This window comes from Ananas comosus, linkage group 16 (genome assembly GCF_001540865.1).
Source record: "Ananas comosus cultivar F153 linkage group 16, ASM154086v1, whole genome shotgun sequence".
Lineage (NCBI taxonomy): Eukaryota > Viridiplantae > Streptophyta > Magnoliopsida > Poales > Bromeliaceae > Ananas > Ananas comosus.
This window is the reverse complement of record NC_033636.1, coordinates 1,800,170-1,868,537: the sequence shown is the minus strand read 5'-3', so window position 1 is coordinate 1,868,537 and position 68,368 is coordinate 1,800,170. Positions and strand designations below refer to the sequence as shown.

The 68,368-nt window shown below is 35.1% G+C and overlaps 4 protein-coding genes across 8 annotated transcripts; all 4 read right to left on the bottom strand.

Annotated features, from left to right (window-relative positions):
* Positions 9,215 to 10,908, bottom strand: LOC109722429 (threonine synthase 1, chloroplastic-like). The gene is given in 2 exon segments (XM_020250493.1): positions 9,215 to 9,774; positions 9,777 to 10,908. Coding segments are annotated over 2 exon segments (1,443 nt in total). The 5' UTR covers positions 10,807 to 10,908; the 3' UTR covers positions 9,215 to 9,361.
* Positions 21,574 to 28,941, bottom strand: LOC109722615 (peptidyl-tRNA hydrolase, mitochondrial-like). Its single transcript, XM_020250709.1, has 8 exons — positions 28,570 to 28,941; positions 26,460 to 26,544; positions 25,129 to 25,196; positions 24,971 to 25,021; positions 24,807 to 24,880; positions 23,004 to 23,062; positions 22,845 to 22,921; positions 21,574 to 21,972 (listed from the first exon to the last, which is right to left on the bottom strand). The coding sequence occupies exons 1-8, from the start codon at positions 28,813 to 28,815 to the stop codon at positions 21,856 to 21,858; spliced, it is 777 nt and encodes a 258-aa protein (XP_020106298.1). The 5' UTR covers positions 28,816 to 28,941; the 3' UTR covers positions 21,574 to 21,855.
* Positions 39,686 to 49,110, bottom strand: LOC109721916 (probable NAD(P)H dehydrogenase subunit CRR3, chloroplastic). The gene is made up of 2 exons (XM_020249737.1): positions 48,698 to 49,110; positions 39,686 to 40,016 (listed from the first exon to the last, which is right to left on the bottom strand). The coding sequence occupies exons 1-2, from the start codon at positions 49,077 to 49,079 to the stop codon at positions 39,892 to 39,894; spliced, it is 507 nt and encodes a 168-aa protein (XP_020105326.1). The 5' UTR covers positions 49,080 to 49,110; the 3' UTR covers positions 39,686 to 39,891.
* LOC109721907 (lipid phosphate phosphatase 2-like) lies at positions 51,590 to 56,365 on the bottom strand. 5 transcript variants are annotated; one of them, XM_020249721.1, is made up of 9 exons: positions 55,953 to 56,365; positions 55,806 to 55,863; positions 54,400 to 54,624; positions 54,201 to 54,288; positions 53,992 to 54,101; positions 53,805 to 53,898; positions 52,997 to 53,185; positions 52,823 to 52,882; positions 51,590 to 52,086 (listed from the first exon to the last, which is right to left on the bottom strand). In XM_020249721.1, the coding sequence occupies exons 3-9, from the start codon at positions 54,613 to 54,615 to the stop codon at positions 51,890 to 51,892; spliced, it is 954 nt and encodes a 317-aa protein (XP_020105310.1). In that variant the 5' UTR covers positions 54,616 to 54,624; positions 55,806 to 55,863; positions 55,953 to 56,365; the 3' UTR covers positions 51,590 to 51,889. The 5 variants fall into 5 exon arrangements, with proteins under 5 accessions (XP_020105310.1, XP_020105312.1, XP_020105311.1 ...); XM_020249723.1 differs by having other exon boundaries at positions 54,400 to 54,621; XM_020249722.1 differs by having other exon boundaries at positions 56,069 to 56,365.

Genomic DNA, 68,368 nt, shown 5'->3' with positions numbered 1-68,368 from the left:
AAAAATGAACGGTCATAAATGAATAACCTTCTTAAAATAGAGGTTAGACTTTCTCAAATCATGATCAAAGTTATCAAATATTATCTAAATAGTATAAAGAATTTTCTATCAAAAATTCAAGCAATTTGGATTACTCTACACCGTTAAACAAGCAAACGGCTCATATAGGCCGTCAAAAATTGTCGATTTTACGACACTTTGATCACCATGTAAATAATTTTTAAAATTTATGAAATTTAGTTTTTAGATATTTTAAATACTCTAGATCAACTTCAACGGCTCCGATCATCGATTCGGAATCTCTATCATCAAGAACAATTTGATAGGACAAGTGCTACTAGGAATAATAGGATTTAATAGGATAGTAGCCCTAGCCTATATATATATACTTATAAATTGTCTTACATATTATTGTGGGTCTTTTTTTAGTCATATACTCGTATTAACTGCCATATGATATTTTTTTTTGATTATTGTGTTATAAAAATAATTTTAATCATCCATTTGCATGATATGCGACATCTTTGAATAAAATAGAATAATTTTGTTGAAACGATTGATTCTTTTTCATTATAGTTTTTTGTTTAAAAAAAAGTGTTTGTCAATAATATAGGCTATATTTACTATTTTTTTTACTAAAATAATATTTTATTCTTTACAAAATTTTATTTTAACAGTATCTACCCGCCATAACACGCGGGTCACTACACTAGTAATACAATAAATTCAATCACGCATAATGAAGCCTCATTCTCCCAAACACAACATGAACAAGTAATCCAACCATGTAAGAAGAATAAACATAATAGGGAGTCCGCCGTTTTTGACGACATGGAACCCACCATGAAAACACTATCCCTAGTAGGAAGATAGAAAGACGATGAGTTGCGTTGCTACCTCCTCAATAGTATAGCACCCGACTCCAACAGAAAATCCAACGGAAATAGTCCCAAAAATATATGCTTCCAAAATCTTCAACTAATCACTACTAAATCCAAACTGACAGAAAATTTCAGCAAAACCTCAATCAACCAAAAATTAATCCATCACCTACTTTAAGGGCATGTTTGGTTCACCTATTTTAGATTATAAAATCGGAATGGAATTCATTGATTCCGATAGTTGTCGTTTGTTTTATAGTAATCGGATTCCGATTCCCATTCCACTCCGGAATGGGAATGGCCAAATCCATTTATGATTCAATCCGGCTTTGGATCCCGGATTGACTCATTCCAAAATAAACTATTCAAAATTCTTTTTCATCAACACCTATCTGCTCTTCCTTCATCACTTTCCTCTCTCTCAACGAAAACTCTCTTTCAAAAATTTTAAATTTTCATTCTGATTTCCATTCCAATAATGAACCAAATATTTTTGGATGATTCGTCATTCCATTTTCCATTCCAAAGCAATCCAATTCCATTTCTCATTCCTATTCCAATTATGAACCAAACATGCCCTAAGCTCCAACTATGGAAAAGATTAGCTATATATAGTCTCCTTCTCACACTCAGTCAGACCTCTCCTCAACTATGAGTGTCTCCAAGGTTCGAGAGCAAACCATCAACCAAGAACTGATAGGGCTCCAACAATGGCAAGGAGAAGAGGAGGGAGAAGAAGATTCAGTCTGATCTGGATGTGAAAAAGGAATAAGCTAAATACCCCCCTTCTATTTATAGAATGAAAACCAAATTACAGAAAGGTCCTCATAACTCACAAACTCACCTACTATAATTTGGTATTTCTGACTAATCAAATTGCTCCTTTGGGATTCACCAATTCTATCATAATTTTTAAGAAAATATTTTTGTTGTACTTTTATTTTAAAAGAAAAGATGTGATTCGTTGGACATAAATAATGTTGGCTTAAATAGGCCAGCATCCTGCCTTGTGGCGAGAGGCTATGTTGGGCCGAGTCATGTTCGAAATGGCGTGAGGCTTGATGGGCCGAGTCATATTCGAAGTGGCATGAGGCTGGGTGGGCCGATTCACAATTGAGACCCGTGGGCGCTATATCTGTACACTTTAAGTGAATTGGTTTCGTATTTCTCATAGCTCGAGCTTTTGTGATTAATGGTTAGCGCCAACGATTCGACAGATCATATAGTGTAGCTACTACACTGTAGACTTCCACCTCTGTCAGATGCACCTCTAATCTCAATTAAATGTCACTTAGTCCAAATTTCAAAGAATTCTTTCAAAGAATTCTTGTGACATCCAGCAGGACACCTATTAAACTCTATGCTAAAGAAGAAACCAAATGCGTTCCTTTGTTCAGCTACATGGCCTTATTTTTAGTATGGAGTTTTAGTTTTTATGGGTATATATATATTTTTTTTTCTCATTCTCTTTTTTTTTTTTTTTAATATGAGCTCTTTTTTTTTTTCACATGAGATATATGTACTTTCCATCTCTCTCTCATAAGTTGAAGTGTACTTAGCTCCTTTACATCTCTCTTTCTTTATTGAAACTTTCACATCTCCCTTTCTCTTCCTTCTCTCTCTACAATATTTTCTCAACTCATCTCTGGAGATTGGTGGTAATTGTTGGGAATCCGGTACTCGCCCCGGTACCGGATCTCGTGAATCCGCAACCCGCTTCGATACCGACTGCTGTGGATCCGGTATCGATTGTTGGGATTACGCAACGAAAACGTCAAATCGGGTTTTTACCATAAACCCGTCTCCTCAGCAAAAGCTGATACAATCATAAAAGAGAGAAATACCAAAATAGAAAATATGCGGGTAAAATAAGATTCATTAAATAAGAGAAGATTACACCTGACTCCTCTTCTGCACAGAGTAGCTACAATCCGAGCTCTCTTTCTGAATCTCTCCTACCCTTCTCTCGTCTTCCATAATCCCATAAAGAAGACAATCATCCGCGCGCACTCATGCACTAGGTGCACTAAATAACTCTCTCTCTCTCTTTTTCTCTCTCTGGTACGGCACCCAAGAGGTCTTTTCTCTCTCTCCCATACTCTACCACAAAAGCAAACCCACAAAGAGCTATTTATAAGGCTCCACCAAAACGTACCCCAATCCTAATATATTTAGGATTTCTACTCCAATTAATATCTAAATCTATCTTAATCAATCTCTAATAGATTTAAATATTAATCCTAATCTAGTTAGGTTTATCCTCTAATTAATATTTAAATCTTAATTTATCTCAAACAGATTTAAATATTAATTCTTATCCAAATAGGATTTAACTACAAATCTAACAAATCCTAACAGTAATGGTTGAGACCCAACAGACAAACACAAAGAAGTTCCCAAAAAAAAAAAAAGAAAAAAAAAAAGAGAGAGAAATAGTAAAAGATTGGTAAAAGGAGAGAGATAGAGGGAATTGGTTTGCTCTCTATCTTTTCTTTTTTAATTATTTTAAGTTGTTTTAGCATTTAGGGTGTGCTTAAATTTTATTTTTTTTGGATAAAATTGTTCTCTAAATTTGTTTTAATTTGGTGAAAAAAAAGAGTCTGTCCAAATCTTGAGCAACAATAAACCCATTGTTGGTGGCGACAGCAGAGGGTACGGAGGAAATAATTTGGTGGTGGCGCACGACGGATAGTTTTTTTTCTTTTCTTTTCTTCAGGATTATAATGCTATCTTTGAAAACTAATAGATTAAAAGAAAGTGATAACTTGCACCATGTTCTTTTCAATTCAAACTATTAATTTGTAAAAAATATTAAGAAGCAAAAACTATAGAACATAAGTGGTCTAGGCTTTATAAGCCCTTAATTTTTTATTCGTGAGATGGAAAAACAGCCATTTCTTTATTTCGTTTTGTCATATTTTTATTTTTTAAAATGTTTTATTATTTGGGTTTTGAAAATTTTCTGAGTAACTTTTTACCCAAATTTATTTTTAATTACGTGGAAAAAGAGTATATTCAAATCTTTCTCTTCTATTTTTTGATCTCTTTTCTTTTTAATTTGAGCATCTGAATGTGTAACTTTATTTATTTTTAATAAAAATTTGTAGTTAATTTTAAAGCTTGAATCCACCTTTTTTTTTTTTTTTCCTATTTTCTGTTTTCTCTCCTCCCCACTTCTTAGAGTGAAAATGCGTAGAGATCCCTCAACTATAGGTTATTTCAAAATAAACCCTTTGTATTTTGTTTTATCATCAAGAATATTTAAATCATCAACTGCTATTGTTTATTTTGTTTTCTCTTCTTTCATCAACAGTTTACCGCAATGCACAGTAATATTTATTTGTCATACCTATCTTTATAGAATTCTAACATGTAACTTTTTTCTGAAAAATAAAAAAGGTTGTTGCGTTCTGAATGCTCAAAAGTAACTTCTGGCGGCAACGGCAGAAATAATATGTTGATATTGTGAACAAAAATTTCATTTAATTCTTTTATTCTGATTTTTTTCTTCTTCCTTTTTAATTACAATATTTTAAAAGTTCCATATTTATTTTGTTCTTCAGTCTCTTCGCTTTACTTTTTCTAATCTTTTTTTTATCTCCTTATCTCTTTACTTTTTCTAATTTTTTTTTTCTCCTTATCTCTCTATATTTTTTTCGGATAAAATATGTTGATAAGTCATGCTATCAATGGGCATTAAGAAAAATATCAAAAACTGTTTTATCATATATATTTGAATTATAAATGACACTATATCATATTAGATAACCTATATTATGTATTTAAATTTGAATGTAATATATATCTCTGTTGAGCCAATTAGGCACGGACAGGTGGTACGCCGATATTCAATTTAAAGATAGCAATCTTGTTATACACCGGGAGCATCGGAAGGATTTCAAAGCAAGAACTGCCATGCGAATTAAGGGGAGTTAAAGCAACCGCTAGCAGTTGCAGGCGGTTCCGATCGGCTGAAAGTGGTTCCAAAAAATTAGGAAGTAGTGGCTGATCGTGTAAAGGCAATAACTAATCAAGGGGCGATTTATAAATAGGTCAATAACGTCCTAAAAAGAGGTTTTTTTCCTGTGAACAAAAGACCGCCCTTATTTCCTCGTATTTTCTCGCATTTTCTAGTAATAGTCAACCTGTAACTTTTACTTTCCAGCATTTACTGTTCTTTCTAGGAGTAGATCATTAAGTAGATCAAACGAGTCTGCATGCCATCCGGCACACTCAAACCCTGTACTCTTTACCAGTTAATATAAAGACATTCGGCTCTTCAAGCCGACCAATTCCTGTGTTTTTTGGTCATTCGGCACTTCGGCCGACCTTAGTGCTTGTTTAGTCCGTACATTCGGCTCATCCAGCCGAACCGAATTTACTGTAGAGGTCTCGAACCCGGCTAATCTGATCCCTCATCAGCCGAATCGCTCAATCAATCGAAGGGCGCAAACTTCGAGGGTCAATATCCGTAGCCGTTTCGCATCCCGACACGCTCCTCCTTGACCGGGTCAAAGAGAAGGGAAATCGGCTGGTAACAATCTTTCTTCCCCAAGGAATTGTCATCCAGTATTCTCGTTAGCATTGTTACTAGGGCTAGGGCAATGAAGACGGTTTACTGCTCATTACCAAAATCAAACCAGCAATCCAATATAGTTGGTATCTTCAGATAGAAAAAAAAAAGAAAAAAAAGAAAAAAAAGAAAAAAAAAAGTCAAGTATTTCTAGCGTACTTGGCAAAGGAGAACATTTCAATACGAAAATTCTCCTTTCCTCTGATCTAAATCTTTGAACTGCTAGGAAGATGTAATATTCGTCCAAAGTATGAATCCTATAAAATTAACTTATTAAACTAACTTTATATACGCCAACAGGGTGTTCAAGAAGAACTTTGTGCACAATGGCACCTAACCCCTTCTACCTCATTCCTAATTAAATGTGTAGGCACCTGAGCACTCATTTCCCACATGTGAGAAACCAAACCTTATTAAGACAAAAGATATATCATGATATACACTGCTCGTTTCAACCACAGAGTACCATACCAATGACTCCTAGATAGTTATATACACTGACAGAGTATTCATTCCTAATAAATTGGTACCTAATAAAGCACTTGCTTCCTGTATGAATAGAAACCAAACCCCTACTCTTTAAGATACAAAGATATATATATAATGATATTTAATGCTCATTTCAACCAGAGTACCACACCCGGGGGGGGGCAACTAGATAGTTATTTACTAAGAGGGTGTTCAAGAAGGACTAATGCATAATGGCACCTAAACCCCTTCTTCCTCATTCCTAAATGTATTGGCACCTAAGCACTTGCTTCCTGTATGTATAGACACCCAATCCTTACTTCTTAAGATACAAAGATATGGACAGGATTTTGTTACATAGATACATAAATATGCATGTGTGGACACACAGAAACACTAAATTGTCTAGTGTAGTCCCTTATATGTTGCAAATAAGAAAAGATGAAATGCCGGCAAGATTGATGCAATTTTGAAGCTTCTTAGTTAGGTTTTTTCTCATGCCATTGAGATGAATGCACCTAACATCAAGCATTGTTTATAATTTATTAAAAGAAAAAAAAAAAAATAGAGGCTGATTTAGATTATATAGGCTACAGATATAAGGTAAAGATTCAAGCCACCAACTGAACTTATAAAATTCATGGCAAGTTCCCCTCTTCACTTTCATCTGTTAGTAGTTCAAACAAGATCTAGATGATTGATCCAATCACTATGAACCACCATGAACAAACACTGTTCCTAATTGGTCTTACTTAAAAAGAAATTTATCAAATGTTAACAATACTCGACATGAAAATAATAGTTGCTGCATAAAGTGCAAATGTAGGCTAGCCAGCCATCAGAACATAAATATCTTGATGTGTACTGCTCATTTCGGCCTACACTGCTCTGTGCCCAAGAATCCTGGAAACTATAATACCACTAATACAGCATCCTATAAGCACTTGTTTCACGAGGTGGTTTGACACTCTGCAGTGCATATTACAATAAAAACTTTTGCTTTCTATTCTTATCGACACCTAACCTTCCCCCATAAAGTGGAGAGATAAGAGTGAATTTTTGTTCTCCATGAACAAAAACAAGGACATGCTTGTATAGTTTATTCCATACTTTGGAAAAGAAGAAACTTCTCGACAACGAATGTAGACAAGATACATATGATTTCCAATCTTTGTTCCAACATCTTATTTATGCCATCAAGCTGAATACATCTCAACATCAAGCATAATTTCTTCTTCATCTTAAAACAACTTTTCAGAGAATCGATCTTGTTTTGCATAAAGCTTTAACAGCAAATGAGGACGTGAAAAATTTGTCCACAAGCAAGCTAATAAAACTCATGACAAATCCTCCCTTTTACTTTCTTTATTTAGGAGTTCAAATCAATAATAACTACATGATTAATCTGAAATAGGTAGCAAGTTGAAAAAGTTTATTTGTTCTTCAATGGAGTCTTCTCCAGTCTCAACTGTCTTTGGTGCTGATACCTTTAGGAAACACTTGGATAATGACAAATAAATAATAATATTTTAGATGTGGCCACAAACTGCTCTTTTCTTGTTTTCTGAGGCACGACACTTGACACTACTCCTTCATGGGTTTCATCAAGTTTTATCGTTCTCTAAAACGTTGTTTTAAAGCCTTTAAAAAGTTGTTTCCAAACAAAGATATTTACAATTATAGTACGCAACCATGTCACATATAAATTGTGGAGAAAGCCATAAGAAAAATTTGGATACAAACATATTAGGTTTAGACAGGACCAGGACAGATCTAAATAAACTCAAATAAGATATTCAAATCTTTGTCGAATCAGATCAAATAAAGCTATAAACATATTTGGTCGGATTTGCTTCCTTTTATTGACTATTTAAAAATGACATAAAATACAATGAAATAATACAAAAGTTCCCAAAAAATAGAGAAGTATAGATCCAACCAAAATTAGACCAAATAATATTCAAATCAACTAAACTCAAATTAAATCTCTTACTCAAAGTTAAGTGGTATTACAGGTTACATGAAAGGTCAAAACTGGCACTCTAGGTTTGATCATTTAAAGTTTTTGTCGAGCAACAATGCAAGCATAATGCTTGTGAGGTAACGAACATCCATATCTTCATGCATGATCATCTAATTGATCCACATTCTCTAATACTTTGTTTGACGGAGAGAAAAAGGAGGAAAAAAAAAAAAAAGAGAAATGAGAAGGAGATAAAAGAAAAGAAAGAAAGAAAAAAAAAGTGACCGTTATGGAAGGCCATTTTCTCTCCGTTTCTCTCCATTTCTCTTCTTTTCTCTCCTCTAATTTCGATCGAAACGAGAGAAAATTGTTTCTCTTTTAACATTCTGTTCGTTTCTCCCCTTTTTTCTCCATCCAGACGGAGCCGCAAGAAACGAATAGCGAAAAATATAAAATACTCAGAGAGAGCATCATTCAAACAGCCTAGCGATCGCAACGAGCTCTAACGATCACCATCAATAACGAAGACATAGCAATGCATATCGCCAAAGTCGCGATTAAACAACATTTGTCGCCGAATCATACTAATAAGATCACAACTTAAAATTTGTTGCAAGAAGCAAAGAAGAAATAGAACAATAACCAGTCAGACAATAAGCACAAGAAACAGCTCTGCGTCGCTAAAACCTACAAGCAATCATCCGAAATAACAAAACCACAAAAATGATGTTCACTTGCTTCAATCTCTCCCACAAAGTAAAGTTAGTGATGAATAAGGAGACTGATTGATTGATTGATTGATTGATTGATACCCAGTGCTAATGCTAATAATGCGGATGCGTAATCGGAGGAAGGAGGAGGACTCTTTTCGAAAATAACCTTGTAAAATTTCGTATTTGCCAAAATAACTCCGTGAAATTTTTATTTGTGAAACTAACCCTCCTCTCGCTACGTGGGCGCCACGTCAGGGATTCCTCAAAAAGACGGTGAATTATTCACCGTCTTTGATATTTGTTGTGAAGGCGGTGAATGATTCACCGTCGTCTTCATAAGACGGTGAACCATTCACCGTCTTTACTACAAATTCTTACTCTGCGCAAATCTTTCCAAATCCATAATATGGTGTCCTTGATAAGACGGTGAATCGTTCCCCGTCTTCTCGAGGGCACAGAAACGGCGAATTTGAGAGGGCGAAAAGGGGAAAGGGCGGAAAGAAAAATTTTGCACTAAAGGCGGTGAATGGTTCACCATCTTCTAAAGGCGGTGAACCATTCACCGCTTTTACAACAAAAATTACAAAGACGGTGAACGATTCACCGTCTTTTTGAGAAATCCCTGACGTGGTGCCCATGTGACGAAAGGAGGATTAGTTTTACAAATAAAAATTTCACAGGGTTAGTTTGGCAAATACGAAATTTCACAGGGTTATTTTCGAAAAAAGTCCGAGGAGGAGGAGGAGGATGAAGCTTAACATACTTAGAGCTTGCCGTGGAGCTTTGTGCGGAGGACGTCCATGACGGCGCCGAAGGAGGCCTTGACGCTGACGGGGGGGTTGGCGAAGCGGCAGGCCATGTCGGGGATGGAGGAGGCGTGGTAGTCGATCTTGGACTGGGTGAACTTGAGGCCGTGGGCGGTGCTGACGACGACGGTGCGGTCGTTGACGCCAATGACGCGGCGGTCGCGGAGCTTGAAGAGGGCGGCGAGGGCGACGCCGGTGTGGGGGCAGGCGAACATGCCGGTGCGGTCGGCGAGGGACATGGCGTCCATGAGCTCCTCCTCGGTGGCCTCCTCGACGATGCCGTCGGTGGCGCGCAGGGCGAAGACGGCGCGGTCGACGGAGACGGGGTCGCCGATCTGGATGGCGGACGCGAAGGTGGGGGCGGCGGTGAGAGGCCGAGCGCGCGGCACATCTCGAAGCCCTTGTAGAAGGCGTAGATGTTGCCGAGGTTGCCGCCGGGGACGACCACCCAGTCGGGCACCTCCCAGTCGAACTGCTGCAGGATCTCCACGGCCGCCGTCTTCTGCCCCTCGAGCCGCAGCGAGTTGAGCGAGTTCGCCAGGTAGATGGGCAGCTCGGCGGTGACCTCGCGGATGAGGCGCATGCAGCCGTCGAAGTCGGTGTCGAGCGAGAGCACGGTGGCGCCGTTCGAGATGGGCTGCACGAGCTGCGCGAGCGAGATGCGGTCGGCGGGGAGGAAGACGATGGCGGGGATGCCGGCGGCCGCGCAGTAGGCGGAGAGGGCGGCGGAGGTGTCGCCGGTGGAGGCGCAGCCGACGCCGGCGATGGGGCGGGAGAGCGGGGCGCGGCGGAGGCGGTTGACCTGGCTGACGAGCACCGTCATGCCGAGGTCCTTGAAGGAGCCGGTGTGCGAGATGCCGCAGTGCTTCACCCAGAGGTCGGGCATCCCGCCCAGGTGGTCGCGCCCGAGCCGCTCCGCCCAGAAGAGGTTGGAGTTGCCCTCGAACAGCGACACGATGTGCTCGTCGTCGATCCCGGGGAGCACCCACTCCTTCTTCGACCACACGCCCGACCCGTACGGCCACGTCGTGCGCCCCACGCGCGAGTCGAACAGCTCCCGCCAGTACGACCCCGGGAACCGCGCCAGCGCGCACATGTCGTGCCGCACGTCCAGCAGCCCGCCCGACCGGCTGCGGTACACGATCTCGTCCAGCGAGTACCGCTCCCCCCCCGCATCCCCATCGCCGTCTGCCGCTCCGGAGGAGGAGGAGGAGGAGGAGGAGGAGGAGGAAGCGGCGACGATGGAGATGGGTCGGCGCGTTGTTTTCGATCCTACGCTTATTGTTATCGGGCGTGGTGTAGGAGCATAACAATAATGATAAGAGGAGGAGGAGGATGAGGAGGGGGGGTTGCGGCGATGGGAGATGAGGGAGGAGAGAGAGCGGGTGGCGGCGGAGGCCATGGCGGCGGCGGAGGAGGGGGTGTGGTACGGAAGAGTGCTTTTGGGGTTGCAGCGGTTCGGTCGAATAAGATTCAAGGGTTTATTTTTCAAAATGACCCTGTAAAAATCTCAAATCTTCTCAATCATCCTCCTAAAAGAGAATACCTTCTAAAATATGGCTTTCTTGCATTTGGCCCCCTCAATTTTTTTTTTTTAACAAATGCCCATCAAATTTATAATTGCAAATTTGACCATTTTCCCGTCATGCAGGCGCCACATCAGCGCCACGCAAGTTGAAGGGGTGTTAAGTTGAACACGGTGAATGGTTCACCGTGTTCCGTACTTATATTTTCATTATATTTTTTCGCAACTGAAAAATATAACGGAAGCCGATCGTCGATTCAGAAGTCGCACCACTGAAAACAACTTTATAACACGGAGGCCTTCGTGTTATCGATAATATAGTAGTCGGACTCAAAAAAAAAAAAATATTGTATTCTAATTTTTATTAAAAACGATAAACGAATAGTAGGGCAGGCAAATGAGCGAGCCGACTCGTGTTCAACTCGCGTTCAGCTCGATATTCGACTCTCTCGAGCTGGGCTTGAATTAATTTCGAGCCAAGCTTGAGCCTAAATTTAGGCTCAAAATTAATTTCATGCCGAGCTTGGGTATTACTGGACTCGCTCGAATTAGGCTCGAAAAGCTCGAAATACATATATATATATAGAATTAGTCTACTATACTATTAATAGTATCAACCACTTGCTATTAGGTTTTCGGCTCTTGGATGAAGGGCTGTGCAGTTAGGATGATGGTGATTCCCTAAGGTTGAGTGGATGGTTAGTTGAATAGTGTGATCTAACGGTGGAAATGGTCAAAGGAGTAGATCTAACGGCACAGAATTCAATAGCATCAAGCTTTTGGTACTATCAATAATATAGTACTCGGACTCTCTATCTCTCTCTATATATATATAGTTCGGCTAATATACTATTTATACTATAGATAGTACGAAGCACTTTGTGCTATCGAGTTTTCTACTATTAGATCTACCTATATATATAGAGTCCGGCTATTATACTATCAATAGTACCAAGCATTTGGTGCTATCGAGTTTTCTGCCATTAGATCTACCCCTTTGGCCATTTTCATCCGTTAAATCATACTATTCAACTAGCCACCCACTCAACCTTAGAGGGCTACTATCATCCTGATCGCACATCCTTTCATCCAAGGGTCGAAAATCTAACAGTAAGCGGTTGGTACTATTAATAGTATAGTAGCCTAATTATGAATTGATCTAGAATACTTTTAGAAGCACCAATCCCTTAGTGCTTCTAAGTTTCTACCCCTTGGATCTACTCCTTAATTACTAATACCCTTTGGATCAAACACTATTTCACCTACCACCACCTACCATCAACATCTAAACCCTACATCTCTCCATCCAATGGTTAAAAACTCAAAAGCACCATCCCCTTGATGCTTTTGAGAGTATTCTAGCTCAACTCCCTAATTATATATATATATATATATATATATATATATATATATATATATATATATATATTATATGATAATATATATATATATATATATATAGAGTTGAGCTGGAATACTATCGGTAGCAAACGGGCTCTGTTGCTATCAATTTGTTTTCGATGATGGAGCCTCCAAATCGACGATCAGCACCGTTGAACATAATCTATATTACTTAAAGTATCTATAAATCAAATTTCATGTTTTTTTGATATTGTTCTCTTGCCCATCAAGTGGGCGTAAAAATGAATGGCTGAAAATGAATATCCTCTAAAAAGTGATGATAGAAATTTTATAATCATGATCGTGAGTATAGATCTTGTTCTAAATAGTTTAACGAATTTTTTAACCAAAATTCAATTGATTTTGATAGCTTTACACCATTAAACGTAAAAACATCTCATATTTACCACTAAAATTATAAATTTTGAAATCTTTTGATCATTAGATCAATGATATCGAAAAGATTTGAAATTTGGTTTCTAAATACTTTAAGTGGTATAGATCATATTCAACGGTATCGATCGTCGATTCGAAGGCTCCATCATCGAGAACAAATGGGTGGTAACGGAGCCCGTTTACTACCGATAGCATTCCAGCTCAACTCTCTATATATATATAAGATAGGACTACTATACTGTCATGAGTATAGACCTTTTTATATTTATAAATTTCGGTCGTTGGATATACAATTAGAATGATAATGGTCTCCTAGGATTGAGTGGGTGGTTGGTTGAATAGTATGATTTAACAGATGGAAATGATCAAAAGAATATATATCTAACGGTTGAAAATTTATGAGTATAAAAGGGTCTATACTCATAGAGTATAGTAGTTGAACTATTATATATAATTAAATATAATATATATTTTAATTATATAAAATAATATATATTATGTATTTTAATTATATCTATGTTGAATTTAGATTATTGGGCTTACAAAACCAACTAGTAAAATCCTACTCTAATTGCTCTCTTTCTCTCTTTTTCACTCATTTACAAAGTCGTTTTTTCTAATTTTTTTAATTCTGTAATATCGTATTTTATACATTCATTTTGTATGTTGAACTATTAGATATTTTTTGTATCAAATTTTAAATAATGTTTTATAAAAATTAAACTATAGATTACACGATATTATGAATTTCAAGCGGCTCGTTTAGAGATCGAGCTCATTCGACCCGAAGTTACGCTCGCTCGAGCTCGGCTCGAATTAATTTCAAGTAGAGCTTGAGCATAAATTTAGACTCGAAATTAATTTCAAGCCAAACTTGAGCTGAGGTAAGCTCACTCGAACTCGGCTCGTTTCCACCCCTGATGATTAGGCGTATTCTAATTACATTTTAGCCCTTCTATTAAATTATCAGATAAAATAAAATTATTCGGTCAAATAAAATTTTTGTAGAGTTATTTAAAAAGTTATAAATTTTTGAAGAAATTGATGAACCTCGTAGCCCATATGTGGGGCCCAAATGTGAGATTTAGCAGCAACGAGCAAACTGCTCCATGGTCCCTGAAGTTTTCCCTAATTCTCATCTTGATCCTTGAAACGTCAATTAAGAGTTTTATTTTTGTTCTTGTATATATTAATAATTGAAAAATAAATTATCAGACAATTTTTTAGTTTTATTATCTATTGAATTATAAATTTTTTGTATAAAAATAAGATGATAAATATAAAAGTACCTGGTGGATGAGTTTATGATATGTATGAATGAATAGATAAATCAAGTGCAAACAATAATTTTTATTCGTAAATTTGTGTACTATTGCTAATTTAGAAAATTTTAAATTTGTTAATATTACCACCTAAGATTTGAAAATAAAAATATCAATATTAAAAATTACTACTGAATAATAAATTTATTGAATCTAGTCATTATTAGCTTGAATTTATACGAATAAATATTTGTTCTTATCAATTCCCAAAAATTAGCTATGGGAATGAGATTCATCGAATGTAGCCTGATTCAACCTGAAATAGTAATTAAATTGAATAAATTTATCTGTTAATAGTGATATACTTAAATTGTTATTAGGGATGTCAATAGATATGGATATCCGAAATTTTATTCGAACTCGAACCCGAACCCGAATGAAATGGATATATCCGATGGATATGGATATGGATTCGGATATGGATATCAAAAATAAAAATTAACCTGACGGATATGGATTCGGATATGCATTTTGACTGTACCCGAACCCGAATTTATTATATATATATATATATATATATATATATATATATATATATATATATATTAGAGGTAGGGCTAGAATACTTGTAAAAGTATCAATGGGGGTGATACTTGTGTGTTTTTAGCCCTTGGATGGAGAGATGTGAGGTTGAGATGATGGTGGTAGGTGGTGGTAGGTGGAATAGATTATTAATCCAAGGGCTATTAATAATCAAAAAGTAGATCCCAATGGCTTAAAACCTAATAGCACCATGATGGTGATACTTGTAAAAGTATCATAGTTCAACTCTCTCTCTTCTCTCTCTCTCTCTATATATATTATATAGAGTGCGTTTGGGGTGCTTTCGGAAGCACGGAGCGCTCCGTGCTTCCACTTTGTTTTCGATGTTGACTTTCAATCGACGATCGGCTCGCGTTAACTTGATCTAGAGTATTTGAAGTATCTAGAAAATAAATTTTGCGATTTTTCGATATCATTTGCCTAGTGATCGAAGGTGCTCAAAAATCAACGGCTGAAAATAAAAAATCTACAAAATATGATGAATATGACATTAAAATTTTAGATCAAAGTTATTGATCTTGTTTAATGGAATAAAGAATTTTCTGTCAAAATTTAAGTGATTGATATTTCTACAACCGTTAAACTTGCAACCGGCTCACCACGGCCGTTAAAATTATTGATTTTGAGCCCCTTCGATCACTAGGCAAATGATATCGAAAAATCGCAAAATTTAATTTCTTGGTACTTTAAATACTCTAGATCAACTCTAACGGAGCCGATCGTCGATTCGAAAGTCCGAACATCGAAAACAAAGTGGAACACGGAGGCCTCCGTGCTTACGAAAGCATACCGCCCACTATATATATATATCTATATATATACTATATATATATATATATAATTTATATATACAAATTTGATGTTATATTTGAATCTGTATTTTAAAAATTTAGATTTAATATAATATATTTTGAAATATTGAAAAAAAAATAATTGTTTCGGGTTCAAATTTTCGATTTCGGGTTTGGGTTCGGGTTCGGGTTTTGGATTTTTTGTCAGGTTCGGGTTTGATATGGATTTTTAAAATCCGTCGGGTTCGGGTTCGGGTTCGGGTTCGGGTCTCGGGTCTCGGGTTTGGAGTCGGGTTCGGGTTCGGATTTTTAAAAATCCGCCCCGAATCTGACCCGTTGACATCTCTAATTGTTACAAAAATATCAAATTATAATTTATTCTTTCTGAAGTCTAGAATCTTGCATAACATATTTCTCTCAACAGCATAAATGGCTTAAATCTAGTCATACCAAAATAGATCATAATTTAGAAAAATTCTATACATTTCTACTTACATGTTTTTGGTTCCTAGAAAAAGCACAAAAAAAAAAATTTGAAAAAAAGTTTTTTTTTATGGAAAACTCTATTTTCAGTTTTCCATCAATTTGGTTCCAAAGAAAACTAATTTTTTAAATTTTTTTCTCATATTTTATAGAGAATCAATCTTTTCATTTTTTTCAAAAAAAAATTTGTAAAACGAAAATAATGATTTTTCATAAAATCTAGACAAAAGTTTTCAAAAACACTAATTGTTCTTGAAGCAAGGAGAGACAAACAGTAGAAATTGGCAAATGGCGATGAGAACACTATTTCCATGGTTTTCATTTTCCAAATAAAATTATTTAAAAACAAAAAGAAGGCTTTTTGATAAAATTAAAAAAAACTATTTTTACTTAGAATTAAACAGATGAAAATATTTTTCTAGCCATGAAACACTATTTTTGACCCCTTTTTTTTTTCTGAGAAACAAACACTCTCTTGCCTTCCTAAGTCATTGTGTATTACACATTCAAATCTTATTTATTGATGTGTCATGTATTGAAAATGTACATAACATATATGAACTATGGTCATTTTAATCAGATACGCAATCTTTTAAAATTTTAATTTTTTTACTACCTAATTTTTTAATTTGTTTAATTTGAGCCGATCGACGATACCTTGACTTTAAATTTTAAGTCTATTATATTACTGACCGTCCCTAGTGCAAGTGATAAAGAATTTGGTGGTCCCAAGTTCGAATCCTACTTAATTCACATTTCCAGCCAAGTTCTTTTCTAAAAAAATAAATGAAGCAGATAACATGTTACCTTTCTCTCAAAGAAAAAAATTTAAGTCTATTACTTACTATAGTAAATTTATAATTACAAGAATTACATAAAGTATATTAACTAGATTCATAAGAATACACAATACATTCAATTTTTGAAGTTAAAAGTACCATTGATCGACTCAAATCAAATAAATTAAAAAGGCTATATTACAAAAAAAAAAATATTAAAATACCCACTCTTTCACTTTTCCTTCCTAACTTTCAAAACCTAAAATTTACCCCTCAACATTTCAAGTTGTTGCATTTAAGCCCCCTCAGTCATAATTCTATCACTACTCCATCTATTTCTTATAATTTATACTAAAATTGACCTTCAAAATGACATAAATATATTAAAAAAATTATTTTTTTAATAAAAAAGTAAAGGATAATTTGGTTATTTTGCCCTCTACATTAATATCGTACCTCCTAAAAAAATATTTCTGAAAGTTTAAAGGAAGAAAATATAGGTTTTTGAAAATTAGGGAAGAAAAGTGAAAAATGGATATTTACAAAAGAGTTTTCTGTATTTTAACCGATTAAAAAATTGAGTACTAACATCAAACTTTTAAAATGGTCCATAACTCAGATAAGTTTTGTATATTATTTTTACCATTCAGAAAATCATGATTTTACTTGGAAATCAAGTGAAAGGTGTAACATTGGCTTTACTTTCAACTATCAATCGATATATTAAGACTTGAGTTCTCAGAGGGGTTACGTGTTGCGTACTCCATTTCTCTCGATCCGTTCGCCCGCGATCCGTTCTCCCCTCTCTATCGCTCAGCGGGCTTATATGTCGCCCGCCTCGCCACCTTCCCCCTCTAGATTGCCTTAGATCTGCCAAGTGTTGTGGCATATACCCTGTCGCACACCTAGCTCCTGCAGATTCCGTGGGATGCGGAGGGTTGTCGCACTTTACCATGGTGTTCTTCCCCCTCCGTACATACATTACGATAGTGTGTCAGTGGGCCTCGAGGTATGGTGGCGGTCACTGTACCCCTTCCCTCTATTTGTACTAATGATGAGAAAACCTAACTGGGGAACCATATTTTGAAACTGCTCACCAAAAATGATTTCAGACTTTTGGAGCAAAAGATGATCTTTTCAAAGAAAAACCCAAACTTGTTATGAGCCAAACTTCTTAAATTTGGAATTTAGTCTTTTAAATTTGTGCAAGTGCTCAGCAATCCTTGTTTCTTCTTACATTTGATATTACAAGTCTGTTGTTTTTTTTCATTCATTCATCTCGTACTATCAATTCAATATTTTACTTTTAAGCACAAAAAAAAAAAAAGAATGATCAATACACTACTATTAATCCCCGTGGGATTCAAGCTCTCACCGCATTTTACGGAAAAAATGGGTCTCACCTCTTCTCTTAATCTACGTAATAATAATTTTTAATAGTGTCCCTTTTTAATTAGAGTTTAATTAGGGTCGGCTCTGTTTTTTTAAGAGACTTCTCAAATCCTCCCTTCTGTCCGTCGTCTCATCCGCCCTCCGTCTCCTCTCTCCTCGGGATCAACTTCTTCAACACCTTCTTGTCCGTATTCCTAACTATAGCCCTAGATTTCCTCCTTTGTACGAGCTTCGAGGTCTGATCTTGATGCATGGCAGGAACTATGGGGAGGTGGGGGGAGGGGGGGGAGGTGTTGGAGGCGGTGCTCGGCGAGTGCCTCAGGGGATCGGGGCGCCGCGGGAGGAGATCGTCGTCTCCACCAAGTGTGGGCACTACGCCGACAGGTTCGACTTTAGCGCCAAGCGCGTGTCGCATGGCGTCGACGAGAGTCTCACCCGCCTCAAGCACTACAACAAAATTAGGTTATAGGGGCACATGTTTGGGACACTTTTGATTAAGTGTCCCATTTATGCTAAAACTTAAAAAAACATCTACTTATGCCTAAATATAAAGCCCAATCCAACTAAAAATAAAAGATTACTCTACTCAACCAACCACACCTAGTCCATTTGACCCGATTACAAACAGAAAAGAAAAAAAAAAAATCAATTACCATCTTTTCTTCTCTCTTCACTCAATCCACTGAAATTCTATACGAAGAGCCTTTCCTGTCGTCCTCCTCCTCCACCGCAGCCAACGAGATAGAGTTTCGGCGGTTGCTAAATGCTTAAATAAGTGTTGAAAAATTAGCAGCACTCTTTTAGGTTATAGCGACACTCTTTAACTGTCACTATATACCTAGCAACCCCATATATAGCAACATTTTTTAAAAGTGTCGGTAATTTTAGCTAGCAGCACTTTTTTGACATGTACCTACATTTAAAAGTGTCGCTATAGACCGTTTTTGTTGTAGTGAAGCTCGACTATGATTTGATCAAAAATTTCTATATTTCTCTAATTTAGTTTTCTGGATTATGATTTTTCAGAAAGTTTATTTTTGGTATTTTATTTGAACTTTTTCGTTGGAATAAAAGGAAGATAGGATTTTATTAAAAGATTTATTTTTTTTACCTGAAGAAACATAAAGTGTAAGCTTATTTTTATTTTCTTCGTATAGATATATATAGTAGATAATCTCTCTTGCTTTCTTTGTGGATGTAGATAATTACGGAACCATGTAAATTTCAGATTCATTCAGTTTCTAACGATATAATGGTAAACTATCTTGATTTTTATATTCAAAGTTGAGTATTCAAAACTCAAAGTAACTCAGAATAGGTTTCGAGGCTCTTTTGTGCATAATTTTAGTGTCGAGCTCTGGATTTTGAGTTGAGTAATATAAATCTCTCAAAGAAATTTTTGAAACATAGAGCCACTGGAATTACTTAAAAACAGATAAATGCACAAAGGCCCCTCACCTATAGGTCCGTTTGGAATAGCCACATGTTCTTTTAGATTGTGTTTGTTTCCTCCAAACTCAAACGCATTATTTTGTGGATAACAGAGGGAAAATTGCTTGAATCTGGAAAATTGCTTGAATCCTTTGAAACCATTCCAAAATTTTTTAACAAATTTGTTTCATAATTCTAAACTCGAATACATTACTGTTGAATATATTATTCTAATATATTTCCTTCTATGTGGAATATAACCATATTAATATTATGATATTAGCTAAATATTAAAGTGCATGTAATCGAATTATCTTTCATAGAATTGGATTATTTTGCGATTTTTTTTTTCAATTCTATGCATTCTTTTTTTCTAACAATTTTTTTGTTTTTTGTTGTGCAGGTGACATATTTTTCTTGCATTTTGCAACCTCACGGATTTGAAATGGTATGCTTTTCTTAATAGATTTCTTTTACTTATATAGTTTGATTTCTTACTCATATTTATCCTGTAGTTTTTTCTTCTTATTTCTACTTCTCCGTAGATTCTATTTTTCTGCAATTTGTTTTTTCAATTCTATGCATTCTTTTTTGCTAACAATTTTTTTGTTTTTTTGCTGTGCAGGTGACATATTTTTCTTACATTTTGCGACCTTACGGATTGGAAATGGGAAGCTTTTCTTAATAGATTTTTTCTATTTATATAGTTTGATTTCTTACTTATATGTTTAATTCAAGTGTATCCTTATTAGGAATCATGTTGTTTTATAAAAAATTGTCTAATCAATCTAACACATATGAATTGTCACTTTGTTATTTGGTGCCTACGAATTCATGATATTGCTTCGTTGTCTATCTTTTCTTTGTTTTATTATTACTTTTATTGATATTTTACTATTTATAACAATGTTTCCTACCCGCCGCAACGCGCGGGTTACTACGCTAGTATAGATTAAAATAGGTTAAAATATAGAAAAAAATTTTGTAGGGCTTTTTTTGCAAATGGCCTCCTGAAAAAATTTTATTTTCAAAGTAGCCCTGTCAAAATTTTATTTGCAAAAATGGCCCTGGCCCTGCCACGCAGGCGCCACGTCAGCGCCACGCGGGCAGGGCTGGGGCCAGTGTGTTAAGTTGAACACTGAATGATTCACCGTGTTTCACACGGTGTATTTATATTCCTTTTCTTCTCTTTTAGGGACGTCAATAGGTAGGGTTTGGATTGGATTTTAAAAAACCCGAATCCGAATTTGAAAATCAAATTAAAACTCGAACCCAAATCCGAACCCGACGGGTTTTAAAAATTCATATCCATAAAACTTTAACATATGGTTATAGGTATGGATTTTTAAAACCCTCCGGGCTCGTATTCGTGTTCGGGTTTCAATTTGATTTTCAAATTTGATTTCGGATTTTTAAAAATCCGATCCAAACCCGACCCAAAACCGACCCGTTTACATCCCTAAAAGAGAAGAAAAGGAATAAAAATATACCGTGTTTGAACACGGTGAATCATTCACCGTGTTTGAACACGGTAAATGATTCACCGTATTCAACTTAACACACTGGCCCTAGTCCTACCCGCGTGGTGCTGACGTGGCGCCTGCGTGGCAAGGCCAGAGCCATTTTTGCAAATTAAATTTTGACAGGGCTATTTTTAAAATAAAAATTTGCCGGAGGGCTAAATTGAAAAAAAGCCCATCCTTGTAAATACCTATTTTCTCACTTTTTTCGTGGCTTTTAAAATCTATATTTAGTCTCCTTAAAATTTTAAAAATATTTTTAAAAGATTATAGCGTTAATGAAAATAGTGAAATGACCAAATTGTCCTTACTTTTTTAACAAAAATAATAATAATAATAATATATTTCTATTATTTTAAGTATTTTTGGTATAACTTATAAAAAATAGATAGAATAGTGCCGGAGCTCTGGCAGAAGAGGACTAAATGTATCAACTAGAAATTTTAAGAAGATAAAATATAGATTTTTAAATGTCATATTAGAAATTAAAAAAACCGATATTTTAACCATTAAAATATAAGATGAGATAAAGAATAAATGAACATGTGATGCACAGATGTTTGAGTACACCCAGCTCAGATCATAATTTTTCCTTCAACACTTTATGAAACTTCCATTTTCACTGAAAAAAAATGACATATTGTTTACAAAAATATCACCCCACAAAGAAACACCTAGTGAGTTTCAGAATCAAATACGAAAAAGAATAGCACATGATGGTATTGCGTATTGCCGCGCTTGTTCAGGCTCCCTTTCGATGAAAAGGCTGTATATTTTTAAGGCCGCTGGATTGGAAGGCGCGGCAAATAATTTAACTCGCGTCGGTTTCCATGTCGATATCACTGGCGAATTGAGATGATGATCGGCTTCATTTGTTCAAGAGTTCTGACGACTGCGAACTGTTTACGAATGTCGCACTCTTGTTGAATCCCTCGAGCACCAGAATCCTTACTGCTTGCAATCCCCGATGAAAGGTAAAATCCAGCTGCATCCAAAAGAAGAACAAACAAATACGTCATATATATATATATATATAGAGAGAGAGAGAGAGAGAGAGAGAGAGAGAGAGTTGAGCTCCTTAAAAGCACAAGAGCATTTGTACTTGTGATTTTTTAGCCATTGGATCATCTCAAACCCATGCAGTACAATTAATGGCGTATCCTATTAAGTCTTCTTTACTAGTGCTGCATAGATTTTGAGGCAATCCAACAGCTAAAAACCACAAGCACATTGAGCTCCTATGATTTTAAAAGCACATGAGCTCAACTCAATATATATATATATATATATATAGAGAGAGAGAGAGAGAGATATAGAGAGAGAGAGAGAGAGCTTGACTGGGCTACTATCGGTAGTAAACGGCTCGGTTTACTGCCGATTTGTTTTTGATTATAGAGCTTTCAAATCGACGATCGACACCGTTGAACATGATCTAAACCATATATATATATATCACATCTTATCAGGGATTGTTGTGCCACTGGCACAGGGCGTGCTGGTGTGCCATCGGCATAGCATGCTGGCATGTCTTAGCACATATTCAATTTTTATATGTCAGCATGGTCGGCATGAGCTTATAGGCACGAGCAGCACGGCCAGCACACAAGCAGCATGTGCTGGCTATGCCAGACTGTACCAACCAGCACGACAATCCTTGCATCTGACTGATCTTGCGAATAATAGAGCTCGAATTATTATTTTCTGAGTAGGTGCATTAAACAAGATAAGTGTATATACAATAGACGGGAACAAGTTCAATGTTCCTGATATTCTAATAAATGTTAATACCAGCTCCCACTAGGTTAATACCACCACATCACCACGAAAATGTTAAAGCATCAAGATTGGGGGGAAAACCTCTTCGCGCTCTTTCTTGTTAAAGGGTCGAAGAACAAAGTTGGCCGAATCCATCTTTCCTGGCGGCCGCCCAATGCCTTTGCGAATATTCACAGGATAATACATTAATAATCGCCGAAAGAAGAAACAAAGGTAAGGTAAAATTAAGAAATTCATTACCTATTCTTAGACGTGGAAAATCACGGCTTCCTTTTAAGTGGCTCATCACGCTTCGCATCCTACATATAAATTAAAAAGGTCTAAGAAAAATGGGAAGCTCTCATTCCTAATTTATTCTCATCATCAAAACTAATTAAACAGGGTATAGGAACAACTAGTACTACTGATATAAACCAAAAATATTGTCTAAGCAGCTTCTCATTCTCAATTTAATGATGGGGAAAAGCAAAAGCAAAGAGAGGGCAAAAGTAGACTGAACAAGTAAAGCGGAGTAGAAAAGATGAAGTAAATAGGGAAGTAAATAATCTAAGGTTCAAGTAAATCTAGAAGCATTCATTTTAATTTACTAACTTACACCTTACTTCTAAAGTTGATTAGATCAAGGAAGCGAGCTATCTATAAATAAATCAGTGGGATTTAACTGGGAATATTGATTAATCAAGAGATGTTGATTGTCAATTTTAAGGATGAACAAGAGAAAATTGATAGGAAAAATTTTATACAACCATTTAGTGTTAGTCTATATTCAATTTAAAACCATGTGGTTCAGACTGTAAGGGCGTGCTGGATTCAAATAGGAATCGAAATCGGAATAAAGAAATGGGAACGAACCGGAAACGAAAACGGAATGATGAAAACTCTTAATTTGTTTGGTTCATAAGAGGATTCCGAACCGGAATCATGCTCAAATTGAAATTCAAAAAAATTAAATTTTAATTAAAATTTAAATTTACTATCCAAACTCACAATCAGATTCAAATTTAAAAATTATAATTTATTCTGAAATTAAATATACATTAATATCTGAATTTAAATAATTGTTAGAGGAAAAAAAAGAGTTCTTTTCTCAATCTCTTCGAGAATCAAAGTTGATTCCCCTTCTGTGGTGGGAATCATTTTGAAGGGATTCGATTTACACCCCCCCCACCAAAAATGGGAATCGAAATGTCAATCCCTCAAACCAAGCACTAATAATAGGAATGGATCATTCCGATTCCCATTCTAAGCCTCAAAGCTTTCAAACCAAACATGCCCTTGGCTTGAAGTAGCCATTACAGTTGCTTGCAGTTAAATACCCTTAAAATTGAACATGTGACAAGCAAGTAGCTCATCATAAGGAGGGTAAATGATGCAAAGCAACTTATTCGTATCATTTGCAATAATATTGTGACTGTAAACATTTGGGTAAAGCAGAGACGGCATCTAGAACACGAACCTCGAGGTTTTAAGGTATTATAACCTGAATCATGGGGTTTGAAAAGTGGAATTTGGCTAACGCACAGACGGCATCTGAAGTGTTCACAAGGAAAAAAGTTCAGAATTCAAAGGTCATATAGTTCCAAGGAAGATGCCAGCCTTATTGGTAAAGTTCATTAAACAAGATATAAACATTGAAATGATCACAAGAATATGAGAACTCTCATCTTTTTCACTAACCAACGAGGAGGATGAATAAATTCAACGGATAACGAGACAGCATGAGTGTTAGCAACTATTGCTACAATTATCAGGATTGTGGATGAAAAATTATTCCTGAGATTCAATGGATAAAAAGACAGCATGAGTGTTAGCAAGTATTGCTACGATAAAAAATTATTCCTGAGACAAACTTAATGCCAAGGGACAGAAACTGGGTGATATTTGATTAACGCAAGGTGACAAAATATAGTGTCGCTGAGATAAAAAGCTAGGCTTGCACTCTCACTTAAATTTACTTGTACTAAAGGAGTCACCTTCGTTATTAATTTAAATGTGCTATTGCCAGTTCTGACAAAAATTGAAGTCAAGAAAAAAAAAAAGTACCCATTATGACCTCCATGTCCACCTTTTGGTAGTAGGCGCAATTTTGCAAAAGGTAAATCCAAGTCATCATACATCTGCAGAGTAACAAAACTAAAAGCCCATCAAAACATAATAGTAAGAACGAAACATCAATAGTTGCATAACGACAATAATGATATATATACCAGAAGTACTTGATTCAGTGGTATCTTGTAATATGAAACCAGCGAACCAACCTACATGAAGAAGCCCTAATTTGCATCATAAAACTGGAATAGGACTATAATAAGAATTGCTTCAGATAGTTGTACTTAATTTAGATGGGTTAGAGGTATCTACTTACAGACTCACCACTTGCATTCATAAAAGTTTGAGGTTTGGCAAGCATGACAGGGGAATCACCAATATGGCCTGAATATAAACCAATTACAATATATTTAAATCCAAGTATATATATATACTCTATATTAAGTTACCAACAGGAATTGCAGTTTCCAGCATAAAATGAGCACCAATAATTAAACAAACAAAGACAAACTTGCATATTTGTTTGTGGATATTAGCCTACACCTACAACTTAAGTAGATAATTGGTTATCATAAGTTATAAGTAAAAGATGGCTCAGGTGGCAAATGACTAATATACTACAAAAGTACGAAACACATTCCTACAGATAAAAGAATCAGTCATTTGGCTCATTCAAAGAACAATGTTGATATACATGTACAGATTCATGAATATATGGACACAAAAATTACAATACAAGTAATATATATAGGTAACCAAGATGAACTAAGTATCAAACCCAGAGAAAGTCAAAGAGACTTTTATTTTTTAATTGCGAAGCGAGTCGGCAAATCCTTACATAAACAAGTCATGTTATCAGGATCCAACATGGAATAATAAAACAAAAAATGACTCTTATCTACATATAAATTAAGTAGCCAATACATATTGATGTTCTCTATTTGGTCAAAAACAAATCAATGGTAAGATGAATTCAGAAAGCCAGATGATCTGGTGTTTTGTTCCTCAAATATTAGAAGAAAAAAGAAAGGAGCATATTAGCATGAAGATACTCCAATAAAACTACAAATTTATTCCTTATGGATGAAAGTGATTGCATCTTTACTGTATCAAGAAATGTAGGTGAAATAACCTGGGGTACAAATAACAACTAAATAGCTGATGAGCCGAATAAAATCAGAAAGTTAGGAAAGCAAATGCTTACTGTGCCAACTTAAGCCTCAATATACAAGTTCATTCCAAGCTACTCTTGTGGTCATGACATCATAATATCATATATAGCCTATGTAGCACTAGTACTGGAAAATCACTTTTGCAATTAGGAATAGTCCAAATTAGCATAATAGCTCTAAGAGGAATTACGTAGACATGAAAATGAAGAGCAAGAAGTGGCAGGAAAGAAGACAAAAGATTGGGTTTTATAGCATAACTGTTTGATGGCTAACTGCCTTTTACACCATTGGAGGATAGAATGCAAGAAATTGATATTTCTACAAAATCACCAATGACATGCAATGATTAAATAGTAATTGTATCACCAAAGATAAAATTACCCATATCTCCTCTTATGGTAATATTGAATAAACATGTTCTGGCCTAACTATCTACGGAGTTAAGTAGGTTTAATCATCTGAAAAAAGAAAGTACCTTTTCCAAGCATTGCCTTGAACTGTATGCTACTCAAAGATATCCCTTCAGCTTCTGCTATAACATCAATCATCTCAAACCCAACCTGTCAGGAAATTTCAAGAAAAACTATTCACATGCTTCTGTAAAGAAAGAGATATTTCCAAAATATTTTTATAAAGAAACAAACGCTACCACTCCATATATTATATTTGTTAGCCCATAGATAGTATCAGAAGGCAGAGAAGTACAGAAGAATATGTCACAAGTAGTTGCATATTTTAAGTATCACACCATGATCAAACATTTCAGACATGATCACATTGGAGGTTGATTCTCTTACACATTTTACCACTTCAGCTGGACAATGTCTTCATTGTAAGCCTTAGAACACAAAAGCTAGATCATAGTCCAACCAAAAACTCACTAACAATATTTTTCTTTTAACATCTTTTCAAAAAAATTACAAATGCCCTTAATCTGATCTAACCAATCTGACATGCCCTTTTGTGATTGATCTATTATATGTCCCGAGTGATGCTAAGCATTATAGGAAAGGCGCCCTCCTTTTGTTGGTCTTCACTAGAATTTGATTCTTCAATCTTTTGATCATTGGTGTCTGTATCCCTGACTCTTTTCTGTCTCTTCAAAGCTGTAACACTTAGTAAACCTTAGGCGTCAAGCTCCCATTTTAGCGACCAGAAAGGTTGCAACAATTATATTGGCAGAGGCACTGGCACTTACGAGGTTGGTGGAATCCCTAAAATAATTTGGCCTGCATAATCACCCTAAAATTTGTCCTAGTGGACTCCAAGGGACAAGGGGCCATCCAGATGCAACCGAAATAATAACCAAATTTCGTCTCTAGAATGTAGAGGCCTGGTACTCTTTAAGGTGAATTAACACATTCGCTCGAAGTGGACCAACTAACCTCTCTCTCTCTCTCTCGTTCGCTCTCTCTCTAGTGCGTGTTCTCTCTCACTTTCTCTCTCCTCTCTCTCGCGTGCACGCTTGCTCTCTGTCTCTTTCTTGTTCCCTCTCTCTACCCCTCCCTCTAGCGCGTGCTCTCTCTCTTTTTCTTGTTCTCACTTTCGCTCTCTCTCTCTCTCATGCACGCTCTCTCTCTTTTTCTCGTACTTTCTCTATCTCTTGCTCACTCTCTGTCTCTTTCTTGTTCTCTCTCTCTAGCGTGTTCTCTCTCTCTTTTTCTTGTTCTCACTTTCATTCTCTCTCTCTTGCGCAAGCTTTCTCTCTCTCTCTCTCTCTCTCTCTCTCTCTCTCTCGCACGCGCGCGCGCGCGTGCCTATGCGCGGGTACGCTCGGCACTCGCTCTCACTTACATTTGTGCTCTAACCAAATTCACAGACTACCTAATACGCACTTTCCACTTAAATTGAGGGAACTCTCTCTCGCTCTCACTCTCACTTGTGCTTGTGCTCAAACCAAATTCACAGCATACCTAATACACACTTCCCTCTTAACTCGAGGGAAAAGAAAATGAAAGTTCTTAACCGCTTCCATACACCGACCTTTTTGTAAATCCCTCTTTCCCTCTCTCCAAACTTCACAAACTACTTAAATCTCACTTCCGTTCCATCTACCCACATTTCTGTTTATCACATTACTACAGCCGAGCGTAAAAGCACAAATTCGCATGCAAATTCACAATTTTTCCTACGTTGCTGCATCAACTTTTACGCCAAATCCACCTTAACACAGCAAGAATTGAGAAGAGGACGAAGAATGTTAGGAAGCTCTATATCTAATGAAACTCATAACCAGCCTAAAAGCTTAAAACTATTAGATTTAGGCCCACTGATTTATATATATTTATTATTTAAACTTCTATTAATTTTTGGTAAAAACGTACCGAACTTATCTGAAGTACGGACCATTTTGATTTTACTACCCAACCTTGCAATTTGTTTGCTTTGAATCAGCAATATTTGAATGTGCCGTTCATCTTTACGAATTTAGTTAGTATACTTCATGTAATTCACGCAACTGTAAGTAAATTCATTAAATTTTGACGTCAGAGTAACCTTGACGGACTCAAATCAAACAAATTAAAAAATTAGAATACTAAAATCAAAATTTTAATTTTTTTTTAAAAAAAAGAAAAGGATTTTACGTTGTGGCGGGTGCCGTTGTACAACTTGCCGGGGTTGCCGAGGCCGACGAACAGCCAGGGCTTCGGCTGGGACCCGTCATCGCTGCCGGCGGCGGAGGAAGAGGCGGAGGCGAGGGCGAGGGCGGCGCGGCGGGCAGGCGGCATCGTTCTTGGTTTAGGGTTTCTTCCGGCCAGCGAGGGGAAGGAGAAAGGGAGGCGCGAGAGGGCGCCGGCGGACGAGAGAGCAGCGGAGACTGCCGGCAGCATCACTTTCGCTTTTTCAGTTTTCTCCCCCTTTCTGTTTTGTGGTGGTGGGCGGGGTTCGTGGAATACGAGCAGCGTTCGGAAGGGAGGGACTTCCCAGCCATACCGGGTTGGCCGATTCCCGGGCGGATCACCCTACGCGCTGAGTTATTTGGAAACGAGTAAAATTTATCCGTAAATTTTTAAGTGATCAGCATTTTTAATCTGGGTATGAATTTGAATTTTATCTTTATCAAATTTGATCCTGATTCGAATCAGAATTAATTTTACAGTATAAACTATATATGTATGTTTGATGTATATTTAAATTTATAATATATATGCAAGTAATTCTATATGTTACAGCCGATTCAGACTAGAATAGTGTTTTTCATATTGTTATACCATCAATTTTGAATTTAATAGCATTTAATGGTGGAGATTCAAATCAGTGTGTTCAATTTCAAATACATCTAGGAGTAGTACACAGAATTACATATAATTCAACGCTGCTCTCACCGTAACCTATAAGTATATATATACACACAAATATAAATATAGTTTGACGGTTAAAAATAATAAATGAGGTTGTATAAAATAAAAAAGTATTTATTTAAGAATAAAACATATAGTTACTTTGTAGAAGAAATTGTTAATTTTAACCAATCAACTAATATAAAAAGATATATTTGCCAATATATGCAACTTTGCAAAACTACTTTTAAGAACTAAAATTTGTAAACTTATATTAATATTTTATTTCATTATTCTATAGGGATATACATGCAATTATTTCAAATCAGACTAGGATTTGTAACTGAGTAGCATTCAACACTATCCATACAAATAGATTAATTGGCAGTTCGTACGGTATACGTGGCTGCATTTCCTGTTTCCACGAATAATTCAGTTTCCAGATGTGGCTCTTCCGCTTCTCTCTATCTCTCTCTTTCCCCTCACGCCTCTTCCGAGGCTTCTCTCTATCTCTTTCTTCTCCTCTGCTTCCTCTCTCTCTTTCCCCTCTCTTCTGTACGCCTCTTCCGAGGCTTTTCTCTATCTCTGTCTTCTCCTCTACCCCTTCTCTCTCTTTCCCCTCTCTCCTGTATGCCTCTTCTCAGGCCTCTCTCCACGCCCTCTGCTGCCCCTCTCTCTCCTCCCTCTCTCATGTATGCCTCTTCCGAGGCCTCTCTCTACACCCTTTTCCTAACTCTCTCTCTCTTCTTCGGCCTCAAACCTCTCATGAGTTCTCTACCCTCCTACCTCAAGGCCTCTCTAGAACGCTCCGCCACTAGATTCGACTGCAGATGCAATGAGGCCGTCTATTGGGCGGTTTCTATTGTGACGCTTCTTCCTAATCGCTCTTTCCCCTACTCCGAGCTCCGTCGGTCGCCTCGGTCGCATGTGGGATGAGCCCGTCGATTGGGCGGTTCCTCCTGGGGCTAAACCTAGCCTATTTTTTCATGATTTTGCTTGGTTGTTTATAGATCTGGTGAGATCTCCCTAACTCTCTTTCTCTTCTTCACCCTCAAACCTCTCGTGCCTTCCTGATGAGTGTCCTACGCTCCTATCTCGAGGTCTTTCTCGATCGCTCCGCCGATCGCCTCAAACGCGTGTGGGATGAGCCCGTCGATTAGGCGGTTGCTCCTCCGCCTAAATCTAGCCTATTTTTTCATGATTTTGGTGATCTGGTGAGATTTTTAAAAGATTTTTACAGATCTAGTGAGATTTTCAAATGTTGCTTACATAAATCCTATAACTAGCCTACTCTGTCCATTAGATAGTTGCTCTGGGCTAATCCTACCCTATTCCTATGATTTTGGTGGGTTGTTTACAAATCTGTTGAGAGTTCCTAAAGATTTTTATTTTTACAAAATTTTTTACTATTTTTTACAAATAGCTTGCTCTTATTTTATTTCTTTAGTTTTGAGAGTATCTTTACAGATTTTTTCCTGAGTTCCAAAAGATTACTCAAGAAGCCGATAAACCCTAGAGCTCGTCCCTGTACTTAGCCCTGTTGCCTTCCCTCTTTTCTTCTGTGATAATCGAAAGCTTCTCTCAGATTTATTATAAATAGCTCCCCTCATTAATTGCTGCATGCCACAGTGTTCTCCTCAAACCAAGAAAAGTATGTTCCTCCCTTCAAATCTTCTCATTAATAATATTAACTGTAACCAAGTGATTTTACTAACCATTGCACTGTTGTGCAGGTCCCCACACTCTCCTGTTTACTACTTAATCACAAAAGGTTGATCTTCTTTGGTCTCTTTTGCTGCACTTTTTATTTCCCTGCAGTTTAAAGATTGGCAAAGAAAAATTAAAGTACTAAAGTATTCGCCTGTGCTTATAAGATTACTCTATAATCCAATTAATGCATTTTTTACTGATTTCTATTCATTCTACTAATTAAATTCTCAGACTTCACTTTATAGGCCACATTTACTTATCTTTAATGGTTCTTGGTGTTTGTTTTTTTTTTTTTTTTTTTTTTTTTTTTTTTTTTTTTTTTTCTAATTGTGCTATGTGATTACTTTGATCTTTCTTCCTGTCTTTTTCAACATGCCTTTTTTTCTGTGTGTTCTTTCTTCCTTTACCATGACTTTGGCTTTACTGTCCACCCCCCCTTTTTCAACTGATGTTTTATTTTCGCGGGTCTTCTAGGTAATGATGATAGGCAAGTAGTAAACAGCAAGCTTGGACGGCCTTATGATAGGGAACCACTTACTAATTTTAAATTGGATGGCTTTATCATAGGCAACCACTTACTGTTTTAAAATTAATTGGTAAGAAGTACTTCTTTCCATGAATGATCAATTCTCTTGCATGCCTCTTTTCATGGCATAAGATAATGATGATAAGGAAACAAATAATTATAAAATATTGAATACCAAGTTTGGATGGCCTTACTATAAGTTCACCACTTATTATTTAAAAATTGATTGGTAAGGAAACAAATAATTGCAAAATTTTGAATATAAAGTTTGGATGGCCTTATTATAGGCAACCACTTACTATTTAAAAATTGATTGGTGAAACAATGATGATAAAAAAACAAAATATTTGCAAAATATTGAATACCAACTTTGGATGCCCTTACTATATGTTCACCACTTACTATTTAAAAATTGATTGGTAAGAAAATAAATAATTGCAAAATTTTGAATATCAAGTTTGGATGGCCTTATCATAGGCAACCACTTACTATTTAAAAAATGATTGGTGCGAGGTACTTCTTTCCACGAATGATCAATTCTCTTGCATGCCTCTTTTCATGGCATAAAATAATGATGATAAGCAAGCAAAAACAAATAAATGATGCAAAATTTTGTAAAGAATTTTCGACCGTCTTATCATAGGCAACCACTTGTTGTTTTTAAGTTGGTCAATCCTGTTATGTGCCTCCTTCCATGGCATAAATTAGTTGCCTATATTACCCGAGCCTTGAAGATTACTTGCTCATGCCATTACTTTGAAAAATTTTTCGTATTTTTGGTTTCTTTTACTACTGATATCTTTATTTTTTGGTTTTGTTTTTTTACTACTCATGTCTTTGTTTTCGATATCTATTTCTCCTCACATGTTATTTTATTCTTTTATCAGTACGCTTTTAATGACTTACCCTTTTACATCTCCTTACCCTTTTTTCCCCCTCTCTTTTGCAGCTTCTTCTATGTCGACCGTCCAACTTTCTTACCTTACATTATTGCTTGAGATTTGTGATCAGCTGCAAATGGAGACACCACAGTGTGTTGTCACTCCTGCTGCAGAGGGGACTTACCTCGCATATATAGATCTTTCGATTCCACGGAATGAATCTATAGTTAAAATGGTACGATGTTGGGGGGCACAATCCTCCACATCTGCTACATCTAAACAAGATGCTGCTCGCCTTACTATTAAGAGGATGGTCGAAGAATTTGATTTGCAAGTGAAAGATGTAAATTACAATGAAAGTATCTTTTATAAAAATCTATACAATCATCTAGCCACAGAGTATGCTGTGCTATTTGCACACTACAACAGCTTGGTTCAAGAGTATAACTTTATGAAGAATTGCTATGTCGCTACACTTGCACAGGTAAGTAAGTTCGTGACTGAACGGATCAAGATATGCCATGCCATTGAAGAGTACCATGGTGTAATTAACCGCCTGATCTCTGTTCCACCAAGGACAGAAACTGATGCATCGGATGATACATCCGCTCCCCTGGGTTAATTGGAGTTCAAAGAAAAAGTGACATGTTTTGCTGCTCCTTATTTTGTAGTTGATGATGCATGTGCACATGATCTTTTTGTTGTGTTTTCAAAAAATGATCATGCTTGCGCACATGATCTTTTTGGTGTACTTTTGAAAACTATGTATTCTATTATGTTTGTGGCTTTTAGATTTTCTATATTCTGTTATGTTTCCAAACTCTCACTTCTACCTTTTGTTTCTTAGTTATGTGTTAGTGTTTTCTCGAAAACCTTGGTTCAATGTAAATTTTGAAGTTTCTGTGGCCATTGGTGGTATGGAACCTATTTCCTTGCTAGGAGGTTTTTATTGCTGACGTTTTGGTGGTCTTTTACTGAACACTTATTTTGTGATTTTCTGGGCTATGCTATTGCCGAAAGAAGGACTACATCTGTGATTTTCGCTAGAATTTGTTGTTTAAATGGGCCAATTATAATAGTTTTTGCTAGAATGACTGTTCGCTCTTTCAGAGATTTGCATTTAATGCACTAAAAGAATATTATATTTTTTTCTCCGGCATAACTTTTCAAATTATTAATTATTGTATTATTTTATGCCAATGTAAAAAGGATACATCTATCAACATGTTCTGCCTCACAGATTTATATTGACTTAAAAATTTCAGAAGTTTCCTAATTTTTAAATAGATTTGGCAATCAAATAAAAATCTAATTATATATATATATATATATATAATTGAGCTCCTATGCTTTTAAAAGTACCAAGTCATTGGTGCTTGTAAGTTTTCGGCCCTTGGATTAAGGGATGTGCGGTTAGGATGATGTGGGCCCCCTAGGGTTGAGTGGTTAGTTGGTTGAATAGTATAATCTAACGGGTAAAAATGATTGAAGGCGTAGATCTAACGATAAAAATTTACAAGCACCAAGTGCTTGGTGTTTTTACAAGCACAATAGCCGGACTCTATATATNTATATTTTTACTTATATAAACTAATTATTATGTGTAGGTTACAACCATTGGCTAATTCAATTCAACAAATTAAATGTTAGCAAGGACCAACTTATTAGTCCTCAAGGAAAAATGTGTATGAATGGAAAAACAGTTGCTGAATTGTTACAACTCCATCAATTCGGTATACAAGTAAGTTTATTTGTAGAAATATTAACTTTTAATATATAATATATAATATATTTTTTTTATATTCTTATTTATTAATTATTAATTAATTTATTAATAGATCATGGAGTTTACCTGTTAAGCTAAAATTGCTAAAATCGATATATCATTTGGTTGATGGTACAAAGCTTACTATAATTGCAAAACAGCAATCAAAACATATGATGATACTTTTGGTGCTCTAATTGCGATTATTGTATTATTTTATGCCAATGTAAAAAGGATATATCTATCAACATGTTCTGCCTCAAAGATTTATATTGACTTGAAAATTCCAGAAGTTTTCAAATTTTTAAATAGGTTTGGCAATCAAATATATATATATCTTTACTTATATAAACTAATTATGTGTAGATTACAACCATTGGTTAATTCAATTCAACGAATTAATGTTAGCAAGGACCAACTTATTAGTCCTCAAGGAAACATGTGTTGAATGGGCAAACAATTGCTGAATTGTTACAACTCCATCAATCCGGTATACATGTAAGTTTATTTGTAGAAATATTAACTTTTAATATATAATATATAATATATAATTTTTTTTCATTCTTATTTATTAATTATTAATTTATTTATTAATAGAGCATGGAGTTTACCTATAAAGCTAAAATTGCTGAAATCGATACATCATTTGGTTGGTGATATAAAGCTTGCTATAATTGCAAAACAGTAATCAAAACATATGATGATACTTTTTGATGCTCTAATTGCAGTAAAAAGATCAAACTCTCATACCATGATACTTATTTTTCTTGATAATATTTCTTTTATTTACTTTCAGAATATTGAGTTATTTTGTTCCACATAAAATTAATATTGTTTAATGTATTTGCCGAACATAGGTACAAATTAAACACTATTGTTGAAGATAAAACTGGTTCCTGTAATTTTACGATCTTCGAAAACTTTGCACAAGATTTGATTCATTGTCCGACTCAGAATTTAGCTACTTCGCCTGATTAAGATAAATTTACTCTTCCCCCTTTAGTAAAAATAATTATTGGTGAAAAGCACATCTTTCAAGTTGTACCCGACATACCAAAGTTTAAGTCAAGTCTCCCTTCTTTTAAAGTGTTAAAAATTTTTACTCAAAATTTGGACACGAGAGGGAAGTCCCCTGCAATAGAAAATTAGTTGTTGAATGTGAAGAACAACTTGATTCGCCTGCTACCAACAAACAAATCCGTGAAGACTTATTTGAAGAAGCATCACCAGGAGCGGTGATCTCATCAAAGTAATAAAACTATAACTTTTCTATATTTATAATTACAGTAATTTTGTGTAATTTATTTATATATCTTCTAATTTTTATATAATTTGGTTAAACGGCTCTCTACAACCTGCTACAAACTTTGATGAAATTCAACCTGCAAAAAGACGTCGCCTTATGTAATGTTTAATGTTGATTTATTTTCACATTAGATAGTTTGTTTCCATATCTATATATAAGATAGTTTGTTTTAAATGCTTAAAACTGATTTGCAGGTTTCACGAAGCTTTACCAAACGAAGACAAGTGAAATAGCAATTAATGCTCCTATGAAGTTTATTACTTAGAATTATTACTCCGTTTTCATACTATCTCCAATGTTGTATTGCTTTATGCTTACTTAGAATTATTACTCCCAGTCTGCTAATTACTTAAGTTTGCGTCAATTTTTATGGGTGATTGTATTGCTTTTCACCTATTGGGATTCTTTCTTATTTTTAAATGTTCTCCAAATTATATTTAACCAATATATCTTAATGCTTAGGAATCATGCACCCTAATATATATTTGCATAGTTGATAATGACATATCTTATTGTCATTCTCTTTTATTTTTTCATGGTTCTCTTCTTTTTCCTTTTTTTTTTTATAATTATATTTTAAATTTAGCGTCAAAATTATCCGCAGCGAAGTGCGGGTTCAACATTAGTATATGTATATAACATATGTAACACATACTATGATCAATTCTTGAACTCTAAAGTAGTGTTTATCATGGCTCTACATGATAATTACTTTTAGTTAATTGCTATATTTTGATTGTTAGAATTATCCCCCCATTAAAAATTACTATTAATTTTTTTATAATATAAATAATGACATGAAATACAGAATAAAAATATTAAAAATAATAAATAATATTAACAGAAGTTAAAAAAAATTAAAGGATAAAAGAATTACTTTGTAGATAAAAATATCAATTTTAACCGATCAACTAGTGAAAAGAAAATATTTTCAAACCTATGCAACTTTGGAGAAACATATTTGATAGCTAAATTTTTCTAAGAGTTAATATTTAATTTTATTAGTTTATAGGGATATATAAGTAATTAATTCTAAATGCTACAATACGAGAAACGTCCTCTTGGATTTGGACTTGGACTACATTTTGGCAGTTGCAGATATCAATTACTCCTTCCACTGACTAATGAAAGTAAATGGGAAGCAGAGTAAGAAAAAAAAAATTTGTCTGGTAGGCCCCACCCACTAATCAATAATTAAGTAAAATAGTTTAAGATGACAGGGAGGCCCCACAAAAAATTAAGTTACGCTAACCTTGCCACGTGGACAAAAGAAAACGGACTGTCATAAGAGTTTATAGATAAGTCAACGTTGCATTCAATCCATAACTATACATATACATGTATAATAGTATGATAGTTGATGCATAAGCTCTAGTAATTAATCAAGAAGTTCACAGGACTTTCCAACTGGTGACCAAGAAAATTCTACAATATTCTGACGTTGAAACGCAGCATAATCGCTTTCTCATCCCGATTGCCGATGTTCGTGAACGCCTCCTCCCCTTCTTCTCCTCGATGATGGCAAGACGCCAATCTCCTTGATCTCATGACCAAGAAGGGCAAGAAGTACAATAAAAGAAGCTCCGGCATTGACGAAGGCGGTGATCGCAAGAGGAAGCAGATAGAGGTCAGGCAGAAGCACGGGAAGATAGAGGAGCAGCTAATTGTAGGGGACCGCGCGCGAGATCGGCGTGATGCTCACCTAGTGGGATGAGACACTTGCGGCAGTGCTCAAGGGCGGCACTGAGTGGAAGATCATTGTCATGGAGAAAAAGTTTCACAAGGGCGGCAACGTGGAGTTGTTAGCCTTTCACCAGAGTGCAACCATCGTAAGAAAGCAAAGGAAGACGAACAAATTATGTTTTTTGTTCCGTACGAAAAATCACAGTAGGGGCGACGATACTGCGCGGCGACCGATCTGGTGCTCGAAGCGAGACGGAGGACGAACATCGGCCAATTTGAACCGTTAGACTTGTTGATTTTCCTTAGCCTACCAGTCTATTTTGCGCTCCAAAACGGCCCAAATTCTATTTCAAAAAGTTTCATCGCCGGAGCAGTAGTCAAGTCGGAGGAGCAAATGTGTACAATATTAGTTTTTTTTTTCTCAAATGGTTAATAGAATATAACGCACCAAAAATTTATTAAACTTTATCAAGGCTCTGAACTGATACAAACAAACTAATAGATAAAGCTTTTCTTGATGCTATGGGTCCTGAGCATAATGGACATGTGAAAGGCTTATGCTTGGAACGTGTGCTAAGATCATATTATGGTGTGAAACATATAAACTTCCCTACAATGACTAACCAAGTAGGGGCCAATCAGAAAAGGTAGAAAGGCTTAAGGGGGAATTAGAATATATGAAAAATAAAATGAATGAACTTAATGCAGAAGTTTCTACCATTAGAGGGATGCAAGAGGCAATGAATAGCCTAAAAGAACAACTATCAAATAGATTTCTCAATTCTCAAGTATACTAATTTGATAGCAAGTTATTACTAATAAATATTTGAATAGTTTTGTATTTTAGTATGATTAATAATTTTGTAGGTGGTAATATTAATCTAATTGATGCATTTTCTTCAAACCATCAATCATCAAATGGAAGTCATGAGTCTACAAGTGAAGGAAATCACTGTACTGTTCAAATTTTTATAAACTATTGAAAATTCAACTATTGGCTATTTTTAAAATTATTTAAACGTTCTTTTATTTAATGTGTTGCTACAGTTGGATAGATGCTGAATGAGATTGTGTTTTGGATTACATGTTAAAAAATTGGTTTGCTTTTTGTTGAAAATTGTTTTACTTCTTGTGTTGTTAGTATATCTTTTTGATTAAATGCTAAATTATCTTTGTTGCTTTATTTTTTTGGTGAGAAATAAAATATTTAATTTGTGTTAATATTTAAGATAATATGATTGTCAATAAATTTATAAATTTCTGCTCATAAATGCATATCAAAATAAATATTAATATATTTTTTACTATATTTTTAAGGTAGAGGCGGTTGAAACCACCAATACCTATTTGTTTTAGCATAATAATATTTGTAGATAAGGTTCAAACCATCTCTATAGATTAATGTTTTTAGAGGCAGTTCAAATCAGCTCTATAGGTTAAAATTTGTAGAGACGATTTCAACCGTCTTTATATTATTACGAGATCATGAATAAAAAATATTAAAAGAATAATTAAGAAGATAAAGAGATATGCCATTCTATTTGTTTAATTTAAATCATTTAATGACTCTTCTTATACAAAATTTAAGCTTATTCCTTACTTTAATAAATTTCTAGTTACATGAAGTATATAAATTATATTAATTAAACTCATAAAGATAAATGATGCATTCGAATTTTAAAGCTAAAAGTCATGAACTGATTCAAATCAACTAAATTAAGAGGTTAGATAGCAAAAATTAAAATTTTTAATGATTAGGTAGTCGGATCAAAATAAATAATAATTGAGATTAATTTTATACATTTTTACCTTTCTTAAAGCATATATAATTTCTAGTAAGAAAACACCCTCGACAATTTGAATATTTGAACAAGAAAAAAGTATGAAAATTCTATCTCTAGAAGTATGGAGAACTAAAGGAATTTTTTTTATTAATAGACTTAAAAAATATTATAATTTTATAAATAGTTGTCCAAAAAATTTATGTGCAAAACTAGGCATATGTAGTAAATAAATTTTCGCTTTCTAAATGCGATAAATCCTTCACCGCTTTTTTCAAAACATTAAAATTATTTTTAATGTTTAATACTATACATTTTCTAGAGTTTAGATGCAAAAAATATATAAGTTAGTTAAAAATAATGAATAATTTACCGTCTTTAAAAAGCGGTAAATTATTCGCCACTTTTATAGGTCTACTTTTACAAATAAAAGTTATGGATGCCTATTTTTCTGTTAAATATAAAAGTGTATAAACACATTTCTCTAACATCTTAAGCTTTTAGAGTATAATAGTTGTTTCACATGATATCAGAGCAAGAGGTTTTGAGTTCAAGTCACGCCAGACTCCTAGCATTAATTTTCTTCCATTTAATTCGAGTCCACATCATGGGCCTTGCAAAAAAATCTTGAGCCCAATATATAAACACCGTTTTCTAACAGCTTAAGCTTTTAAAGTATAACAGTTGTTTCACATTTTCATAATCAAAACAATTTTGTAGGTCCAGTAGCCCGGAAACCCCAAACTAAAGAGAGGCACATTCAAAAGAAAAAAAAAAAAAATCTAAAATGGCCACCAAAATATTGTGGAAAACTTCCTCCTCACAGCCATTTGTAATACATAAGTGTGAAAGAAGTAAATTTCGCAGTTCCGAGAACATCTACTTTAATTCCCAGATGACTTTGTAGTATGTACAAGTTACAATTATTCAAAAAACAGCATGAAAAGGAAAAATTAACTCTTAATGATGATGGTTCAAGAGAGCAGGTCATCGACAAATGGGACGTGGAATGGGAGCCTTACAACCCCAGATGCAACTAAGAGGAGCAGGATCCACACAGGTAAGATCTTCAGACAAACCATCATGAGAATTCGCTGCCCTGTACAAAGAATTTAGGGAAAAAGTAATAACTTAAAATAACTTGTATTTAGTATCTCAGTAACTAATAACCAAGAAGATGTGAATCCTTGAATAAATACACACGAAAACTAGTAATCGATTGAGATAAAGTACTAAGTTTTGTTCGATTTAAACATCACTGAACCATAAGTAAGGTAAAAAAAAAGCTTAAGCCTACTCACATGGGCATTGTTGAAAGGCAAATAAAGTTGATATTAGCTCTTCTTATCCTTCTTTTTTTAACTCACCGTTTTTCTCAACTTTTTGGAGGGATTATTGAGGGTGGTGACTTGTTTTTAAGGCTTATTCTGATTCTCAAAATGTTAACTTTGTTCAACATGACCTTGAACTGTAACATAGTACTGAAACAGTAACAGCAAGCTGGGTGATGCATGAGGAAAACAAACTTTCGCTTTTACAGCTTAAACTTGCAAACATAAATTGAAAAAAAAATAATCTCCTTGTCAAGTGCTATCAAAATTTAAATTGATTTCAATTCTAAGCAGAGCACCAGATCGATTGTACATTTGCTGATCTGGAGTAAACAGAGTGAAGAGGATAGATGCGCTACATGATCATATGTACAATTGGACTCTATACTTTTACTAAAATATCAATGAAGTGTCTACAGTACACACAAAAAAGAACCTAAGGAAGACAAAAGATAATAACATACAAGTTATAGGCAATCTAGACCTCAATCTGGCGAGTCAGATGAACCAGACAATGATGTCAATAACAAAGAGTCTTGTTCTTCATAGGTTGAGACTCTATGGTTGTCAGATTGAGAGTTTGAAAGGTCGCAGCATTGATATTATGGAACATTCTGCGTATCATTTACACTGTAAAGCAAATGTTACCCTCCCCTTAAATGAGCTTTAAGAGTAGAAATGTAAACTAAGACAACTGTGCCTGCTAGTCTTAGAAGCTTAAGGAATTCGGTTATGATCGATTTTTTCAAATGAAAACTACATTAAATTGTATCGACCAATTGCAGCGTTCTCTGTGACCTTGAACTGTAACATGCTGTAATGAAACAGGCAAGTGAAGAAGCTAGCTGATTCGGAGTAAGGAAAACAATTTCTGTTATAAGCTTGAACAATTAGTCAGAAATACTTCTTGCAAAGTGCTGCTAAAATTTAAATTTCTTTTAAGCAAAGCGCCAAATTGCTCGTATATTTGTCAAGTACTAAAGTGACTATGTTGATCTGCAATACATATATATATATATATATATATATCATGAAAAAAGAACAATAAGTTTTTTTTCAATAGAAAGAAAAAAAAAAAGGACAATAAGTTGTGCCAAGAACAACTACAATGGGTGATCCAGGAGGATCTAGGTGGTAAGTTTGATTTGGGTCAGGACATCAACATTGTTCGAAAGGCATATTTTCCACATACGGGCTCCGATCAAGACAATTTTTTATTCTACATGTGCAGATCGAGAATAACTAGTCAGGCTCCGGCAACGGAACTTAGTACACAATACTACAAGTTCCGTACGTGTTTCAGGGTGTTGTGAGGTAGTTTAGGTCCCCAAAATTGCGGTCAAAATTTGACCTGACCGTGAATGTCTTTTTATCCGTAGAGAACTAGGATTTCACCTGATAGTCAAATTTGATATTCTTGATGTGCTCTTTCCAGGTACGATATTGTTGGACTTAACTTTCCATAAAAGAAAGTATGGATTGCTCTTATTCGGAGTAGGAGTTTGGATGCTATTCCATCCCAGACGCAGTAGGATTTTGGAATTATATAAGTAGGACCCTCGAATTTTTTTGTTAAGAAGAGTTAATAAAATTAAAAGGAAATGTTTAATTTTGGCCAATGTCTCTTCTCTCATCCTTCCTCTAATATTTTATATCCGAACGTCTTCTAAAGGAGATCACGGATCAATAGGCGATGTATGCCAAAAAGTGAAAAAAAACAAAAGATGCACTTCATCGTAAAACTTAAGGATTGGCCAACATATTTGTAGGAAGAAATTTTAAATTAACATGAAGAAGACATGCATTTCAAAACAGTGCTGAAGATGATAGATGGACTAATTGTCATATGTACAGTTGGGCTCTTTAATGTCGCTAAATTATATAGAAAGATTCTCTATAGTATAGTGGGAGAACATGAGGAAAAAAAAAAACAGAAGACAAAAAAACTACTAACGACAAGCATATGTTATACAGAATACAGAACTAAAATATGGCATTTCAAATGAACTGGACAATGTTGTCAATCATAGGTATTCTTTTTTTTTCTTTTTGTTTTTAGTTATGCTCAGACTTATAGTTGGCAGTGAATACTAAAAGAGGTTGAATAATTGATGTTACGGAACATTCTTCATACTGTAAAACAATCATTAGCAACCGAAACCAAAAGAACCAAGCTTATTAATGTTAGACCATCATGAAATTTAGTTGTAAAATCACCGTGCATTTATTATAAACAAACTTACAAAAGACTTTGATAGCTCGGTACAAGTTTGGCCTAACAGGAAAGAAATGGTGCGTACACCTTACAAGTTATAAGTATGCTTGTAGAAAGTTTGGCCTAAACTCTTTGAGTATGCTTGTAGAAATTATGCACGATTGGTACAAACTTTTATTATAAATTCTTTATCTTTAGGAGTTCCACTCCATATTTTAATTAGCATTATACACCTTATATATCAGCTTTGGGAAATAGACCCTTTTCTTGTATTTCAAATCTTTAGACAATAATTAACACACTGGCTAATCAAGACAAAGACGAAATATTGCCAGACTACGAGGAATACGAAGCCGATAATAACGACAACGACAACGAAAATTTAAGACAATCAGAAGACAATAACAATAGTGACGAAGACAGTTCAGACTATAGTGAAAATACTACAAGCCCAAGACAATTTAACTGGAGATACAATATCGTTCATATTGGAAGAAGAAGATTTTTGGAAATTACAGTCGAAGACGCCTTTGACATAGACGCTTTCACCTTTAATACTATTAACAATCCTGTTTATGCTAATCATCCTATTGGCACTTTAGTACACTTTCGTGTTTTAAAAACTTTTTACATAGAGACGCATAGATTTCTGGAACTAATCTTTTGTATTATAAACACTCTAGACAAAGAACTTATACATTACCCCCATCTTTTAGAAATCCTCTCCATACGACCGCCTCCACCTCCACGAAGGTTTTGATGCTAGTACCATCCCTTTTCCTTCTAAGCATTTTAATCGTCCTTTTTAGCATACAACAAATTTTAGTAGTTATTGAAAAGAATACTAAATCTCAAATAGACTTACTTAATAAATTACTTATAAATTCTTCTCCAAACCATACTTGTTCTCTTTAAATTTACAATCACGGCTCGAATCAAAAGAAAAACAAAGAGACAAAAAGCTCTTTTATTATTTGCATTTCTAACACTATATGATAAGACTTTGTCAAATCTAAATCTACCTTACCCTTTTATTATTTATCATCTCACAGGAGAATTTCATACTTTTACCTTTGGTTTTTATAAAAATATTCAAAATAGATCCATTAAGGACTCTTCAACAACTGGTCCTCAGACTCGATCAGACAATTAGGACACAGACAGAACTCCTTGACAAAATTTCAAGAAACCTAGATTATATTAAAAACCAGAACACCTTAATAGAACAAAAACTTTCTAATATTGATTATAGACTAAACCAGCTAGAAGCAAGACCCCAAAGAATAGAACAAAAGCTACTCAAAATTGAACAAGATCTACATTCCAGTCTTCAAAGGTTAGCAGAAATTAAACAAATTTCTCTAGGATGACCAATCCTGAGCACCTTGAAGCTGAAATTTTACATAAGACTTTATCAAAAGTACAATCTTATAGTCCTGACAAAACTTCTATAGGCTTTTCATCTCATCTCCCACAAGCCATTTCTGAACAAGTTATAATTAAACAAAATAATACCATTATCCAACTATTATTAGGATTACATAACAGAATACATACATTAGAAAAATTGGTATTACAAAGACAAACTGAAAGCATTGTTCCTACCATAGACACAACTCCTATTGTCCAAGAAGTAACAAAACATTTTTCTACACTCCAATTGCAAGATCACTCAAAGGATACTCTTCCAAAGAAAGTCGTCCAACCATGGACTTTCCATAGACAAATTCCACGATACTTAACTTCACCAGAACCCAAATCACCTAACACTCCTAGTACATCGCCTAACACTTCTAGTACATCTAAAAATCAGCCTCCCTGTTCTCCTACTAATAAACCCCTTTGACTTTATATTTTTCAGAAGAACAAGGTCTTACAAAAATGTGTCTCCAGGCTCCTGAAGACACTTATGCAGACTTTTATAATACCATAGAAGCTCAAGATGAAATAGACATATGGTGGTTCGACCCACTAGAAGAAGACACATTGGAAACAGAAGACAATGACGAAAGAGACATGACCCATATCCAGACTCAAAGAATGTTTTATCTTTTAGAAACTATTCCAGAGGAAAATGAAGATTTTAATGAAGATTTTAAAATTTCTGAATTTAGCCAAATCCTCTGTGATTTATGTTTTCAAGACAACATCCTCATAGACATTTGGCGACTATTTACGGAACCTTTAGATGATATTTTATCTGATATCTGGCTACTATTTCTTTAAAAAGAGACTATTCTATGAAAGACATAATAATATTAATATAATGTATCTTGATCCAGACATTTCAGGTTCAAACAAAGACAAAGACATGGATCCGCATTATTGCCCTTTTTGCACTGATGTTTTCCTTAAACCTTCTGAAGAAACTCTTGATGATATAATCCAAGACATACACAGGTTATTTGAAGACCCATTTGCTGTTATGCCTTTTCACATTATCCTTTCTAGCTTTAAGCATTTAGGTGAAGAAAAAGCCTTAGCAGCAGCATGCAAAGAATACAACAGACAGACTCTTTATAAAAGGCTAGAAAACTCACAGCAAAAACAATTATGGATAGACAGACTCCAAAACAAGTTTGATTTGCAACTTTGGTTTTCTGGCATATGTCACCTCCCTGAACAAGATTGGGAACATTATTACCAGCAATATTTCCGAGACGAGCTAAACTTTCAATATTATGACTTACTAGATCAAAATAGTATTATTAGAGACATTAGAGTACTATTTGGCTATCTACTTGAAGGAATTACAGAGAATGATGACTGGGAAGAAATTTGTCAACAATATATTTTGGACAACCTTAACCTTCAAGACTATAGTTTAGATTATCAATATAAACTTACTCGAATATTATGTTACCACCTATGTTATAACTTGCAGCCATATTTTCCTTTTGTTATAAATCCAAATTGGAACTATCCAAATTGGGACTCTTAAAAAAAAAAAAAAAGGAAAATGCGCTTTCTTTTCCTCTCTACAAGAGTTATCTTTCTATATCTGAACCCTTGGACACTGCTCTCTCCTACTTTGGTCCAAACCTCTTTATTCTCTCCCAATATAAGTTCCTTTCCACATTTCAAGCCTCTACATCCACCCACAATCCTGAGAAAAATAGTTTATGTGAAAACTGCTCAACAATGGCAACCCAGCTTCAAAAACTGAACACTATTTGTGATGACTTGAGAACAAAGGATCAGAAAAACATCCAAAGAATTGCTATCCTGGAACAGCAGGTCAAAGACCTCAAGCATCCCTCACAACAAGGTATTGTATCTCTACCTCAATCTTCCTCTTATCTTCCTCCAAAGTATCATCCTATAATGACAACTACACCGAGTTTGGTCTTTCCTCCTATGACCGACATAAATACTCCATTTCAAAATACTCCATTTCAAAACCCACTAATCCCAGTAGTCCATCCCTCTATCTCAGTAAAACCTTTTTTATCCTCAGCACCTTTTCCACCACAAAGGCCTTCCCTCAAAAGATATCCACAGCCAATTGCCAAACCTTTCCGAAAAATTGAATCCTCTTCAGAACCATTACCACACCCTAGTATAGGAAACACTGAAGAAAAACAAGGAAATCCTACGATACTAGAAGCATCTTCTCCCAAATGTGACAATTTAGGGGAAAATGCTTAGCCACCTGGTTCTGATATTTTGTATATTTTTGTAAATATTTCTTTCAGTTCTGCAACTTTAGCTGCTTCTTTTCTTTTAGTCCTTGTATTGGACACTGCTAAAAAAAAAAAAAAAANGTTAAAAAAAATAAAATAAAATAAAAAAATAAAAAAAAAAATCCCACGTGAAGCCACTGAATGCATAGTTATCGTGCATAGTAACTTCGCTAATTTTCGACAGCAACATTTCCAGACAGAAAAAATACTAGAAAATCCAGAAAAATCTTACGAGTATTTTGCCACCCTTCTTCAGAGTAGCCGATATACGGTCTCTCCTGTAAAAATCTTTCTTTCCTACAAATCACTATTTGCATAGTAACTGTTTGATAATTTATTTGCGTACGCACCATTTCTACTTAGTATCCTACGCTAATTAAGCTTTTTCTAGCTATATCAGAAAAATTCTCAAAAAATACCCAAAAAATTGTTAAAATTTCAACTTTCTCTTTCTTGCACTTATCCTTTTTAACCGGTATTTTCACATGATGACCGACAACGGTATGTTGATAAGACTAAATTTATATCTTTTAAGAGTGAAGTATCAGTTGAATGTTATGACGGTCAAAGTGCATTTGTAGCCCAAAAAAGTGAAAGAGTGGCAAGAGCTAAACATTTCAAATGGAAAAGTTATTTTATGCTATCCACGAATTGGTTTCAATTTTCCCGCCAGATTTGAGTTTCATAACCCACATATAAGATGTATGACTGTCAAGGAACTTCTGGTGTTCCTGCAGATGAGCAGGCTCAAGATTGTGATGAAAGCATTGGAAAAGTAATCGACCAAGTGCTCATAGCTTTGAACAGAAATATCAATTATTCATGCATTTCACTTTTAGCCGACTGGGTCTAGTTATCTATTGGTAATCATATATGACTCTCCTGATGTAACGACTCGGACCGCTTGCACAAATAACTTGTTGGGACCTAAATCACCAGCCAAAATGCTTAAGCTTAGCTATTAATTCTAGTATACCTGTCACATAAAAACCCTTCACACTCTCCCATACTATACGATGTGGCCCCTCTTTAGGCTCTAACGTTCTCGTAAGCCCGACCCAATCACACATATAGCTCAATATTTACTAGGCAATGTGAGATCCATCTCACACTTCCAGCTAGCTATTTGACTCTGATACCAATTGTAACAACCCGGCCTGCTAGCATTAATAACCTGTTGGGTCCTAAACCACCGGCATAGAATGCTTAAGCCGAGTTATCAGTCAGTATACTCCTCACATATAAGCCCGTCGCACTTTCCCACGTTTTGGGATGTCACACCTGAAGTCACTATTAACATTTGCAAAACCAACTTTGTCTTTTTCCTAGGAGGAGTGCTGAGTCTTGGATATCCACTAAACAAATCTTAATAGCTATGAATGCAATGGAATCTGAAGTGATTGGTTTAGACACAATTGTTTTAGCAGCGAAATGGTTAAGAGAATTATTTATTTTATATCCTTTTTGTTTGCCAAGAAGAACACAAAGAAGGCTCGTTATTGTTCAAAAGAAAATTTCAATGGGTGGAGCCACAAGCAATTCGGTTTGGATTCTCCGTTGCGAGTTGACCTCTCAATAAAGCACGTTACATTCGGTCGCTTGTCTCAGGCTGAACTTGGTCAGATGGGCTCAGTTGACGTTCAGCTCGAAGGGAAGAAACTACAGAGACCCGAAAATTCAGCCAAAGTCTTAGGGTGAAGTCTACAGCCAAAATAACAGGAAGGTGCCAAAACTAAGGCTTCGACTACTGCTAATGCTACGTTCGACTGAAATTAGAAAACTACTGCTACCCTATTCTCGGCTGAATGTTGAAGAAAACAAGGTCCTTTCTATGTTTTTCTGCACAATATTTATAGCCTTAGTAGTTCGAATCTATCTTAATCCGACTTTCCTGATAAGCGCGAATGCAATTCGAAAACAGAATCGCGACAAATAATCGAAAAGTTCATTTCTTCCCAAGCAGAATCCTAACAGATCATATTGGACGGCCAAATATCGGGTTAACGCCTTTATTACGTTGCCCCCGACCTACTATATCCAGTTTTCAACGGTGAGCGAGTTGGAAATATTTGATTAGCATCTCTGCTGTTGCGTGAAATTGCAAAGTGAAAACACACTAAGGGTGTGCTTGTTTTACCGAAAGTAGAGACGAGCGAAGTAATTTTGGGTCGTAAATGATCATTTTTCATTGTTCGATTCGCCGTAACTTCACCTTTCGGTCGAAACTCAAACTCCACAAATAGCGTAATTGACTTCAGCCTGCCCAGGCCGAAGTCAATTACGAAAAAAAAAAAAACAGTAAGAGAAAAAAATATTAATATATTAATCCATTTACCATACAAACAAGAAACTGAAAAAACTTCAGTTCTACGGCTATACAAACAAACAGCAGAAGAAGAAAAGTAATTTTCTACTTGAACTCCAGTTCACTGGAAAGTCTATTTAACCTAAAATTCGCCTTTACAAATAGAATCTTTCCCTTTCCCTTAAATCCATGATTCTTCATCCATATTAAAAAGTTAAAAAGGAAGAAGAAGAAGAAGTTACATACCATTGCTAGCGTGCGCCTCGGTGCGGTCGACGAGCCACTCGGCGGCCTCGCGGAGCTTCCGCTCGGCGGGGCTCTCGGCCTGCCCGATCGGCGTCGACGCCAAGAACTCCATAAAGGACGACGACGACGACGAAGATGATGACGACAATGAAGAAGATGAGGTCGGGTCACTGCCGACGCCGATGGCCCTCTCGATCTCCGCAATTGAGGGCTTCTGCTTCTGCTGCTGCTTCTGCTTCTTGGGTCGATTGAGAGGAGAAGGAGGAGGAGGTCGCAAGGAGTGGGAAGAGGAGGTAATTGTGGTGGGTTTGGAGTGGGGGTTGGGAGGGGTGGGGAGCGGAGAAGCTGCTGCTGTTACTGCCACTGCTACTGCAGAAGCCATTCCTTGCTGCAGCCAGAAGTTGGGGGAATTCCTTCAGACCCCGAGGGTGGGGATAAGGGGTGCAAACTTGAGCGGATCCCGAGGCGGAAAGGTTTTCCAACTCGCGCACCATTTTTTATGAGGATAGGACGGATTCGGGCGAGTTATTTTTTATTTTATTTTTTGCTTCCACTTATTACCTCAATTTACAGAGAATCAAAATAAAAGCAAATTTTTGACAGATTTTTAATAGATCAGAATAGATTGAAAGATTGAAGACAAAAAAAAATTTCTTGCCTTTCGCTTTATTTACTTGGCGGATTTGAAAAGAGTTATAGTTTTTTTATATTTTTTTTTCTCACTTAACACCGTATTCGAGATGATCGGGGCGGGCGCTTCACCAATCCAAATCCATTTGCATCCCTACCCCTTTCCCCAAACACAAAATACAAGGGGACCAATTTTTATTTTTAAAATTTAAAATTTAAAAAATAAAAATTAATTTTTAAATATTTAAAATTTATAATTTATAATTTTAAAATTAAAGTTTGTAATTTTAAATTTGATATTTTATATTTTTCAAATTTAAATTTGATCTTAAATTTAAAACTTGAAAATTAAAATTTGAGATTTCAAATTTTAAATTTGATTTCGGAATTTAAAATTTAAAAGTTAAATTTTTGAATTTTAAAATATAAATATAAAATTTAGAAATTCAAATTCGAATATAAGTAGAGGGTTAATATTATTATTTTCTATTTATAACTACCCATTATTCTTCTTATGTTTTTTTTCTTATTCCCACGAACAATTCAATTTTCATCCAAACGTAAAATTGGTCTAATTCTTACTTATATCTGAATTTGTATCTATTTCTAGAATAAATAAGTTTTACTTATGTCCGAATCAAACAAAGGCTGAAAAAACAGTTGGAGTGGCAAATGCACTATGATTGCATACAGTTGCATCCGATTCTTGATTTAATATGAAAAAGCGCAAAATTTATCTAAACTATGTTGCTTAATTTTTTTTTAATCTTTTAGGCTTAGTCATCATTCAAAATATTATAAACTGAGTTAAGAGGTTAAGTCTTATTATATCTCTTACATAGAATTATTCCAAATCTTGTGATGTCTTTTCGAAATTTTAATTTTACTATCTAATCTTTCAACTTATTCGATTTAAGTCACTAAACAGCACTTTGATTTTAAAATTTAAGCTAATTATTTATTTTAATAAATTTATAATTACAAGAATTATATAAGATATATTAACTAAACCTACAAAGATAAACGACACATTCAAATCTCAAAGTTAAAATACAGTTGACTAACTGAAATCAAATAAATTGAAAGATTAGATAATAAAATCAATATTTTGAAAAATTAAATAGCCAAATCAAAATGATCCATAGTTCATATAAGTTATATACATTTTTACTTGTTTTCAAAGAGATGATATCCAATATGTCCATCAAATCTATAAAATATATTTATTTTATCGTGATTAACCAAAATATTCTTATTGATTATAAAATTCATTAGAATATACCATTGCTCTTATTAAAGATTTACTAACGAAATTGTTTTTTAGAAGAGTATTTTGAATTTTGAAGGATAAATTTAAAAAATTTTAAATTGTAATAAAGAATACAAGCAAAAAGCTCCTATTTTAAAGATTAAAATTCAATTTAATAGACGCAATTTTAATTTTAGATGGCAAAGCAAGAAATTACTATTGGCCACAATCTGTCCTATTCAAACGAAAAAACTTTGAGTAGTTAGCTCCCCAACGACGCCTCATTAAAGAGTCTCAATTTGTCATCACGTGCACACCAGTTATATTATTTGAATTGTTATAATCATTTTTCTCTAAAACTTTAAATTTTTTTGAATTTTATTATTTTAAAAAAATGTAACGAATCATTGAATGGAACTAAAATTAATACATGGCAGCGAAACAGAAACTCCCCGACAAGTTATGATTTGTTGAGCTCCCAACTTTTAAGTTTTGTATCTATTTCAAATGATGCATGAACACCTTGATTACTAAGGAAGTTCGAAACAAATCAAATTGGAACAAAATTTTCCATCAAATTTTAATTTGTTGTTGGGTCTCAAGTTTTTTTTTAAAAAAAATTTCGGGGTTGTAGTTAGGTCTCGAGTCATTCAAGTTTCTTGACCTTTGGGTTTCGGGTTGCAAGGACTCTGGTTTCTTAGTTTCAGAACCTCTGATTTCAGGTTGTCAAGTTTATGCATTTGCTGAGTTCCAGATAATGCTCCAGTTTCCTATCACATCTATTTAACATCGGGTAAACCTTCTCTGTTCGAATTCGGATTCGGATAAAATCTCAAATATCCGTACCCATTGACATTCCTAACGTCAGACATAACCCAACACCACCTGATCCGCTTCGAATTCAAAATCATGCGGCATTAACTTGGTCAATCTCCAGGAACCAAACCTCAAAATCAATATGACAGGTTATTTCTTAATCAAATAAAGCACAACTAGATGCAACATACTCAACATAACCACAAAAAGAGAACCCAAACCTTTTACTATGAACACAACAAATATCCACAATCTTTATCTGCTTCACAATCTCACCAACTACAGCAACAACAACAATTGTTGTCCTAATAACTATCGAAGGCCCAGATATCGCAAACCAACCGCTACTACGAAAAATATTACAAATGAAACTAACAAAAATTACATAGCAAGAAACCACGCGAATCGAGTACAATAACGGAGAAGCAGAAAGTCGGTGTTCGTATCCGGGAAGCTTGTGTTGGTTTACAAGTGTAGACTTCATTTGCAGCATGTAGTCATTGCCTCCTGCCGGCTTCGCTGGCGTCTAGAATCGGGCTCGTGTCTCTCATGGCGATCCCGATGTGAGGTTCAGGTGAATCGTAAACGACTCCGGACTGTGAAGGCCTCCTATTGTTGGGGTTTGTGATAACGGAGAGCTCGCTGTCATTACGAGTTTCTGCAAGTTGCTGAAAATAGGCGTGAGGCCAGAAACCTGCAAGAGTGCGGCATCTTTCCTTTGTTAGCAAGCTTCTCACTCTCTTCATAAGAGCAACGAGATTGAGAAATCCGCTTAATAAATACTCATGTAACACGCATTGTCAACATAAAGAACAAATGGTGATCGAAGAAAGATTATCTCTACGACAGCTTCGAAAAGTTCTATTACAAGAATTACTGTATATTCTCAGAAATTGAGCAAAAGCTGTGAACAGCCTTTTACTCGATGCATTGCTTTCGAGTTAGTTTTCCCTGTATATTTTATCTTCATCTCTACAACATCATCTATCCTTTCTGATCTGTTAGTTCGCCCATAGCACGTAAACTAGACAATGGTATCTATCGTAACATCTTGTATTGTTTTAATGCTTCTCCTAACACCTTCGACCAACCATCTGATGTTTACAAAGTATCATGCATTATTGGAATATCTTCACTATGTACTCTCAAAATCGTATAATTAAGCTGAAAACTGTTGAAGTTATTGTCCGCAAATTTAGCATGTCGATTATCGAACAGCAGTAACAGAACTCTTTGCATACGCTTAAATACTGTGGAAACTAGAACTCTTTGCATACGCTTCCTATAAACACTATGACATGCATGCAGACTAAGATTCGGCTTATTACGCTTCTGAAGAATATTTCAGATCACACAATTTCGCCATGCAAGTAAATGGTTTGTTTGAAGTCAAATTAAACATGAGAAAGTATCTGAAGTTATTAACGTACTGTCAACATCAAAAGGAGATGCGAAGAACTGCAGATAACAGAATGAAGCAACTACAAGCCCTGCAGCAATAAAGAAATAAAGGCTTACAACCAATTTTCAAACATTAAAGAATTAGCAAATAAAAAAGAGTTAAAAGTATGACAACATCGAGAAGATCAATCTTAAGAACAAACCTAGAAGACCTCCAGTAAATACATCCTGCCAATGGTGCCAGTAGTCGTCCACTCGAGAAACCGCGACAAGAGATGCAACAAGCAGAGGTAGAAACACAATACAGAGTTTTGCGACGTGCCCTTTTCGATCAAAGGCCATGATTTTCCCAGCTAGGTACCATGAAAGGAAGCCTAGACCAGCAAAAGACCCTGCAACAGGCAGCAAGCGAAAAGCAAATTACATATCTATGGTGTCACTATAACAAAATATAGCATGCGGTGCTAATAAAGGCTTCAAGAAGCATCCCATCCCTATAGCATGTTCTCAAGACTCAGCTGTCAACATGAATGTGCATAGAGAAAATAAAGAAGATGATAATTTTCGACCAGGTTGGCTTTTGTATCAACTCTGCATCATTGCAAAGCACAAAAGTTTTCGCACCAGAGAACTTTTCAACTTCGCCTTTACAACAGGTAGTTTCTTTGCTCCCCAAAATAGATGCATTTTGCGTGGGTTGACAGATAAGCAGGGATTTTAGGCGTATGCTAGAATCTTGGATATATTTAGCACATAAATAATGCTGCCAATGTAGTAGAGCCTGAAATACATAGCAACTAGTACTTAATAAATCCACATTTAGCTTTTAGAGAATCTTCAAACCGCAAGATGCTATAAGTACACAGAAAAAATGAATGATTTGATACAACGCAAGCATATTTAGGAACAAGTGTGGTAGCGCACATTATACTAACAATTTGTAGGAACAAAAATGCATGAAAATTAACAGGTCAAATTTGAAACTAAGCGGATGGGTATTTTGTTGCGTACATGAAGAATGTCCACTGGGAAAACTCTTGTGACCTTCCCTGATAACACTCTTCTCCCCATGACATATAACACTGGTAGTGACATTGTCATACTCCTGAACGTAAATCGCCAAATTTTAATTCATTGAAAAGAATTAATGAATAGAGGAAATTAATAATGATCCAAGTACACAGAAGGGAGTGCTCACATCCTTCCCGTCAGGGAAACATCGCCAAAAGAAATCTGGTCGTGGACGACCAACACCATCCTTGATTGCGTCTGTTATGACCGCAGTTATAAGAACAGAAAACAGAAGACCTGGTTCACATATAAGAGTTAATCATCAACTAACACACATCTTTCAAAAATTTAAAAAAGAAAAAACGCCCATAAAAAGAAGAAGCATATGCACAATACCGAGTATAGCGTGATGCAAATCATATACATTCCTCTTCTTGAAGTAAATTGCAACAATAATAACAATGGGCAACACAATTCCAATGATCTGCAGAAACACAAATATATTGAAGTCAAAGTACACAAAACAAGCATAAACTGAAAAAGAAACTTCTTGTCTCATTAGTAGATTACATGAAAGAGGAGCGAAAGCACACACCGGAACAGCCCAAAATGGCACTGTATTGCTCTTCATTGGGTATCTCAGGTCGGTCATCATGTCTTTTCCGACAAAACGGTGAAAAGGCTCTATTATATTTAATAGTCCATCTGTTATAGCAAGAAGTACAAGTATGATCCAGTCATACATGTGGAGTCTGGCTACTCTGGCTCCATGTGATTTTATCGTGAGACTAGCCAACTGCATATCCGGCATTGTCTCCTACTAAAAGGTTGAAAAAGTTCAAACGACAGTAACCAATTAGAACCAATTAGGAAGATGAGAGCTGTTGCATAAACTTCTACTATTAGCGAAAATTAAGAACAGTTGCTGAGGAAAAAAAAGAGCAAAAGCATTTAAAGAACTGATGATAAAATAGCAACGAACATGCAATTATAGTATAAGATATGGAGATCATGTAAGTAAAAAATATCATGTATTTTAACCCCTGCTATTGACCGAATCAAACTTAAGAGACAAAGATGCATGATCATATGTGCTAGATAAATCTAAAAAAATATAAGAATACACGAGGAAAACAAATTGATTTTGGTAGTATTCAACTGTCGAAAGATCCTAAAAAAACCTATTCTATCTGTCCTTTATAAGTGTCTCTCCTCCACAAAACACTCACCAAACTCTCTTCTCCAAGAGGTCATCTACCATTATAATTGTCCGATCATTGGCGCTAACCATTAATTCCAAAAACTCGAACTGTTAAAAAGATGCAACCAATTCATTTAAAGCGTACAGACAACGCTCATGGGTCTTGACTGTGCAGTCTCCGACCGTTTCAAACATGACTCGTCCCAACCCAATCTCCCACCATTTCGAACATGACTCGATCCAACCTGGCCTCCCACCACAGGTCAGAATGCTGGCCCCTTTAAGTCAACAATACAAACAGCCAAACAAGAGACTGCCTTACTTATGAGAACCTCAAGGATCGGCTCTCCAAGTCCGACACAAATTAGAATTTTTCCATTAGGGAAATCCCTTTTGACTACGCAATGAAGTTGATTGAGATCCCAACAATCCCCATCTAGGTCTCTAGGGTTGGCAATCGAACAAAACTTTCCAGGTTTGCAATTTCACGGCTCGACTCGACAGGCTTCGAAAGTGTCAATCCGCACCCTTTAAGACTGAGTTCTCTATGTCCTACATTTGACAGAGAAACAGAAATCCCTTTCTCAGGTAATAATTCATGTTCCCTGACTGTTGCAGAAAAATCAAATAATGTTCTGATATTTGGTATAGATATAACTACTGGTAGATGTCCTAAATCAGAGACCAAACAAAAATAGTGGATCAAATTAAACAAAAAAGTTATAGCAAAGTAGGCAGCATCAAGAAAAGAATCCTTTAAGCAGGAAAAAAAAAAAAAAAAAAAAGGAAATTCATTCCACCTAAGAGGTTTAATGGCTTCAGAACACAGCCCTTTCTCCTTCTCCTCCTCCTCCTCCACTGCAAATTTGAAAAGAAAAAAAAAAAGGAAAAGTAAGCCAACATTAGAGAAAGGGGATGGTGGAATGGAGACAAGATGGAATACTGACAGAGCAGAAATCCTGGAGCAGGAATTCTGGAGTTCCAGAAGAGCAGACAGACAGATAGGTCAAGAAAAGGAGAGAGAGAGAGAGAGAGAGAGAGAGAGAGAGAGAGAGGAGATTACCCCTTTGAGGTATTAAATGTTTGAGAGAAAGGGGGAATGAGACAAAGAGAGGCAGCAAAAGTTGAAGATGTTGCTTTTTTTTTTTTTTCCAGTCTGTTATTGCGGTTGGTGGAGTTTTGGGAGCGGACGGACGGCTCAACTGCAGTCTGCAACTGCCGGCGAATCCCTCCTTGTTTGTCTTCTTTCTCTTCTCCTTCGGCGGGCGGGCAGACAGCCGCACAAAAATACCAAACACCGAACGGAATGACACGGGAATGGCAAGATGCAGAAGAGGAAAAAGGGCAAATTTTACTCGCTTCAATTGAATGAGTCACATTCCCATTATTGCAGTTAGATTCTTAATTTTTTAAAAAAATTCCAATTGAGTCCTTAATCTTATAGTTGTTGTGTATTAGTATTTTTAATCTTTTACTACATTTATGTAAAGGTGTCCGTTGACCGGATCGGATCTGAATAATTAATATATTATATATCCTTACCCTAAAAGAAATAAATAGAAAAAAAATATATACCATACTCATTTAACTTCAGATTCGCTCCGAATTTGGATATTTAAGTTACAAATATACTCATCGGCCCATTTGAGCAGATTTGGATAGTGACTATCCGTATACTATCAGCTTAAAATTGATTCTTTTATGTTCTAATTAAGGAGATGTTATTTACAAATTTTAAAGAGGTATATATATATATATATATATATATATATATATATATATATATATATATATTCCCTAACCTTTTATCATCGTCAAGTTAAAATCTTGCAGCTCCTTTTAAACTGACGCAAAATAACACACAAAAGGCCCGTTAACTTTAGCATCTGCGAACGATAAACAAATGGTTATAATTAAATTCTGAATTGCTAGGGGGGGCAGATTGCGCCTGGAGGTTCAGAACCCATGTGACCAGTTGCTACCATTGTTGATACATGCACTATGGATGGATTATGCATTGCTTTGGCAACGAAAACAACCACCAATAGATCTACTTTGATGTTATATTTCTCAAAATTCTTGTTCTCAACATGCACTATTCAGGGATACTTCACGGTAAGGAAATATGTAAAAGACAAGCTACTTGTGACACCTCTAGATTCACATATATTACCAACAAATCCTCACCTATATAACCAACAAATCACCTACATCGACCCTGTCATCTTTCCAGCATGGCTCGTCCACGCAGCAAATTTTCATCTATAAATGTCTAGTTGATTATACATCATTTACAGATGGAGGAGAACACANAATTTTTTCAATAATTTAAAAAATTTATATTTTATCTTCTCAATATTTTAAATTATTGCATTTAGTCTCTCTTCCGTCTCACTATTTTATCAATTCCTTATAATTTATACCAAAAATACCCTTCAAAATGCTAAAAATATATATATATTTTTTTATAGGAGAAATAAAGATAATTCTATCACTTTACCCTCTCCATTAATACCGTATTCTCTGAAAATAATTTTAAAATTTTAAAGGAGCAAAATATAGATCTTTCAAAGTCAATAAGCAAAAGTCAAAAAAATAGATATTTATATGAAAATTTTCCGTAGTTCAACCTTATAGAAACTAGTAGTTAAAATTTATCTGCGCCATATAACCCCTAAATGGCCAGTTCCATCTCAAGTAGAAAAGAAAACTTTTATAGTGCATATGTTTAGTAATCAGGATACTTTAAGGGCTTGTTTGGTTCATCGATTTTGGGTATGGAATGGGAATCGGTTTGATCAAATCCGGTTAATTTTATTTGGTTCACATGAATCGGTTTGGGATTTCTATTCCGGACCCAGAATGGGAATGGCCCATTAGCCTTCAACTTGATTCCGGTCTTCTAGCCCGGATTGAGATTTCATTCTGGAAGCTCACTAAGTTTTCGAAGCCCATGTAACCATCTCACCCTCCTTCTCTTCACCCCTTTCTCATCAAAAAAAAAAAAAAAAAATCTATCCTCTCTCAAAACCNACCCTATCCCTAATCCACATCAATAAAAGTTTTTAAAAATAAATTTGATATTTTTTTGAAAAACTTATTAGAGAATAGTATTATATTTTTCATAAATTTTAAATAATATAAATATATATTTAAGAGTAAAATTAGTATTATAGTATCCTATAATTTTTTTAATTTATACGAACCAAATAATGAAATATGAATAACTCATTCCAATTTCCCATCCACAAATAAACCAAACGTCTTGAGGGAGTGGGCCATTCCAATTACCATTCCAATTCATTTCCATTCCATTATCCATTCCAATTCCACCCTTGAACCAAACAAGCCCTAATAGTGAAGAGTTTAAAATTGTTTCTTATAATTAGGTGAAGATGCATCAACATGATCAAGAAATCCTACTAGAATAAAGGAGATTGAATTCGGAGAGAGTTTGTGTTTAGACTTTTCTTTGAAGGAGAAGCAACAGCATCATACCAACCAGCACTCATGAGACATATAACTGGTCCTATCTCTTTGTTTTAAGACACTTATGCCTTCGTCAGTCTAAGATCATCTGGTGATGTGAGGTCCATTTCATACTTTCGGCTGGTGAACCGATTCTGGTACCAAGCATAACGACCCGACCTTCTAGTAATAATAACTCGTGGGGCCTAAACCACTGTCCCAAAATGGTTAAGCACATTTATTATTACTAGAGTTCATAGTATGGTATATATCTAATTATAATCTTATTTTCATCCAATGTGAAACTATTAGGATAGCATGTAAGGCGACAAATCATACAAATATTGAGATATTGTATAGGTTTTTTTGAATATGAAAGTAATAAAATTATGGTCAGAAGTATTAATTAAATTATGTGAAACAATTGTTATCCTCTAAACCTTAAGCTGCTAGAGAATAGTATTTTCAATATTTATATTTAATACTCTCTCTTATATCTAGACTCGAGACTTTTTGATAGGCTTAAGACGTAAATTTTCTCGCACCTAGGATTTCTCTTCTGATACTATATTAAATTATGCAAAATGATTATTTTTTTTATAAAAGCTTACTTTGTTAAGGAATAATACTTTTAATATTTATATTTACTGCAATTTGTCTAGAGAAACAAGTTATTGCAAAAATAGATCTCCTGAATTTCTTTTTCTTTTTTTGAATTAAAATTCATGGGTTTTAGTTATTTTAATGTGAGTTATTTTGCTCAATTGAATTGAGAGTTTTTACATTTATTATCAATAAAAACTCGTTAGGTTTAAACCACTGTCCCAAAATGGTTAATTACATTTATTATTATTAGAGTTCATAGTTTCTTATATATCTAATTCACAATCTTATTTTCATCCAATGTGAAACTATTAGGATAGCACGTAAGACGACAAATCATACAAATATTGAGATAGTGTGTAGGTTTTTTCAAATATGAAAGCAATAAAATTATGGTCAGAAGTGTTATTATTTTTTTTTTTTGAGAAATAGGTAGCGAGCTACCCGCTTCATTCATTAGGAAGATGAACTTAGCTTACAAAATGGACGCAGCCGGGGCTTCCGAGGAAAATATAGAGTAGAAGGGAGCAGAAAATTTAGGAGAGTCAGGAGTCAAAATAAAGGAAAGAGAAAGCTAAATAAAATCAAAGAGGTGCGTTCCAGATAGCCGACAGGAGTAAAACTCGATCCAAACTTTGAGTAGGATTGGGGAGCGTCTGCCGAAAGATAATGTCGTTCGGCTCCGTCCAAACTACCCACCAAATGGCTGAAAGAAGAGACGGGAAGGAAAGTCTCTTTTTGGTGTTGTTTAACTCGATCAATATCTTGACCAGAGGTCTCGCATGTCATCCGTGGGTTCGAAGAGGGCCTCCAATCCTTCAACGCTGAGGAACAATCGTTATTCTCTAGACCTTAAGCTGCTAGAGAACAGCATTTTCAATATTTGTACTTAACACTCTGTCTTATATTTAGACTCGAAACTTTTTGATAGGCTTAAGACGTAAATTTTCTCGAATCTAGGACTTTCTCTTTTGATACTATATTAAATTATGCGAAATAATTATTTGTTTATAAAAGCTTAATTTGTTAAGGAACAATACTTTTAATATTTATATTTACTGCAATTTGTCTAGAGAAACAAGTTATTGCAAAAATAGATCTCCTGAATTTCTTTTTCTTTTTTTTGAATTAAAATTCATGGGTTTTAGTTATTCTAATGTGAGTTATTTTGCTCAATTGAATTGAGAGTTTTTAAGAGAAAACTTCAAAACCCCCCCTGTGGTTTCATAGTTTCTCACTTTGCCCCCCTGTGGTTTAAAAAGTATCCAATTGCCCCCTGTGGTTTCGTTTTTATCTTTTCGGTAGCTTTTTCGTTAATATTTCATTAAATTATATACAAAAAACTTCAGATACCCATTTAGATTTATCAAATATTCACTTTAGTATCCTTTAATTTTAACTTTATCACTGATTTAAGAAAAAAAATAATGAAATTGATAAAAAAAAGAGAAAAAAGAAACCACAGAGGGGCAAATTGATACATTTTAAACCATAGGGGAGCAAAGTAAGAAACGACGAAACCACGGGTTTTTTTTTGAAGTTTTCCCTTTTACAAATGATTGATTAATTAATGAAATCTACACCTTTCCCAAACACAAATAAGTTAGAGCAGTTGAATTCTACGGAATCACGGTTTATTTGATTTAACTAAAGTTTTAACTTCAACGTAAGTTAAATTACTCAAATTAAATTAAATGAAGTGGAAAGAAATAAAGTTTAAATACTTTTAATCAAGGACCTATTTCAAAATAGCGTGTATTGAGGGGATCTCCATACATTTTTGACCCAGCTGAACTGGTATTATCGTATTGTGTATGTGTATTAATTTTTATCCATTCAAAAAGGTGCAACGTGCGTTGGCGACTTTTGAACACGGAATTGGTTGGTGGGTGATTAGCTTTAAATTAATGCTAAGTTTGATTTGACAAAAATAATAATTTTTAGGACATTTTTCAATTTACACTTTTAGTTACTGTTGAATATCAAACATCAAGGGGGATTTTGCTTATTTATCCTCATTACTATTCAAAATTTTTAAATTTTATTATAAAATTACTAAAATCCCTATTCAAAAAATCCAATCCACAAAGTAACATCCTTGGGGAAATAAGGATATTTAAAGGAACCTTTTAGGGATGATATCTAGTGTATCCCTTAAAACTTCTGAAATATTTCGTATATTTCAATTCTTCTTTTTGTTTTAAATATACCACTCGTATATTTTCTTTTTATTATTAAAAAATAATCCTGCTGTTAATATGCGTTAATTTTATCTCTCCGGATTAAATTTCTATCAGAATTTAAAAAAGTCAAAATATCTATTTTGTTCCAAACTTAAGGATAAATAAGAAAAGTTAATAACAGTAGAAGGATATATTTAAAAAGCAAAAAGTAAAAAAAAAAAAGAAAAAAAAACTTATTTTGCCTCTAATTTAAGGGCAAATGAGGTTTAGTTTGGTATTGAGGCCCATCCGACGCTATTAAATAAAATGAAGTTGGGATAAAAATATGTAAAGATATGTTTCTGCGTTTTCCGGTGAGAACGTAGAAAATACGTTGTAACCGACTCATCGCGTTATGCGAAACACAATATTACGTACGGAAAAAAAAATATTTTTTCATCACACTTTTTTATTATACGTAATGCAATCCCCACAGTTCCGAACGAAGCCGCATAAAAAGCAAAATAAAATTTTTAGAATTGCAACTCTGTATTTCGTACAAAATTCTCATTCCAGCTTTATGTTTGTACTCTCCCAACTGCCGCCGGTCCGGCCCTTGGAAGCTGGGTGCAAGGTCTGCCAACCAGCCCACAGAACTGGCCCGCCTTCCATGCGAGTTGGGTATTTTGGTCCTCTTTGGACAAAGATGCCCTCCCCAGCAGTCAAATATTTGACAGTTGGGGAGGGTATTTTGGTCCAAAATATTTAAAATTTTTTAAAAATTTATTATTTTATAAATATTTTTTGAAAAAAATTTGGAACATACTCACTAATATATTATTGTTTAAAAATATTATTTTTATTTTTATTTTTTTAAAAAAAATTATATATTTTAAATAAATTAATAAATAAAAAAAGTTGGCCCGAAGCCCGGCCCCGTCTTCGCCGAGGAGCCGTGCTGGGCCAAGGGTCCAAGAAATTTGGGGCTAGGCCGTGTCGGGCTAGCCTCCGGCCCGTTTTGGCCCGGCTGAATGGGGCCAACTCGGCCCACATTACACCCCTAGTCTTAGTACACAAGATTTCTAAAGTATTTGGTTCACTATTTGGTTATTACAGTTATGTGTGTTTTCACAGGCAATTACAAAAAACAAAAAAGTGTCATGCCTCAATAGGGGTGGCAATCCAGCTCGCTGTTCGCGAGCCAGCTCGTGTTCGGTTCGAAATGAACTCGAGATCGGCTCGCTCGTTTAGTAAACGAGCCGAACACGAGCTGGGGTCAGATTCTCCAGCTGTTTAATAACGAGCGAACACGAACTGGGTCAGCTCGCTCGGTGTTCGCTCGATAACAGCTCGAATACATATATTTATATTTTATATAATTTATTTAATTTATATTTTTATATATAAATAAATAATATATATAATATATAATTTTATTATTTATTTTTAGCAAAATAAAAATATAAATACGAGCTTAATTATAAAAAGACTCATTTATATGTAAAGTTTCAAATAGATCAAAGTCTAATGTATAAAATTTTATAAATTTATTTTATATATATATTTAATCTAATCCTTTTTAATTTATTGTTCGTTGGTCAGCTCGTGAGCCAACTCGTGTTCGGCTCATTAATAAACGAGTCCAGAAAAACATGAGTTGAATTTCTTTTCTGAGCCTCTGAGATGAATCTTAGATTATCTGCCTTCGGTCCAGTCATCGGTCCCTAGAAATAGAGTAGTTTTTGCTTTTCTGCTCAGAGATCGAATATTTGAAATTTGAGATTAAAAGAAACGTGTATGTTTCATAAAAATTTTATCCGAATAGTTTTCTTCGGACACTAACTTTTTACGGAGCTGACCTATGGCCTGAAAGCTTCAGATGATATCGTCGCCGCTATCTTACATGTCCTCTTAACTAGCATTCACAGTCTGAATTATTCAGGAATTCTTGATAAAGTCTTTTTGAAAAAAAAGATTCCTTATATCTCTCGTTGGCACGACGGAGAAATAATGTTCTTAGTGACGTCAAGCTGAAATCCTCCGATAACCAGTTCTATGCGCAAATATATGTCAGTTAGATTGATCAGATAATTGAAGATAAAGAAATTTGTATCACTTGCCCATGGGGAACAATGAGCTAGGACTTGGTTTAGAAATATAGTGTGAAAAAAACGAATACCTATGATCCAGATGTTAAAAATTGTTGTCTATTCTTTCAGATTGTTTTATGAATGCGTAACAAGAAAGTAGTTATAAACACAATAAAGGACTAATATGACTAAACATAAAAAATATAATAACTGGCTTTATAATTATAGTCAAATTATGATTTTATATGCTGTATTTATTTTGGACATGACATCTGGATGAGTTGATGAATTAAGAAAAGGAAAAGAAAAAGAAGAAAAAAGAAAGTGTAACGAGGTGTTATTACTTTAATGAATTTGTATATTCACTACTCTATGCTGGTCGTTGGACGTCTCTCGCTCGCATCTCTCTCGGTATCAGAATCCAAGTCACACTCATTCGGAAATCATGCGAAGCGCGAGGTCGTCGACGATTCCGCAGTCGGAAAATGGGAGCCGAATGATCAAGGCAGTCGGGCGGCTGGTCGCGGCGGGAGCTGCGGCGCCCGGCTCGGCGCCGGCGCCGGCGCAGTGCGAAGCGATGGTCAGGACGCCGAATTCCCCATGCTCTGCGCTCTTGCCGTCTGTCTCGCGTATCATACACTGCCTACCTCGTCCTTGGCTCAGCGCCCTCACGTCCCCTGCCGCGCTGACACATATCCTGCAACCCGCGAAGACTTCCCACCTCCGCCAGATGCCGTGGGCCCGATGGCCCGGCGGACTGCGATGATGGTCAGATCTCATTATGTTTGCACGCCCCGCCCCACTCTTCATGAACATATATTTTCGTCTCCCTACGTCCCTCTGCCTCCTACTACTCTCTTCTCTCTAGCTCTCCTCTCCCCCTCTTACATTCTATACGGTCATCGTCTATAGATATAATTTAATTCTATTATGTCCTAATATTATATTATTATATATTTTTTGAGGCGAGTCGTTGATTGGCTCTTTAGCAATAGACGGAAGAGAGGCAACGGATTCGGAACGAAGAGGAGATCTACGCGGCTTAATTTGCGTAAACAATAGTCGTATTAATATGAGTCGAACTTGGTAGCATACAAACAAACGCCCTCCTCTTGAGTGTATAGGGTTTATTTACGGTCGAGATGATCCATTACAGTGCACTAGATTAGGTTCGCGCAGTTTGCGTAAGCAGTGAGTAAGGAACGGCTTATTTTGCTCCCTGTGGAGCAGCCAGCGTCCCCCGCGAACAATCGATATTTTCATGCTCTTTGTGAATTGAACTATAATAAAAACTCTTTCATACGTGATATTAATCTATTCAGTATATTTATTTATTTAAGAAGATAATTTTGTCCATATAAAAATTCATAATATAAGTATTGAACTTTTTTAGCTACGAAGTTCTAATAGACCATTCTTTTTTTGTTTTTACAATTACGATCTCCGATTTTTATCAAAAACTGAGTCAAAAAAATCATGTTATATTATAAATATTTTTGCTCATCATGTTCTTTTATTGCTCTTCTAATTTTCCAATGTCATAGTTCAGAAGCCAATGAGCACGTAGAGACCATTAGAGCACGAGAGCACGCACTTCGGTATTTGTCCGGTGAGCGCGCGATTCATTAGCCCGTGACGTTGCTCGCGCTCTTCCGCTGACTGGATCACCTCGTCCCTACACTACTGTTTGTATTTTCAATCCGCCTGTTTCTGGTATATATAAAATTAAAATAATTTATTATTATTATTATTATTATTATTATTATTGATTAGATGAAATTTCCTACGGAATTTTGGTTGTTTCTATAGAGAGTCCAAAAGATACGAAAAAGAGAAATAAGGAGACGTTATGAGCTTATATGCTCTTTTAATTTAAAATATTTTTTCAAGTAATGATTATGTAAAATCAGATGTGAATATTTTTTTTGCATGTGATTTTTGTACGATAAGATACGTTCTATGAAATGTAATATATTTCATTTAACAATATACAAAAGCCAAAAAAAATTTAAATTTTTTTATTATTGGACCAAATAGAACTGTACTTGGATGTAAAGGAATGGCGAGCACAATTTAATTCATTTCACAATTATTTTATATAAAAATAATATTTAAAAAATAAAAATTGATTAATAATACCCAAACGAAACCCTTAGCTCAAACCTTTTGCGCAATCTATAAATAAAAAGATATTTTTGATCGCGTCAAGGGCATTGGCATCAGATAGGAATTGCCAGATTCTTTAGAATATTTTTAGTCGTATGGAAGAACTAAATCCAGGATCATATACTCTAGGAATTAAGTTGCTGGGGACAGTTAAGAAATCTCAGATGAAACTATTACTATTTTATAATTATAAGGGAAAATTTAATATAAGTGTTCCTATGTTTTGCATACTTTTTTTTTAAAATACCTGCTGGAATTAAGTCTAATAAGACGCGTATCATTTAAAGTACGAGCCGTGATTTTATTTTCTCTTTTCATAATTTCTTTAATTTTTTTGGTTAAATCCAGTGACAAGTTTAAAAACATAAAAGTACTAAATTTGAACTCGATAAATTAATGTGGTATTTGAAAGTTTTTCTATATTATTTACGAAGTTTATTATATACGGTAAATTTAGAGTTTGCAGCATCAACTTGCGGCTGATGGAAAGCGAGAAAATGAACACACTGATATAATGATACACTTATAAATCAACGCGTACTTAAAGTGAAGCGACTAATGGATATTGTTGGGTTAATATTTTATTGGGATGAAACCACATGGCGCATAGATAATATCTAAAATATTTAACAATAACAAAAGGATAAAATTTCAAATAACCCAATGGAATGGGCGTCTTTCAACAATTTTATAATTCTACTACATATGTCACGTTATATTGGTTTTAATAGATTGATATAAGTATCTATGTGGTTTTCGACTAATTACATCTCACTTTTAATTAGTACCTATCTATGGTTTAAAAATAGTATTAATATGTATAGTTTTCTGGTGGTTTCATTATTTATTATTCTATATATTTATCTTATTATAAACCCATAAACTCACTATTTTTTCGTAATCTCAAGTAGTCACAATATATATGTTCAAATTAAAAGGGACTAAGTAAAGTATTCGAATAGACAGAGAAGGTATCTGAAGTTTGTATTAATTTACGAGGGAGTATAACGAAAGAAAAAAACATCAATGATCAAAATTTAAAACTAAAGGATCGTAGGTAAATATCATTACATAGATAGGATATACTGGTTTGGGTTTTTTGTAGTATAATTTAACGATAATATTATATAGAGATGAGTTATAGACTGCATCCAGTGAAAAATTAGAAATTATACACATGATACTTATAATTGAATAATTCGGCAGACTTTTTTCAACCAGCAGCTATTATCTCAAAGTGAGAAACCCTGAATTCGAACGAGGAAAGCCAACATACTAAATTGATATACTCCTGTAAACCGGTACAATACTCAAAGCTCACACGTAACGTAATCTAATAAAATGGAGTTACTAGTCAGAGACATCACTATAGGTTGATTTCTGGTTGTTCAAGACTCTGAGTTTAAAATGTTTAATTTTAGGTCATAAAAATAACATCAAACAAGGGTGGTAAGTATCACTCACGGATCGCTGTACCCATGCATCTTATATCTCGAGGCCTGCAATCTATCCGTCCCAACAAAGCAACAACCGAACATCCTGATCCGCTCGTCACGGACTTTTCGTGAGTTCCGGCCGAAGGCGCCGACACTTCGTCAACCCCTCGGCTCGTACATTTTCTTACAATATTACCTCTCAAAAAATACTGGGGTGCTTAGACGTATCCGCCGGAGAGAAGCCACTTCACGGACCTTTTATTGTATTGCTAACCATTTGCCTCAGTGCTTGGTAGCTAGAGCGATGACGTCATTGGGTTTCATGTGTTTGATGCTAAAGTCCAGTGTTTAGAGGACATTCGTGTTATACTTATCAACTTTGCCCACATAGAATTAGCAGTCGCTTAAGCCACTGATCAGGTTATTAATAAAAATTAAATTCAATGCTTACATTTTAGTGTTAGAAAAAAACAAATAAAAAGGTTATCCACAAATAAAATAATATCATTTGACTACATATTTTCTGTAAGTGATTACGAGATGACCTAAGGACATTTGATGACTTGTCGCGCGTACGTCACCACATTATCCATTGCATACTAGAATTTTTCTGATTTTTAGGATGTAATTAAGTAGGTAATTATATAACTGAAATCGTTAAAGCATTAATTTTTGTACTTATTAAAGTGTTCAATATATAAAGAGAATATACAGTGATTTAATATCTATATATATATATATCTATATATTTTTATATATATAGGATTGACGGCATATTATCGGAAGCACGGAAGCCTGTGGCCACGTGCTATCCACCACCTCTATTGATGTTTCAAGATCGCTTCTTGATATCGAGATTTCGGATGCTTGTGCTTCGCTTCGGAGCATTAAATTATAAATAGGGATATGATAATTTCTGGAATATAATAGATAACTGAATTTAAGAAGTCCATCTAGAAAATAATTTTTTGATTATGTTCTCGAGTTTGATCTATTTATGGCCTAAACAATGAATACGATAGAATGTGTATCCTAAATCACTCATTCGAGAATATCCGTTACGTTGGAGATGTTTTTACAAAAAGCCGTCCCAAATCAAGACGTTTTCTCTAGCAGATTTGATGCGCCTCTACAGAAGTGCGACACGCCATAGGCTAGGCCTTTCTTTCCAAGAAGAAGACCAAAAGGCCAATTCCCCACAATATTAACACCTCAAAAAGAAAAAGAGAAGATAAAATTACAGTTTTGCGTCCTCTAACTATTAGTTGTGATACTTTTATCTTCAACTTTTAATGTGTTTAGTTTTGTAAGTCAAACTTTCAATCAGTTACAGATTTTACGTCTTTTGGTTATTAATTATATATTAACTGAAATTTGCCTACAATTTGATAAAATTTATTGTATTTATTGTTAACATGATTTTATCATAGTGTAATAT

Coding starts and splice junctions, on each gene's coding strand:
- LOC109722615 (XM_020250709.1), bottom strand. CDS start 28,815: ATGCTGCCGGCAGTCTCCGCTGCTCTCTCGTCCGCCGGCGCCCTCTCG. Junction 25,197..26,459: donor CAAGGCAATGCTTGGAAAAG/GTACTTTCTTTT, acceptor GTTTATATTCAG/GCCATATTGGTGATTCCCCT. Junction 24,881..24,970: donor CACTGAATCAAGTACTTCTG/GTATATATATCA, acceptor GTTACTCTGCAG/ATGTATGATGACTTGGATTT.
- LOC109721916 (XM_020249737.1), bottom strand. CDS start 49,079: ATGGCTTCTGCAGTAGCAGTGGCAGTAACAGCAGCAGCTTCTCCGCTC. Junction 40,017..48,697: donor CGAGGCGCACGCTAGCAATG/GTATGTAACTTC, acceptor TTCTTTGTACAG/GGCAGCGAATTCTCATGATG.
- LOC109721907 (XM_020249721.1), bottom strand. CDS start 54,615: ATGCCGGATATGCAGTTGGCTAGTCTCACGATAAAATCACATGGAGCC. Junction 54,289..54,399: donor TGCCATTTTGGGCTGTTCCG/GTGTGTGCTTTC, acceptor GTGTTTCTGCAG/ATCATTGGAATTGTGTTGCC. Junction 52,883..52,996: donor ATTTACTGGAGGTCTTCTAG/GTTTGTTCTTAA, acceptor TTATTGCTGCAG/GGCTTGTAGTTGCTTCATTC.